At 43.4% G+C, this 72,089-nt stretch overlaps 1 protein-coding gene and 1 long non-coding RNA gene across 2 annotated transcripts; both read right to left on the bottom strand.

Annotated features, from left to right (window-relative positions):
- Positions 1-1,134: 1,134 nt before the first annotated feature.
- Positions 1,135-21,898, bottom strand: LOC110505698 (protein LBH). The gene is made up of 3 exons (XM_021585090.3): positions 21,454-21,898; positions 13,894-13,996; positions 1,135-3,079 (listed from the first exon to the last, which is right to left on the bottom strand). Exons 1-3 carry the CDS (start codon positions 21,480-21,482, stop codon positions 2,876-2,878), a joined length of 336 nt encoding a protein of 111 aa, XP_021440765.1. The 5' UTR covers positions 21,483-21,898; the 3' UTR covers positions 1,135-2,875.
- Positions 21,899-48,828: 26,930 nt separating this feature from the next.
- On the bottom strand, positions 48,829-56,884 carry LOC149972114 (uncharacterized). Its single transcript, XR_016491537.1, has 2 exons — positions 56,284-56,884; positions 48,829-49,167 (listed from the first exon to the last, which is right to left on the bottom strand). It is a non-coding gene; the product is annotated as an uncharacterized LOC149972114 (long non-coding RNA).
- Positions 56,885-72,089: the final 15,205 nt, after the last annotated feature.

The raw sequence follows: 72,089 nt of genomic DNA on the forward strand, positions 1-72,089 counted from the left end.
TGTTAGAGCAGATTACCGATCACTGTACCTGTACACAGCCCATCTGTAAATAGCACACCGGACTACCTCATATTTTTTCCCCCCTTTTGCAACCCAGCACATCATCATCTGCACATATGTCACTCCAGTGTTAATGCTAAATTGTAATCATTTTGGCCTGATGGCCTATTTATTGCCTTACCTCCCTAATCTTACATTTGCACACACTGTTTATAGATTTTTCTATTATGTTATTGACGGAAAGTTTGAGTATCCCATGTGTAACTCTGTTGTGTCGCACTGCTTTGCTTCATCTTGGCCAGGTCGCAGTTGTAAGTGAGATCTTGTTCTCAACTGGCCTACCTTGTTAAATAAAGGTGAAATAAAATAAAAACTTCTCCCTGCGGTCCCACGGCCTCATCATTATCAGCCTCTGTGTATCAATAACTATTTATGCACAGCTTTTGTTCCAGCAAGGGGAGAATGTCAGCTCATTGTTCTGTTTCCAGGAAGTGTCCCAAAGACCTTGGGAGTGCCCCCTGGACAATCTGGGAGGCCCTTGCCCCCCTCAGTCCCACCCCCTTCACTTTGAGGGACAGCTCCAGGTACAAGTCAATCAAACTTGACCAGACCATGTTACAAGCACAAAGCAGTGAATCACCTGTAAAGTGTGTTTTCATAGAGACTTTTAATTTGTTCCTGTGAAGTATAAGCATGTGTGTTTTCAGCATTGTACCATGTCACTGTTGCTAGCAACTCATAGCAATCTACGAATATCTTAACCGACTTCAGAATTAGCAATATGCTTCAGTAGGATGTAGAGATTAAATCATTTTAGTGCCTGAGAAGAGGGGGGAGGTTAGAAAACAGGAAGACGTGTGGTCTGTGCTGCTATATATATATATTACGTATACATGCATCAAGAACAAGGCAAGATAAAGACGCAATGATGTGCAGGAAGTAAAACCAAAGGCACTAGATCCTGTAACCATGGCACGTAAGGGGGATAAAATGTTGTTTTACAAAAGAAGTTTGCTTTCAAGAAACACACAATATGATGCACTATAGGGTTACCCCAGAAAAAGTGGATTTTACCCCATAGCAGTGGATCTGCTTTTGCAACCTCTGACATAGCACAAGGAATCAGTCAGACAGTTGAAAGCAAATTCAAATGTTTATTTACAACCTCTGTTCAGAGTAAAGTGGTCTAAATACAAAAAATTACAGCAAAATGGCAGCTAATCTCCCTGAGCTTTACAAAACCTCACAGGACTTGTGGGTGACAGCAGAGAGAGACAAATAGATATTCTGTACAGAGTTCTAATGCCATGTACAGGGAAATTAAATGTGCGAGAGAGAGAGAGACATACACAACGCTTCATATACAGTATCATAAATGAAATACATAAGTATTTTTTTCTCCAGAAAACAACATGCTTTTAACAATATACATCCTTCCAAGAAGACTGGACATGGAGCTGGTGATGTAGAATATAAATAGAGAGCAAAACACCGTTGGTCTTTCAAATGGCATACAAACCAAGTGGCAATTTATGAGACAGAATCAATGAGTTAACCAACTAACTAACTTTGACAAACTGACAGACACCGGTAACTGTTTTCAAGATCAGAAAATTAAGCTACTTTTGAGGACTGGTTAGTAACAGTGCAGAGTCCATGAACCAATGCCCAATTTTATGAACTGGAAAATTGGAGTTTCAGAAATGTACACAAGTTATCTGGCAAAGTTACTGACCACGCATCAACCTTACTGGTTGAACATTGAGGCTGACATACCCATCATGGATTTCAAGAGAACAGGAAGACTAGATTAGGGAACTCTGAGCTCAGGTGAGAATAACCTAGAACTCATTTTAGTCTCATGAATGTTTTGCGACAATAATAAAATAAACCAAATCAACAGTAACCTCAGGTATTGGTTCTGAGGGCAAACATATATTTACATGTCCTTCAGTGAGTCTTTGTCCATTATAGTGACACTGTTGGTTTTAAATCACTACATAATCTCAAAAATATATTGACTCTTACTGTCCCCCACTTCCAATACCTATCCAATGACATCAAGGGTACACAACAAGAACAAAATAAAAGCACATGAGTGCTTCAGGGCACAACCAGCCTTCATAACATACTGTACATATTATTCATTGTTACAGAATTAGGGAAGCGTTTCCTCTCTTTCCATCTCAGTGTAAAAAACTAGTACTTCACCCAACGGAGACCAAAGGTCTCCTTGTGTTTAGACAGTAACCCCTACTTCCTGTCAACCACCAGAATCCACCGAAACTAACAAAACAAACCCCACCAACCTATGCACAAGCACTGACTTTTAAAGACTGGCTATGAGATCCATAGACTGCAATGGCAATCATCGTCATGTATATTTCAATCCATATACGGAAGGAAAGTATGAAAAACAGAAGTCTGCTTGGGTACCACAGCAGTAGTCTATATGGGTATGAGGAGTCTCTGGAGTCATGTGGCCAGCAGATTTGACCGAATGGTGTGGGAACTGTATTATCCTGCAGTACTAGATTTGTCCATAAAGCCCAGAGCTGCTACCATTTAACTGGGCCTCTATTTTGGGGTTGGTTTAAACTGTGTGTGTGTGTGTGTGTGTGTGTGTGTGTGTGTGTGTGTGTGTGTACTTTCATGCATATGGAGTGTGAGTGTAAGGTAAAGCAACAGAGGTTAAATCTGGAGAGTAGATAAGGTACTGCATATTGCTTCTCTTGAGAGTGATGCTTTGGTGTCAAGGGAAGGAAAGTGAGCATCACTGACATGTGTGCCCCTGTTCAGTCTGTTTGAGTGGTTTAGGTGCAAGTGGGATCTCCTGCTGGTGTGTGTAGGAGGGTGGGTGGTGTCTGTTTGGCTTCTAGTGCTCGTTGTTCTGCGTCGGCTGTCCAGTTTGGCTTTTGCCATGGTTCTCCTCCTCCTCCTCCTCACAGACAATGAACTCCTCCGGTGGCCAACGCAGCTCACCGCTCTCCACTTCCCCCTCCGTGGGCTCCACTACGATGGACGGCAGGCGATCTTTCAGCTTACAGCAGCGCTCGAAGTCCGAGGGGTCCGGGAAGATCTGAGGAAAGGACAAAAACACAGTTAAAGTCCTGGGTGCCCGATCAGTCTTTCATGCGCCTAAATTTAATAGCTTCGGAAGGCATAGTGCCAAAGCTGCTTTTAAGTGCTTACAAATGGGGAGATTATACGAGAGCTAATCATAGTATAGCAAGTCTACAGTAAGTTTGTTACAGTCAAGACACAGAGCACATTTTAAGGCAGTAGAGCTTTCTCTTAGCTTAACCAAAAGAACACTAGGTGGTAGATATTGACAAGTAAAGTTTATTTGTCATATGCACAGGCTACATGTGGTACACAGTCAATGAAATGCTTACTTGCAGGTTCACTCTCATCAGGTTCACTCTGATAGGATGACTAAATAACCAATAATCCCATGATACTGAAAGCTAAGCAATGGGTATTATATCTCTGTGGAGTCTGCTCTTTAATGATTTTGTCTGCAATAAAAGCTAGACCTCAATGGGTTGTGGGTGTGCAATGCCAGACTTGCTGAAGAAGAACCCAGGAAGATGTGCAGACTTTTTTGGATCTAAAATGAAGAGCATGAGAGAGAGATACTCTGACAAGGGATTACAGCCATTCCTAGTCAAAGAACAGCATTTTTTTTGCTGTTTGGATGAAGTGGAAGAATATTTTTAGAGCTGCATATTTCAGTGGGAGACATTGGAAGGGGAAAGCGATGTTGCTGTCTGGGCAAAAAGCCCAGTGCAAATAAAGCATTAGATGAGGCTGAGAGGGAGACACAGTGAGAGAGAGGCAGGAGAGAGAAAGAGGGTCCAAGTCTCCCTGAATACCATGAGAGGGGGATGAGGAGGAAAAGGACTAAATGTCCTGAAAACTGCCATGTTTCAGTATGTTTGGCTGCGAGTGCCTGGTTAGTTGGACAGATTTAGCATTTGCATCTCCAGACATCAGCTTGAGTGTGTGCATATGTGGGAGTGAGTATGAATGTTAGTCAGTGCCTGTGTGTGTGAGTATGTGTGTTAGTGCATGTGTGCGCAGGGAGGTTTAGTATCTGCATATCCTTGCCTGTGTTGTGAATGTCTGTGCTGTGAAGGTCTGTGCGTCAGCACCGAGGGGGATGGCAGAGAGTGACCTTGCTATAAGACCCCCAGCAACATCATCACAGCTCAGTTCACTTCCAGCTGCAGGAAATGGCAACACATCGCTAGCGAGGCACAATGACAGCTATTTTGGGTTGTGGTAGGGTGGGGGTAGGGGGGGTGAAAGGAGCTTTGGGTGATCAGGAATCACTCAAGTGCAGACTCCAAATGAAGCTGCTGCAGAGAAGCCCTCACCTCCGTAACCAACATCCAGTTACTTTGCTCTATAAATGCCTCCATGCATCATTGTTTTGCTGATTTGTTTCTACAGCAACCCTCAAACATGGGGGTTATTCCAAAATGTAAGGCTGTGTTGCCTAACAGTCAGAGACGCAGTTGGCATTCAGGTGATGGACTCACAAATTGTATCAAAGTCAACATGTAATCCAAGATGGCGTAGCAGTCAGAAGTCTTTGCCCTGTCGTGTCCCTTGTATATATCGTTTTACATATTTTTCTTCGCATATCTTTTAAAACTATTTTGCTAAACCTCAACTTCTAAATACTCTCCTGCAACCCGCCTCACCCAATGTGGCATGGATCCGTTTTTTTTTCTTCTCCCCAAAAGTATTTATATTTACTTCGGATCTGGAATCCCTCAACTGAAGCTAGCCAGCTAACTACCAGCTATCAGTCAGCAAACCATTGCTAGCGGTCATCAGCTAACCTTTAGCTCGGAAAGCTCTCGCCAGTTCGAACAACGTGATTCTAACCAGAGCATAACGGACCAATTATTTATTTACACCCCCCCCACCCCATATCCCCGGATTCCTACCGCAAACTGAACATTTTCATCTGGATCTTCGCAACTAGCTCACCGCAATCCTGGGTGACTACTCCTGGCTAGCGTTTACATCCCTGAGCAAGCACCAATTAGCCTGAAGCTATCCCGGCCAGGGTTCCTGTACTACCACTGAAGCCTACTCCTGGGGTACAATTATCCGGACCCCTTCTACTGCCGGTACGGGGCACGGAACCCCGCCGATCCTCTACGACTGGAATAACGACAATCTGCCCGAGGACTCCAACAGGCCCATCAGGCGCGACGCCAGCTGAAGGCCTATTCTGTTAACCAGCTAGGCCTGCTAGCTACCTAGAGTTACTTGGATCCCTACTAATTACACGACTGGTCTATCGACGTCACCGCACGAAGAGGCAAAAACAGACTTACCCCATCGCGACGTCTCCCAAAAGCTAACTTGCCTGCCCCGGTCTGCTAACTGCTAGCTTGCCTGCCCCGGTCTGCTAACTGTTAGCTTGCCTGCCCCGGTCTGCTAACTGGGGTCTACAGTCAATCACGGATTACAAAAAGAAAACCAGCCCCGTCACGGACCAGGATGTCTTTCTCCCAGGAAGACTAAATAACTTTTTTGCCCGCTTTGAGGACAATACAGTGCCACTGACACGGCCCGCAACTAAAACATGCGGACTCTCCTTCACTGCAGCCGACGTGAGGAAAACATTTAAACGTGTCAACCCTCGCAAGGCTGCAGGCCCAGACGGCAACCCCAGCCGCGCCCTCAGAGCATGCGCAGACCAGCTGGCTGGTGTGTTTACGGACATATTCAATCAATCCCTATCCCAGTCTGTTGTTCCCACATGCTTCAAGAGGGCCACCATTGTTCCTGTTCCCAAGAAAGCTAAGGTAACTGAGCTAAACGACTACCGCCCTGTAGCACTCACTTCCGTCATCATGAAGTGCTTTGAGAGACTTGTCAAGGACCATATCACCTCCACCCTACCTGACACCCTAGACCCACTCCAATTTGCTTACCGCCCAAATAGGTCCACAGACGATGCAATCTCAACCACACTGCACACTGCCCTAACCCATCTGGACAAGAGGAATACCTATGTGAGAATGCTGTTCATTGACTACAGCTCAGCATTCAACACCATAGTTCCCTCTAAGCTCGTCATCAAGCTCGAGACCCTGGGTCTCGACCCCGCCCTGTGCAACTGGGTACTGGACTTCCTGACAGGCCGCCCCCAGGTGGTGAGGGTAGGCAACAACATCTCCACCCCGCCGATCGTCAACACGTGCGTTCTGAGCCCTCTCCTGTACTCCCTGTTCACCCACGACTGCGTGGCCACGCACGCCTACAACTCAATCATCACGTTTGCGGACGACACAACAGTGGTAGGCTTGATTACCAACAACGACGAGACAGCCTACAGGGAGGAGGTGAGGGTCCTCGGAGTGTGGTATCAGGAAAATAACCTCACACTCAACATCAACAAAACTAAGGAGATGATTGTGGACTTCAGGAAACAGCAGAGGGAACACCCCCCTATCCACATCGATGGAACAGTAGTGGAGAGGGTAGTAAGTTTTAAGTTCCTCGGCGTACACATCACAGACAAACTGAATTGGTCCACCCAAACAGACAGCATCGTGAAGAAGGCGCAGCAGCGCGAGAGCATCCTGTCGGTCTGTATCACCGCCTGGTACGGCAACTGCTCCGCCCACAACCGTAAGGCTCTCCAGAGGGTAGTGAGGTCTGCACAACGCATCACCGGGGGCAAACTACCTGCCCTCCAGGACACCTACACCACCCGATGTCACAGGAAGGCCATAAAGATCATCAAGGACAACAACCACCCGAGCCACTGCCTGTTCACCCCGCTATCATCCAGAAGGTGAGGTCAGTACAGGTGCATCAATGCTGGGACCGAGAGATTGAAAAACAGCTTCTATCTCAAGGCCATCAGACTGTTAAACAGCCACCACTAACATTGAGTGGCTGCTACCAACACACTGACTCAACTCCAGCCACTTTAATAATGGGAATTGATGGGAAATGTAAAATATATCACTAGCCACTTTAAACAATGCTACCTAATATAATGTTTACATACCCTACATTATTAATCTCATATGTATACGTATATACTGTACTCTATATCATCTACTGCATCTTTATGTAATACATGTATCACTAGCCACTTTAACTATGCCACTTTGTTTACATACTCATCTCATATGTATATACTGCACTCAATACCATCTACTGTATCTTGCCTATGCCGCTCTGTACCATCACTCATTCATATATCTTTATGTACATATTCTTTATCCCCTTACACTTGTGTCTATAAGGTAGTAGTTTTGGAATTGTTAGCTAGATTACTTGTTGGTTATTACTGCATTGTCGGAACTAGAAGCACAAGCATTTCGCTACACTCGCATTAACATCTGCTAACCATGTGTATGTGACAAATAAAATTTGATTTGATTTGCTAGCTTGCCTACCCCGGTCTGCTAACTGCTAGCTTGCCTGCCCCGGTCTGCTAACTGCTAGCTTGCCTGCCCCGGTCTGCTAACTGTTAGCTTGCCTGCCCCGGTCTGCTAACTGCTAGCTTGCCTGCCCCGGTCTGCTAACTGCTAGCTTGCCTGCCCCGGTCTGCTAACTGCTAGCTTGCCTGCCCCGGTCTGCTAACTGCTAGCTTGCCTGCCCCGGTCTGCTAACTTGTCTGCCCCGGTCTGCTAACTTGTCTGCCCCGGTCTGCTAACTTGTCTGCCCGGTCTGCTAACTGCTAGCCCCTGCTAACTGCTTGCTTGCTAACCCGGTCTACAAACTGCTAGATTGCTTAGCCCCAGCCTACTAACTGTTAGCATCGGCCTGCTAACTGTTTGAATCACCGTGTCTCCAGTCAGCTCAACCACTCACTGGACCCATATGTTCCCTTGGCTACGCATGCCTCCCTCTAATATCAATATGCTTCGTCCATTACTGTCCTGGTTAGTGATTACTGTCTTATTTCACTGTAGAGCCTCTAGCCCTGCTCAATATGCCTTAACAAACCATGTTGTTCCACCTCCTACGTATGCGACGACATCACCTGGTTTAAACATCTCTAGAGACTCTCTCTCATCATTACTCAATGCCTAGGTTTACCTCCAATGTACTCACATCCTACCGTACCTTTGTCTGTACACTATGCCTTGAATCTATGCTATCATGTCCAGAAACCTGCTCCTTTTACTCTCTGTTCAGAATGTGCTACATGGCCAGTTCGTATAGCCTTTAGCCGTACCCTTATCCTACTTCTCCTCTGTTCATCTGGTGAAGTGGAGGTTAATGCAGGTCCTGCAGTGCCTAGCTCCACTCCCAAACCCCCAGGTGCTCTCATTTGTTGACTTCTGTAACCGTAAAAGCCTTGGTTTCATGCATATTAACATTAGAAGCCTACTCCCTAAGTATGTTTTACTCACTGCTTTAGCACACTCTGCCAACCCAGATGTCTTAGCCATGTCTGAATCCTGGCTTTAGGAAAACCACCAAAAACCCTGAAATCTCCATCGCTAACTATAACATTTTCCGCCAATATAGAACTACTAAAGGGGACGGTGTTGCAATCTACTGCAAAGATAGCCTGCAGAGTTCTGTATTACTATCCAAGTCTGTACCCAAACAATTCAAGCTTCTACTTCTAAAAATTCACCTTTCCAGAAACAAGTCTCTCACTGTTGCCACTTGCTATAGACCTCCCTCTGCCCCCAGCTGTGCCCTCGATACCATATGTGAATTGATTGCCCACCCCATCTATCTTCTGAGCTTGTGCTACTAGGTGACCTAAACTGGGACATGCTTAACACCTCGGCCATCCTACAATCTAAGATTGACACCCTCAATCTCACACAAATGATCAATGAACCTACCAGCTACAACCCCAAATCAGTAAACGCGGGCACCGTCATAGATGTCATCCTAACTCGCCCTCCAAATACACCTCTGCTGTTTTCAATCAAGATCTCAGCGATCACTGCCTCATTGCCTGCATCCGTAACAAGTCTGCGACCAAACAACCACCCCCTCATCACTGTCAAACACTCCCTTAAACACTTCTTTAAGCAGGTCTTTCTAAATCGACCTGGCCGGGGTATCCTGGAATGACATTGACCTCATCCCGTCAGTAGATGATGCCTGGCTATTCTTTAAAAGTACCTTCCTCACCATCTTAAATAAGCATGCCCTACTCAAATTTTGAACTAGGAATATAGTCCTTGGTTCACTCCAGACCTGTCTGCCCTTGACTAGCACAAAAACATCCTGCGGCGTTCTGCATTAGCATCGAATAGCCCCGTGATATGCAACTTTTCAGGGAAGTTAGGAACAAATATACACAGGCAGTTAGGAAAGCTAAGGCTAGCTTTTTCAAACAGAAATTTGCATCCTGTAGTACTAACTCAAAAAAATTATGGGACACTAAAGTCCTTGGAGAATAAGAGCACCTCCTCCGAGCTGCCCACTGCTCTGAGGCTAGGAAACACCGTTACCACCGATAAATCCACTATAATTGAGAATGTCAATAAGCATTTCTCTACGGCTGGCCATGCTTTCCACCTGGCTATCCCTACCCCGATCAACTGCCGGCACCCTCCACAGCAACCCGCCAAAGCCCCCACCATTTCTCCTTCACCCAAATCCAGATAGCTGATGTTCTGAAAGAGCTGAATAATCTGGACCCATACAAATCAGCTGAGCTAGACAATCTGGACCCTCTCTTTCTAAAATTATCTGCCGAAATTGTTGCAACCCCTATTACGAGCCTGTTCAACCTCTCTTTCGTACCGTCTGAGATTCCCAAAGTTTGGAAAGTTGCCACGGTCATCCCCCTCTTCAAAGGGGGAGACACTCTAGACCCAAACTGCTACAGACCTATATCTAACCTACCCTGTCTTTCTAAGGTCTTCGAAAGCCAAGTTAACAAACAGATTACAGACCATTTCGAATCCCACCGTACCTTCTCCGCTATGCAATCTGGTTTCAGAGCTGGTCATGGATGCACCTCAGCCACGCTCAAGGTCCTAAATGACATCATAACCACCATCGATAAGAGACATTACTGTGCAGCCGTGTTCATCGACCTAGCCAAGGCTTTCGACTGTCAATCGCAACATTCTCATTGGCAGACTCGACAGCCTTGGTTTCTCAAATGATTGCCTCGCCTCGTTTACAAACTACTTCTCTGATAGAGTTCAGTGTGTCAAATCGGAGGGCCTGTTGTCCGGACCTCTGACAGTCTCTATGGGTGTGCCACAGGGTTCAATTCTCAGGCCGACTCTCTTTTCTGTATACATCAATGACGTTGCTCTTGCTGCTGGTGATTCTCTGATCCACCACTACGCAGACGACACCATTCTGTATACTTCTGGCCACTCTTTGGAAACTGTGTTAACTAACCTCCAGACAAGTTTCAATGCCATACAACTCTCCTTCCGTGGCCTCCAACTGCAAGTAAAACTAAATGCATGCTATTCAATCGATCACGGCCCGCACCTGCTCGCCCGTCCAGCATCACTACTCTGGCCGGCTCTGACTTAGAATACGTGGACTGGGTGTCTGGTTAGACTGTAAACTCTCCTTCCAGACTCACATTAAGCATCTCCAATCCAAAATTAAATCTAGAATCGGCTTCCTATATCGCAACAAAGCATCCTTCACTCATGCTGCCAAACATACCCTCGTAAAACTGACCATCCTACCGATCCTCGACGTCGGTGATGTCATCTATAAAATAGCCTCCAACACTCTACTCAACAAACTGGATGCAGTCTCACAGTGCCAACCGTTTTGTCACCAAAGCCCCATACACTACCCACCATTGCGACCTGTACGCTCTCGTTGGTTGGCCCTCGCTTCATACTCGTCGCCAAACCCACTGGCTACAGGTTATCTACAAGTCTCTGCTAGGTAAAGCCCCACCTCATCTCAGCTCATTGGTCACCATAGCAGCACCAACTTGTAGCACATGCTCCAGCAGGTATATCTCACTGGTCACCCCCAAAGCCAATTCCTCCTTTGGTCATCTTTCCTTCCAGTTCTCTGCTGCCCATGACTGGAACGAACTGCAAAAATCTCTGAAGCTGGAGACTCACATCTCCCTCACTAGCTTTAAGCACCAGCTGTCAGAGCAGCTCACAGATCACTGCACCTGTACATAGCCCATCTGTAAACAGCCCATCTACCTACCTACCTCATCCCCATACTGTATTTATTTATCGTGCTCCTTTGCACCCCAGTATCTCTACTTGCACATTAACCTTCTGCCGATCTACCATTCGTGTTTAGTTACTATATTGTAATTACTTCGCCACCATGGCCTATTTATTTCCTTAACTTACCTCATTTGCACTCACTGTATATAGACTTTTTGTTTTATTTTGTTCTACTGTATTATTGACTGTATGTTTTGTTTATTCCATGTGTAACTCTGTTGTTGTGTGTCGAATTGATGTGCTTTATCTTGGCCAGGTCGCAGTTGCAAATGAGAACGTGTTCTCAACTAGCCTACCTGGTTAAATAAAGGTGAAATATATATTTTTTTAAAAACAGTACATTTTGAGAAGGAGCCCCCTGAGGGGGAAGAAGCATTATCGTGCCCTCTTCAAGACTGTGGACCATGATAGATCCTTAGTGATGTGGATTGAGGAATTTTAAGCTCTCGACCCACACCACTACAGCCCTGTCGATGTGAAAGGGGGCGTGTCGGCCCTGTATTCCACGAGCAGCTCCTTTGTCTTTGTGACGTTGAGGGAGAGGTTGTTGTCCTGGCACCACACGGCCAGTTCTCTGACCACCTCCCTATAGTCTCATTGGCATCGTTGATCAGGCCTTACACCGGTGGTGTCTGCAAACTTAATGGTGTTGGAAGTCGTGCGCGGCCATGCAGTCATGGGTGAAGAGGGACTACAGCAGGGGACTAAGCACACTCCCATGAGAGGCCCGCGTGTTACGGGTCAGCGTGGCAGATGTGTTGTTTCCTACCCTTACCACCCAGGGGCGTCCCGTTAAGAAGTCCAGGATCCAGTTGCAGAGGGAGGTGTTCAGATCCAGGGTCCATAGCTTAGTGTTGACCTTGGAGGTCACTATGTTTTTGAATGCAGAGATGTAGTCAATGAACAGCATTTTCACATAGGTGTTCCTTTTGTCCAAGTGGGAAAGGGCAGTGTGGAGTGCAATAGAGATTGCGTCATCTGTGGATCTAAGCAATGACCAGTCTTTCAAAGAATTTCATGGCTACAGATGCGAGTGCAATGGGGCGATAGCCATTTAGACATTACCTTGGCGTTCTTGGGCGCAGGGACTATATCGATCTGCTTGAAATACGTAGGCTTTACAGACTGGGTCAGGGAGAGGTTGAAAATGTTAGTAAAGACACTTGTCAACTGGTCAGCGCATGCTCCGAGTACAAGTCCTGGTAATCCGTCTAGCCCTTGGCTACAGAGAGCATGATCACAGTCATCCGTAACAGCTGGTGCTCTCACGCATGGTTGAGTGTTGCTTGCCTCAAAGCGAGTATAGATGGCATTTAGCTCGTCTGGTGCCCCGCTCCTTGAAAGCGGTAGGTCGTCTTTAGCTCAGTGTGGCTGTTGCCTTTAACCCATGGCTTCTGTTTGGGATATGTACGTACGGTCGGTCATGTAGGAGATGACAATGTTAATGCACTTATTATTGAAGCTGGTGACTGATGTGGTAAACTCCTCAATGACATTGGATGAGTCTTGCAACATATTCCAGTCTGTGCTAGCGAAACAGTCCTGTAGCTTAACATCCGCTTCATTGGATCACATCACTGGTACTTCCCATTTGAGTTTTTTTCTTGTAAGCAGGAATCAGTAGGATATGGTCAGATTTGTCAAATACAGGGCGAGGCAGAGCTTTGGATGCGTCTCTGTTTGTGGAGTACATGTGATCTGTTTTTTTTTCGCCTCAAGTTGCACAGGTGACATGCTGGTAGAAATGAGGTTTCCTGCATTAAAAACACCAGCCACTAGGAGTGCTGCCTCCTAGTGGCCTCACAGGACAGACATAGCTTGGGTGTAAATTGACCCTTCCTAAAGGGTCAGTCTGCATCATCTGGGACTCTGACACGTACAGTCACAGACACTCATAAAGGAGTGGTTTTGCCTTAAAATGGCTCAGATTCTTTCCAAACAATAAAACTGGTCAAGACCACCTGATGGCCTGCTAACTCCTATTCATGTCCTTTGCATGTTTTTAAAAGTCTGTGCAATCATCTCGAACTCCCTGCAAAGCTGCACTCCATCTCAAGGCAAATACAATTTTTTTCTTAAATATCCCCCCTTGAAATCCCAATCAAAAGGTTGTTTGCATAACTTGTTATAACAATAATAATGCTAATGATTAGACCTCCTGGTTAGAAAACAAACCTCTCCTTACCCATGTTCCCACTGGGTGAGCTGCTTACATTAAGAACCATGATGGAACATGCAGCCCTGTCCTTAATCCAACCTCAATCTTTTGTTAAAAATCCAAGACCATTTTTGGGTTACTAATGGTGGCGAGGACTTTGAACAGGGACGTGTACCATAAACCAATTAAAACTAGTTCACCCTCTGCCTCCTAGTTTGGCTTCCCCCTTATAAAAGGGATCTACAGTGTGACCATTTTACTCGCATATGCGCCTAAATATTTTCCTGTGCGACCTGGAATTTGTATTAAGCAGTACCAGAGTGCCTAAAAAAAATAAAAAGTAGGATTCTAGCTTTATTACATTAAATATTTTTAAGTGTACTCCTATATTTCTCTGTGTGTGCTTAGATTTTCCAATTTAAGCATACAAGTACTTCTTGTAAAAACGGTCAGAGTAGAGCCCTGCCCTTATGGGTTATATACCATGATTTTGCTGCAAACCAAGTTCCCTTTAGGACAAAAACTGGTGTTAGTATGCGTGTTAGTTACCTGGAAAGAGAGCCGGTCCTTACTGGGGCTGAGCCTTATGTCCTCCATGGGGGTGCTACTGATCATCACCTCAGTCATGTCTCCGCTAGGCACAAACACTGGGCTGGACAGAGACATAAGGGAAAGGACTGGGTTATTCCACCATTCAGGATCCAATATCAGTGTCAAACTTTCACACTGAGGAGCAGAATACAATCATTTCAAATTCCTTATATTGAGCAAACCAGGAAGCACCATTTTCATGTTTTTAATTTACTGATAGCCAGGGCACAATCCAACACTTAAACATAATTTACAAACAAAGCATGTGTATTTAGTGAGTCCGCCAGATCAGAGACAGTAGGGATGACCAGGGATGGTCTATTGATAAATGGGTGAACTGAACCATTTTCCTGGCCTGCTAACCATTCAAAATGTAACAAGTACTTTTGGGTGTCAGGGAAATCGTAAAAATTACATTATTTTCTTTAGGAATGTAGTGAAGTAAAAGTTGTCAAAAATATAAATATTAAAAAAATTAAAACGACTTAAATATTTTTACTTGAGTACTTTACATCAATGCAGAGTTGGTACATGTGTCCCAATCATAGTGCTGTACAAGAGGCCGCATAATGGAGAACGGATAGGTTGGTGCAATATCATTTACATGTAGCTATTACTTTGGCAAGCGTTATGCAAATTAATCCTATCAGCGAGAATGACAGAGTACGACTTTCAGTCATGTAGTTGCATGAGATTTGGCCCTTTGGTATTATTTTTGCAATGAAAAAGCTACACATAAGCCTTGTTCAGTATTTTGTTTAGTCTCTATGCATGCATTTGCTTTCATTTTGTCTGACCACTGACAGGCTCTGCAGCATACATTTGGTGCACTGCAAAGCTACACCACCACTGATATGTGGTTTGCATTGGGTAGCCATATCTAAATACAGGACGAGGTATGCTTCAACTAGGAGAGAGGGGACACAGTCATAGCGAGAATGCATTGTGGGCGTGCAGTGCAATTTGACTGGGACTGAAAACATTCCATTTTAGTTGAAGTAAGGCGCACTGTATATGCACTGTAAGAAATAACTGAACAGGAGGATTGAACTGAGGTACTATGTGGGAGGAAATATATTCTTGGGATGTTTGACAACCAAGACGGCAGCCGAGCAGAGCGAGAATCTCAAGCTTTCTATTTCAAGTCTGGTGGCACAGCGGCCAGTGTCCACAGGACTGCGGTCAGGGTGGCCAACCCACCATAGGGGACAGGAAACAGAACATAGATCACAACCTGCCTCAGATGAGCAGAACAAGAACATACTTGTTCCAAATACAACAAGTCAGTTTGTTTCTGCAAAAAAATGAATATTGGGTGCCATTAACCTCCTTTTACAGTAGAAACAATTGAAGGTTTAGTGGTTGGTCATGTCAACATACCGCAGCCATGACCAACGAAACATTTTAGGTTAAACCAATGAAGTGCACTTCAAAAAAGGAGCCTACATTATATTCATATATATGTTGCTCCGGATGGATTCTTCATCTCAACTTCATCTTAAAAGCTCTCTTTTCCAAATATTTGTCAAGTTGCCTCTGAGGTATTTTGACAGTACTGCTATGTACAATGTCAGACAAGACCCTGAACTGGACTTCAAGACTCTTTATGGAGAAATCAACAGTGGAACCTCAGTGACACTTTCAGTTTGTAAACGTTCTGTGATCGGAAAATTAAAATGTTTTCACCATAAGAGATTGTGGGCAAAAATAGAGATGTGTCGTATGACTCATACTTTGCTACTCACTCATGTTCCTTCACTGCTTTGTTGAATTCTTTCTAAGACATCCATGTTTATTATTCAAGAACCTATTAATTCCCACACAGTAAAGATAAGACAGTCTGCAGTGGGAATCAAGACCTTTCATCAAAAGTGTTCCCTCATACTCTGATTGGAGAAAAACAAATGGGAGATCAACAACCATTCTTTCATTCTATGGGGATTAAGTTAAAGATTAACTCTTTAAATTTATGTCAATCCAAAAATAGCAAATAAAGCCCTTAGGCCATCCACATTTTCCAAAACGTCACTTTCATGTAAAAAGGCTTGGCCTTATGGTACCACAATAAAAAAGTACAGAGGTGGATGTATTCATTCCTTAGAATAAGGGACAAAGCTCCTATACATTATATAGTTCATCTATCCTGAATCTGTCAGAAAGAAAAAGTCAATTGCTTCAAACTGAAAAGGAGAGATGCTGTGTAAATAGATTTTTTTTCACACAACACATTGCCACACCCTGAAGCAATGGCTACTGCTGTTTAACCATCAATATTTCCATTTCCAAATGTACATACCATGTGTCACATTCAAATTGGGAGAAGGAAAACTATTTTTGTGCAGGTGGGGGCCACAGGGTGAAAGCACAAGCCAAGACCCAATGGCAGAATAGGTTTCTGGAATCTTCTCATACGTTTATAAACTAGTCGACCTGGTTCAACAACAACAATAGCAGGAAATCTAAAAATAAAAACTAGTCCAAAGGATATGCAAGGTTGTGTGTGGAAAATATGTCAAAAGACCCATTTCATTCTTGAGACAGGAGAGAGGGTAAGCCAGAGACACATGGAGAGGGATGGACATCGAGTGGTGACAGCACAGACCTGTGCAGAAGTGCGGGGAGGAAGATAACTCTGCCTTTGCCAGTCATATTTCTGCTCGGGGATCGTATAAACATCCTGCTCAGCTAAGAATAACAGAACATCGTCCTAATAGAACAAAGGGGCACAATGAGAAGTGGAGGAACACATGTACTGTAATAATTCAACCAGTGAGAGAACATACCATTCAAATCCATTACTGCTAAAAGTTTCTGCCCGATGTTACAAAACGTGTCCTTTTTTTCAAAAAAAGAATGTGAAAATGTCTCCCTCAAGGAGCCATGTTAAGTGTTCTGTATAATTAAACAACTCCAATTGTATAAGGATAATGATTAACATGGGCTATGCAGTTAAGAAACACTTCACAAGTTCATTGTGCATTAGTTGGCCTTTGTGCAAACTAATGTTGAGGCCAAGAGGTGAAATATTGTGCATTCCTACTTCTACCCTGGCAGCACCCATCAAAGTACAAATTAATTCTAAAAGGGCACCACAAATTCTATAATGACCACTGCCAAAGATCAGTTAAGGCACTCCACTTGTCAAGGACACATTTACTCAAAACCACTTTAAAATTATCTTAATCTTAGACCAGGATTGGGCTGAGATGACTCCTTTGACTATTGCCAATTAGAACTTCTGTCTGGACTTGCTGTCCCATCTTCCATGGGCATGCAACATGACCAGGTACTGGCCAGCTTGGCACTTCAGTGACTATCTTTAGCACGGTCAACAGAAACAACTAGGCCTACATACTGTACACAGTCACATGTTCATATGGACTAATGCCATTCCTATGTGGGCTAATGCCAGTCCTAGACACATTCCAGTCACGGGTCTGGCATGGGCATGAGACGGGGCATCTCAGACTGACACGTGTCCTGGCTAAATAAATAAAACTAAGGATCACAGAGATTGCCTGCTGCTTTGGCTGATCATTAGAGCACGTGTGAAGGTCTGTCTGTCCAACATTACATTTACAGTGTCAAAGATATTTTTAGAAGAATCTGTGGTGAGGACAGTGTGACGACTCCAATTCCTGGATCGATGCCAGTCAGGATTTGTTCTTTAGGGTAGGTATCTCTACAAAGCTGCACAATCCCATCAACTCTAAATGGTAGATGACTCAGTAACTAAAAATAATATTACCCTACCCTCTATGCTGTATCATCCTCCAAGTGTGTATGGTATGGAAACTAATTGAGGACACATTGTTCTACAGTCTTGCCAAGTCATCTGCCAGTCTGTGCTGACAGAGACAAAACGTATATCCCCATAGCAACGCGAGTGCACACGATAGGATATTACGTCTTGCATAATTAACACTGTTTCCCCTCTACTCCTCCCGAGTCTCGCTATGTGCATTATACATCTGAGGAGGCTTGGCGAAAAGGCGAAGCTGCTGCTGAGATTCCATACCAACACTGGGCGGTAACACTATTTGTATAGTCCATCTGTAGATGTTCTACAGACTACCTGTTCTACAGACTACCTTTTCTAGCACAAGAGCTACTTTAAAAAAATTAAAAACATGTCACAAGACATCTTTCATATAGGCAAATTCTTATCCTCTCCACTCCCCTGCAACTCTTCACTGGGTCATTATTGTACAAGAGAAAGTAGTGCACTGTTTTCTGTCAATATACAGTACCTGGTCAAATAATTGTTAATAAAAAAAACTATGGGGGGGCCCACATAAAATCTGTGATTTGTTTTCCAAATGATGTTCCCAGTAAAAATTGCTGGATTAATTTTTTTTTCTTCACTCAAATGAACAATTGTTCATAGAAAAACAACAAAATTGGATGTTGAGTGTCAATGATTAAATCATATGAGAATACAATTTCTTTTTTTGGTCTGGAAGAAAATGAACGCATTTAGATTAGAGTGCAATTCCCCTTTAATCTGTCCCTTTAATTGCACATCTAGGGAGTGAGGAATATGCAGTCTAGCGAAGGTTCTGTACCGCTGCTGCTCATTTAATGGCAAAGTTTGCAAATAACAAATAATACTACTTCGCAGTTAACATTTAATTGAGAAGGTTTTGGGTAAGGTATCTCTGTCAACCCACCAGACGGTTATCACATCAACTGGCTCCACTTGGAGTCATAGACAAATGTGCGCACCACACAGGCAGACAGGCAATACTGCTGTAAATTAATTGCCAGATAAGATTTTTAAGCCAATAGTGGCTAACCAGGGCTGGGATCATGTCAACGTTCCATTGATTAGATATTAGTTGGGAGCTTGCAGTGTCTGATACTTGTGAGATTGGTTTATGACAGTTGGCAGTGGAACACGTGAAAATTGTATTTACTTTCAGAATTGTTTGGCGAACTATTCATAGGTGAGCTGCAAGCTACTGGTAGCAAGCGATCGACCTGTTGGAGACCCGTGATCTACAGTAACATTTCAATGAACTATCCTCACCTTGCCCCTAACCCTTATTCTAAACCTAACCGCAGGGTCGGCTCTAGCTTTTTTGGGGCCCTAAGCGAGATTTGGTTGGGGGCCCCTCCCCACCTCACAGGTTCAACATTTTAGTGCCCCCCCCCCCCCTCGACAGCGGAGAGAAATATTTACATTTTAAAACCTTGTTCCAAATATCTCTAACGGTCACCCCAAGTTTTATGCACGCGATGTCAGCATGCACTCACTGTTCCAAAAAGTGATTGTTACGCAACAGGACAGTTAACACGTGCTGCCTATTTCTAACAAGTTGTATTTTATAACACTAGTTTGAATTGAGTTATGTTCTGTATGTAATTTACATGGAATTAGCCCATTTCAGTGTTGCCGACAATTTATGTTTGAGGGTTTATTGAACCGGACAAACTTCCCTCTTCGAGGAGATCTGTTCCCCATTTTTTCCTTCTGCGCATCAAGTATGTAGACATTTGCGTAATCTTGCATGATCTGACACATTTTCTGGATGGCACTCACATTGCCCCCATTGTTGTTACATATGAGGAGAAACTGCTGATGCACAACCAAATTTCCAACTTGCACTTTGTGTATTCTACTATTCTAAGAAGACCGCTTATGCCTGGAGCTGGATGGCCCTGCCTAACAGTAACCTTAGCAAGCAGTTGCTTATCAATATAGCTTGTTGATAGCATGACCAGCTGTAGAGCATCTACAGATGGAAAATCTGGACTATCCAAATAAAAGTGTGACCGCTGGGCTGCCTGGCGACCGGTCAAATCACACAACCTGGAGGCGTGTGTGTGTGTGTGTGGAATTAATGGGCCATATCTAGATTTCTGCTCCAGCCCATAGGCTTCCTTGCTGAGCTCAGCCTTCTCAGAATATAGGAAACACTGTTACTGTGTTACTGACTGGACAGAACATGCTAATGTTTAGGTCCAGCTCCAGCACAACTTGAGTCCATAATTCCAAGGTGCCAAAGCAGAGGCATTTGATCCACAATGACCTGATCACTTTATAGGAGAATTACGTGTTCTTGTTTCAAGAGTTCAAACGTGTAAAAAGAGCAGGTCTTCCTGTTTACCAGGGGTGAGATAGTGTGAGTCGTCACTCACCTACAAGTGTAATACCCATAAATGCAACAACTGCCCCTGGCAAAACATTGAAAGCTATCAAATGGCTCCCATGGGACTGCACTTATGAATTATAACATGATAAACCTGAAACAACTTTTTTTTTTTCCTGCAGTGAGCTTTGAAAAATAAACTGCAAAGTGCTATATTAGGCAGCAATGCATGGGGAAACAAAAGGGTCCCCCATGTAGCAGTGGTATCTGAAGAACAGCGAAGCACACAAAGCGGAGATGAGAAGCTTTGTGGTTACTGTAAGTCACAGGGTCGGGTCTTCACTTCCTGGTGCACGCAAACAGACTTGCAGAGTAAAAAAAAAATGAATAAAAAAATAAGCAAAAAACTGCATTGCATGAAGTCTTGGACGAAGTCTTCTAATCCTTAATGCAATGTTACAAGCCTATATGGAGGTCGGAGTACCCAGAGTAAAATGGAGAGATTGAGTCACAGGCCTCCTCTGGGTGATGGATGGACTGTCAATGGGTTAAGAGCCTCATTCCACCTCCCTCTATTGCACCCCACCACAATAGCTCACCAATAAAAGGTCAATTGTCTAACCACTAAAGGTCAAACAATGTGAAACAGTAGTGTGGTTGAACAGTTCCATATCATTGCTTGACGAGAAACCAAGGTAGGCTCATGTTATTACTTCTGCAATTATCAGTAGTTTGACTAAAAGGCATTGCATCGCGAAAACATTAGGTTGCCAATCTAGGATGTGCATGTTGACCTTTATTTTCATGAATCTTGCCCTGGAGGCAGAACTGAGTGATCTCGGCTAGATGTCAAAATGTATTATATTGTAAAAATGATTGAAAACAAAAAATGTGCATTTGGTTTAAAGTTAGGTTTCAAATCCAGTTATGACTTGGTGACTGTGCCAACTAGTGAACACTCTGCAAAAAACGTTAACCTGCCTATGATGTCCCCTTATGAAAGGAAAAGGGTCAACCTCAGACATGGCACCTGGATAAGGAGTCTTGGAGGACAGCTTGACACCTGTCACCATTTGAAAAACAGACCTCCAAAAATGTGGAGTGCTTTGTTTGTTATCTGACCTTTCTTTCAGGTGGCTTTATAAAGGTTCTAAAACAAAAACAACGCCACTGACTGCACCCTGACACATTCAAGCGCGCAGTTGTAATGGTTTGAAGCAGTAAATACTTTCTTCTGATTTACATACATTCTTCCAAGCATCTTAGTTTTCTATTGATTATACCTGTTATGGCCATTAGCAAATATAAAGGCAATGCTAAAAATCACAGGCTACATGCAATAATGAAACTTGATTCCAAAATGTTTCATCAACATCGAACTGAAGTCTCGGGTGTAAAAAAAATACATGCCAAAAATCATACTTACCAGTATATTTGGTCAGAATATACAGACATGAATTCACACGTGCAGTTGATTATGATTATTAAGGAATTACTTCGATATTGACGCCTTCTTTAAAAAAAAATAACGTTCCGCCTGTCACACGTAAATTAAAAGCGAGCGTTTGTACAGAAAAGCAGTACTCGAAGCTGAGTCGTGACCTTGGTTAAGCAAACAGCTCTCGTGTATTTTGCCTTTTTTATATCTCGACTAGGAGAAAATACATTTTATATAAGAGGCGTGTACTGTCACTGCAGACACACCCCCTTCACACGGGCTCCAAATTCTTCAATGGCAGCAGGATCACTACGGACCAATCAAAGGACAGGTGCCACGTACCAGCGGTGACGATAGCAAGGGATAAACAATTTCGTTAAAAAAAGAAACCATAAATGATACTGCGTCATGCTCTTCATCAGAGAGGATGAGTGAAAGCAAGAGGTTTAACTCTCGCCAAAATACGTTAAAAAAAAAGAACCACAATGCATTTCTATGGGTTTATTTTGGACCTGAACTAGTCGCCTTTGGGACAACTATTACCATTGTTAGGGTGAGCATCTCGTCATTATAGAAAAATATGTATCTTCATTGATAAATCACTAAGGCAATATGAAATTAACCCGGATGAACAAAAAATAGTCACAACATTGTCTACTTATTTCTCATTTTCATCACGATTTATATATGTAACACAGGTCAGAATATCCAAGTGTTTATGTCCAAATAAATATACATTTGTTTTTCAATTATTGTAAGTATATTTGCCAAACTGGAGGGGTTGATGATACGGCACCAGAGCAGGAAATTAAGCTATTTTTCTGAATACATTGACATACAAATGTCACCGGTTAAGACCAAGAAACCCGGAATGCAGATTTTAGGCTAAACAATACTGAAAATGTTAAGATCACAAGTCATCAGAGGTAACCTATATACAATATTTACAAGACCATGTAAAGGTTCAAGCTGGGGCATGTGAAATTACAGTCCTCTCTAGCCCTGTTCTGTTCTGTTCTGTTCTGTGTGTATGTATTCTATCACCACCTTGTGGCCGTAGTTATTTTAACTGACCCATAATTATTCTAGCTGACTGTTCCCCATAACTTCAAAAGAAGATCATTGAAAGTGTGCAAAGCCTTCATGGAATCGAAAAGTAGGACAGCATATGTATTGACAGGGTGACATTTTTATTGCAACACGTTTTAGAGGGGCATCTTTTCTGAAATTCAACATCAAGAAAGAGAGGAACATTTGTGTGCTTGCCAGGAAAGACCTTTACAGTTATCAACAAGGCACGTTAACCTGTAGTCATTCAATTTAATTTAAGTCAGAAATGTAAATTTAGGATTTTCCACCATTTAGTGGACATTAGGGACAAAGTCAGTCAGACACAATAATGAATAGTACACACATCTTTGTGGTTTGACTTTGAATTCCAAAAATCCTTAAAGGTGCAATATACAGAAATCACTCTGCCATTTCCTGATTGCAAAAATTCTAGTAGTTTGCCTAATTTCAGTTTATGTGACAAAACAAGCAATTTTGTAGAATGTCATTGTACCATATAAACCACTGTGAAATATATTTTTTATAACCAAAAATATTGTATTTTCAGCTGTTTGAAACGGCTGTATCAAACCGAAAGTAAAAGATGCAAAAACGAAACTTAAATAGCGCACATAGAACAGATCTACAGCTTCTTAGACTTGCTTTTAATGAGAATGACAGGTCTATAACTCACATGTCTATGTACATTTGGTCGGGTTACCCTAGAAGTTATATATTGCAGCTTTAAGGATATTTTACAGTGACTGGTGTATTTTTCAGTAACATCTGGATGGGCATTAAGAGAATCATACGAAAGGACATAAGATGGTTGGCAGACAATTTAAATATGTATTCTTATGCAAATTAGACAGATATAAAAACAAACCACATTTCACCACATAGGTCTGTAAAAATGGAGTCTAAACATCTAAAACGGTCCATGAGCAGGGCCGCTGTTAAGGGCGGGCATTAGGCGGTTTAGCCAGCCCTACCGTACCTCCTTGCTCGTCCAAATAAAATATTTAAATATTGATCATTTATTTGACCGAGACGCATGCTGACAGAAATACTCATCAAGAGCATTAAGAGAATCATATGAAAGGACATAAGATGGTATATCTGTTGTATAGTAAGACAAGGGGGTGCTGTTTCACTTGCTCTGATTTTTTTATCTGGTGAGATAGTTTCAGCCAAACGAGATTCCATAAAAACACGACACTTCGATACAGCTATGACCGGAAGTGACTTTTTAGAAGCAGATTAGTGGAATTTATGCAGCAGGATAGGAAAATTAGGTTAAGGTTGGGAAAAGAGTTAGATAAAATGCTCTCCTAATCTGTATCGAAGTGGTGTGTTTTTACGTAGTCACTGGGCCAAACCAATGTTTTCGTTCAAACTCTATTTTTTCTCTCTCACAACACAAGCAGTAGGCGGCTTCTGTTGTGAAAAGCAACTGCGGATACGGGCTTAAGCATATTTTACACTGACTGGTGTATTACTCAGCAACCTCTGTACGGGCATTAAGAGAATCATTTGAAAGGACACAAAATGGTTGCCAGTTTAATTAAATATGTAGTCTTATGCAAATTTCAAAAATATAAACATATATTTCACCACATAGGTCTGTATTAGTGGTGTCTAAATGTCTAAAACTATGTCTTTGAGATATACACTTGTAATGCAGTAAGACCACAAATATGATTGTTTTTGCTATCTTTTCCTTTACTCTTTCCAGCGTCAAAGAATGCCATCTAAATTACTATATTATTTCCTGATAGGTTGGTTGGTGTTACTGTCATATACGATTGTAGTACAGATTAGTTTCCAGTTTCTTGGAATCTGCAGACTTGCGAACTGATGTGTTTTTAGGGAGTCACTGGGCCAAACATCCATGTTTTCGTTCAACTCCACTTTTTCTCTCTCACAACACAAGCAGTGGGCGGCTTCTGTTGTGAAAAGCAACTGCGGATGCGGGCTTAAGCATATTTTACACTGACTGGTGTATTACTCAGCAACCTCTGTACGGGCATTAAGAGAATCATATGAAAGGACACAAGATGGTTGCCAGTTTATTTAAATATGTATTCTTGTGCAAATTTCTAAACAAAAAATCAAATCATATATTTCACCACATACTATAGGTCTGTATTAGTGGTGTCTAAATGTCTAAAACTATGTCTATGAGATATACACTTGTAATGCAGTAAGACCACAAATATGTTTGTTTTCATCATCTGTTCCTTTACTCTTCCAGCCTCAAAGAATGCCATGTAAATTACAAAAACATTTCCTGAAGGGTTGGTGGTACTATGATACATGCTTGTAGTATAGCTTGGTTTCCAGTTCCTTAGAATCTGCAAACTTGCAAATGGCCTTTTATTTGACCTATATTTAACTAAGAACAAATTCTTATTTACAATGACCACCTAGGATCAGTGGGTTAACTGCCTTGTTCAGGGGCAGAATGACAGATTTTTTACCTTGTGAGCTTGGGGATTTGAGCCGCCAACCTTTCGGTTACTGGAGCAACACTCTAACCACTAGGTTACCTTCCGCCTTCATGAAATCTTCCTGGGTCACATACTCATGGTCAGCACGGATCGCAAATATACCTGGGAAACACGCATAGGAACAGACAGTGAGTGAATGGCTTGTTTTTACGATGTCAAATTACAGTTCTACAGTGTATTGGATAGGTTCCTAACCTGCTTCAGTGCACACATTCCTTAAATCAGCTCCATTAAATCCATCAGACTGCTTCACAATAGCCTCGTAATCTGCAAAGAAATTCAAGTTAAAGCCCGTCATGAAGTGAACAACATGCAATTCAATTTCATCATTCAATTCAGTCACATCCACAGCACAGCATGGGCAGCTCAATGAACAGGCTTGGATGGACATTCTGAAGATCCACTTTGGACCAATCACAGAACAGCCGGAATCTTAATTTCTGGGTTTGTATCTACAGACGATGAGCTGCCCATGCTGTGCTGTGGATGTGACTGAATTGATTGATGAAATTCAGTCGCATGTTCAGACACCCCATCCAACCTGACAGAGCTTGAGAGAGAAACTACCCAAATACAGTTGGGCCAAGCCCGTAGCGTCATACCCAAGAAGACTTGAGGCTGTAATCGCTGCCGAAGGTGCTTCAACAAAGTACTGAGTAAAGGGTCTGAATACTTATGTAAATGTGATATTTCAGTTTTTATGATTACATGGAACTCTATTCCATCAAGTAACTCATGCAAGCAGTAAAATTAGATTTAAACAGATAAAAAATATACCTTATGGAACAGCGGGGACTATGAAGCAACACAAACATAAGCACAGACACATGCATACACACACACAATAACATCCGCACTATACACACACGTACACATGGATTTTGTGTTGTAGATATGTGCTAGTAGAGTAGCTGCCTGAGGGCACAAACTTAATGTGTTGTGAAATCTGTTGTGAATGGATTGTAATGTTTTTAAAATTGCATTACTGCCTTAATTTTGCTGGACCCCAGGAGGAGTAGCTGCTGTGGTGCTGTGGGGATCCATAATAAATACAAACAGAGGAAGTGTGTTGGGAATTAGGCGAATTGATGACCATACTGTATTGTGGTTTAAGCTCAGGAAAGGACAAACCTGTCGAAGGAGTAATTGCTGGAGCCTCGGAGGAAGTGGTCATCGAGGAGCTGAAAGGTATTTCTGGAGTGGTTGATGCACGGGGGATGAATCATTGGGTCAATGGCAAGAAAGAAAATAGCTTGTCTATTCTGTGTTTTTTTTTATGTGGAGTCCCTCCCGATCCAAGTGAAGCTGGGGTATGTAAGAGCTTTTATTTCCAGGCCGTAGCAGTGTAAATGGTGTACAATGTTTGGATATGTAGAGAAAATCTGCAGGCGGAGGAATCCAAGATGTGGAAGATGTTGAAAAGATGGTCATGATGAATATTATGAAGAAGCTATGAAGTGTTGCAACTGTGGTGGAAAGCATGTAGCTACATCTTCGGAGGGCCTGACGAGGGTGAAGGAGAATGAGTGTGCCAAAGTCAGGGCGGTCATATGCAGAGGCTGTCAAAAGGGTGGAGGGAACAAAAGGTACTCCTGAGGACTCCATAGTGTTGAGTAGGCCTTCAATGCAGGCTGCAGAGTTGGTTTCCCACCAGCAGGATCCAGGGATGTTAAATATAAAGAAGGTAGCTTTGTGGACAGGAAGATGTACATTATTGTGGATGCGGCAGAGCGGTTCCTGGGACCAAAATATTTCTCAGGGAAGGAGTTACATGAGGCGCTGTCACGAGCAGTGATACCACAGACAAAAAGTTGTAACCAAGACACATCAAAGGGGCTATAAAGCTGAAGCATCCGTTTAAAAAGTTCTCACCACCAAATGTGGTAGTGAGAGGAAGTCCAGTCGCGGGTAATGGCAGAAGATGGAACTAGCTGAAACTGGGCCGACATTCTGCAAATGTTCTCATCGATGAAACATCTGATCTCAATTAATGTTTCTTTTAACCAAGCCTAAAATCTATTACGAACACAGTGCACTAAGTTTAATAGACTTGACGCTTTGCCAAAGTTTCAACAGAGGTGCACTCCTAACGGAAATACGCAAATAGGATTTCACTAGCTTGTGCTTGGCTTTGCCAACCTCCTTGCTTGTTCTGCCCACTAAGCTTCATTTGCTCCCATTGCAAATTACACAGATGAACTATTTGGGTTAGTTATAAATATCTTTGGTGAGCTAAGGGAGAGGGTTATTGAAGAAATTAGGGAGTGGGAAGAGTGTTGCATGATGGCAAAACGACATGGACAGTTGTTTTGATTGAGTCAAATAGTGTCTGTAAAGCCTGGCTATTGATGGAAACGATGTGTCATGCAAGAGAAACTGATGTTAATTTTTAATGAGTACATACTGTACATTTCTTCTGTAATCTTGAAATCTCTTGTCTCTGGGATCTGCCATGATGCCTTGAACAAACAGTTCTGCTCAATTGTGGGTTTGAAAGTTGTGACATCAGAGAAAGTGTTTTGCTGGTTTTATGATAGAGGAGAGTGGGGTATGTCGAGCAATTTTTTTGCATTCAGCATCACTCAGTCAAGGGAAATAAATAAATAAATAAATATTTATTTATTTCAGAATGTTGTGTATCCCAGGAAATAATCTGAATTAATGTAAACATTACAGTTTTGAAAACATAGCTTGTCCAAAAAAAGTGGTCTCTTGGCACGGGTATGGGGTATGTTGAGTTGCGGGACAGGGTAATTTAATCCGCCTACACATTTTTGTACTGAATGAAATACTACCACAACCTTTTTAAAAACATGTATATCTTTATTTCCCCAAAACAATTCATCACAATCACTTTTTGCGCTTTAATAATTTTAATCATCTTTTAACACAGGCTTAACACCTAACAAACACTTTTTAAAACAGTTTTAACATAGGATAGGCCCTGTTCTTACCTCATATCCCAGCGATAATGCCTTGCATTACACCTGGGAAGAAAACACTTGCCATTGGCTCAAACATTTGCTCAACTTACCACAAGGCAAACATTTGGACTACATTAACCCACATAGCTACAAGGATGCACTGTCATGCTAGGTTTAAGACCTCATATTGAAGCTTATAGAGACTCAAACTGATGTATAGAACAATTTTAAAACTATATCCTTTGTTTTTTACACAAGCACCATGAAACCTCTATCACAATACATTTATTTGAAGAGGTGAAAAACAATCTGCTTACCACTTTTTCCATGTGTTTTTTTCCCCCCATGAAATAATGACCTTTAATAAATATTTAGTCAAATTATTAATTTTGTGTATGGTTTCCTAGAAACAAGGGTGGCTCAACTTACCCCACTCTCTCTTATGTATTCCCAGGCACATAATCATTTATTTAAAGTGGATTGAATTGTGCTTTGATTTAACTTTGCCTTGAGAACACGTAAAATTGTTGTGAAGACATTAATTCAAAACAACATATTTTGTGTAGGTGCTTTTACATACACTAGTGTTTCTTTCAATTGTATCTGGTTGCACAAAAGTAGTCCATTGGATGCCAGAAGTGAAATACAATTCCATTTCAACTTACTGTGCCAATGGGCAGGAAGGTTGGTCATTATGATGGGGCAATTTGAGATAAAAAATATCTAAAGGATTGTATTATTAAACAGACTTTCCAAACTTGGATCTATTTTAGACCCACTTCCTCTCTGCTTTCCTCATGTCTAAATAGTTCCCCACGTTATTCATTTTTTTTGTCCACATATGGCGCACATGCAGGACTTTTCATTTGACATGAGGTAACCAGAGAGTAAGTGAGTCTACAGCAGATCGACATTTGGAATGTCTGTTTAATAGTACAATCCTTTAGATGTTTTGGCTCAAATTGCCCCATCATAATTACCTACCGTCCTGCCTACCGGCACAGTTAGTTGACATGTGTAGATGTAGGTGTATTTAACTTCTGGCTCCCCACAGACTGTTTTTGTGCAACCCAATAAAAAAAAAAATGAAAGCATTTGCTAGTGTATGTGAATACACCGCGTTGCTAAAAGCATCTATATTTTGTGGTGCTTTTGAAAATTCATTCAGTTTACTACTTACCTGCACTTGAACATGAAAAAAACATCAACAAAATGTCCACAAGGTGTCACTATTGTCTTAGAAATATTTTCAGTTCTCTGACAGACTTAAGGCTGAAAGCACGAGGACGGGAGGAAGTAAGTATTTGAAGTTACAACAACAATGTGCCATGGCATGGATGATTCATTTAAGCTCTCAGTTGTCAGAGGCTCAGTGGGTCTGCATCACTCTGGCTTGAGTCACAGGGCAGAGGGCAAGGATGGTCAGTCAGTGGGGTGATGGAGTTGAACAGAGGTTATTTGATGCATGGGGTTACTTAAGGATTGTGGCAGTCAGGGTTTAAATAGCTTGGAGAACTTGGTAAGAACTTGGTAAAACTAACCTTGGTTTGGGAGTGAACTAAAGATTGGAAAGCTGCAGCGGTCATCCCCCTCTTCAAAGGGCGAGACACTCTAGACCAAAACTGCTACAGACCTATATCTATCCTACCCTGCCTTTCTAAGGTCTTCGAAAGCCAAGTTAACAAACAGATTACTGACCATTTCGAATCCCACCATACCTTCTCCGCTATGCAATCTGGTTTCAGAGCTGGTCATGGGTGCACCTCAGCCACGCTCAAGGTTCTAAACGGCATCATAACCGGCATCGATAAGAGACATTACTGTGCAGCCCAAGGCTTTCGACTCTGTCAATCACAACATTCTTATTGGCAGACTCGACAGCCTTGGTTTCTCAAATGATTGCCTCGCCTGGTTTACCAATTACTTCTCTGATAGAGTTCAGTGTGTCAAATCGGAGGGCCTGTTGTCCGGACCTCTGACAGTCTCTATGGGTGTGCCACAGGGTTCAATTCTCAGGCCGACTCTCTTTTCTGTATACATCAATAACGTTGCTCTTGCTGCTGGTGATTCTCTGATCCACCTCTACGCAGACGACACCATTCTGTATACTTCTTTGGACACTGTGTTGACTAACCCCCAGACAAGCGCCAATGCCATACAACTCTCCTTCCGTGGCCTCCAACTGCTCTTAAACGCAAGCAAAACTAAATGCATGCTATTCAATCGATCACTGCCCGCACCTGCTCGCCCGTCCAGCATCACTACTCTGGACGGCTCTGACTTAGAATACGTGGACAACAACAAATACCTGGGTGTCTGGTTAGACTGTAAACTCTCCTTCCAGACTCACATTAAGCATCTCCAATCCAAAATTAAATCTAGGATCGGCTTCCTATATCGCAACAAAGCATCCTTCAATCATGCTGCCAAACATACCCTCATAAAACTGACCATCCTACCGATCCTCGACTTCGGTGATGTCATCTATAAAATAGCCTCCAACACTCTACTCAACAAACTGGATGCAGTCTATCACAGTGCCATCCGTTTTGTCACCAAAGCCCCATACACTACCCACCATTGCGACCTGTATGCTCTCATTGGTTGGCCCTCGCTTCATACTCGTCGCCAAACCCACTGGCTACAGGTTATCTACAAGTCTCTGCTAGGTAAAGCCCCGCCTTATCTCAGCTCACTGGTTACCATAACAGCAGCCACTCGTAGCACGTGCTCCAGCAGGTATATCTCACTGGTCACCCCCAAAGCCAATTCCTCCTTTGGTCGTCTTTCCTTCCAGTTCTCTGCTGCCCATGACTGGAACGAATTGCAAAAATCTCTGAAGCTGGAGACTCACATCTCCCTCATTAGCTTTAAGCACCAGCTATCAGAGCAGCTCACAGATCACTGCACCTGTACATAGCCCATCTGCAAACAGCCCATCTATCTACCTACCTCATCCCTATACTGGTATTTATTTATTTATTTTGCTCCTTTGCACCCCAGTATCTCTACTTGCACATTCATCTTCTGCCGATCTACCATTCCAGTGTTTAATTGCTATATTGTAATTACTTCGCCACCATGGCCTATTTACAGTGCCTTGCGAAAGTATTCGGCCCCCTTGAACTTTACGACCTTTTGCCACATTTCAGGCTTCAAACATAAAGATATAAAACTGTATTTTTTTGTGAAGAATCAACAACAAGTGGGACACAATCATGAAGTGGAACGACATTTATTGGATATTTCAAACTTTAACATATCAAACACTGAAAAATTGGGCGCGCAAAATTATTCAGCCCCTTTACTTTCAGTGCAGCAAACTCTCTCCAGAAGTTCAGTGAGGATCTCTGAATGATCCAATGTTGACCTAAATGACTAATGATGATAAATACAATCCACCTGTGTGTAATCAAGTCTCCGTATAAATGCACCTGCACTGTGATAGTCTCAGAGGTCCGTTAAAAGCGCAGAGAGCATCATGAAGAACAAGGAACACACCAGGCAGGTCCGAGATACTGTTGTGAAGAAGTTTAAAGCCGGATTTGGATACAAAAAGATTTCCCAAGCTTTAAACATCCCAAGGAGCACTGTGCAAGTGATAATATTGAAATGGAAGGAGTATCAGACCACTGCAAATCTACCAAGACCTGGCCGTCCCTCTAAACTTTCAGCTCATTCAAGGAGAAGACTGATCAGAGATGCAGCCAAGAGGCCCATGATCACTCTGGATGAACTGCAGAGATCTACAGCTGAGGTGGGAGACTCTGTCCATAGGACAACAATCAGTCGTATATTGCACAAATCTGGCCTTTATGGAAGAGTGGCAAGAAGAAAGCCATTTCTTAAAGATATCCATAAAAAGTGTTGTTTAAAGTTTGCCACAAGCCACCTGGGAGACACACCAAACATGTGGAAGAAGGTGCTCTGGTCAGATGAAACCAAAATTGAACTTTTTGGCAACAATGCAAAATGTTAAGTTTGGCGTAAAAGCAACACAGCTGAACACACCATCCCCACTGTCAAACATGGTGGTGGCAGCATCATGGTTTGGGCCTGCTTTTCTTCAGCAGGAACAGGGAAGATGGTTAAAATTGTTGGGAAGATGAATGTAGCCAAATACAGGACCATTCTGGAATAAAACCTGATGGAGTCTGCAAAAGACCTGAGACTGGGACGGAGATTTGTCTTCCAACAAGACAATGATCCAAAACATAGAGCAAAATCTACAATGGAATGGTTCAAAAATAAACATATCCAGGTGTTAGAAAGGCCAAGTCAAAGTCCAGACCTGAATCCAATCGAGAATCTGTGGAAAGAACTGAAAACTGCTGTTCACAAATGCTCTCCATCCAACCTCACTGAGCTCGAACTGTTTTGCAAGGAGGAATGGGAAAAAATGTCAGTCTCTCGATGTGCAAAACTGATAGAGACATACCCCAAGCGACTTACAGTTGTAATCGCAGCAAAAGGTGGCGCTACAAAGTATTAACTTAAGGGGGCTGAATAATTTTGCACCACCAAATTTTTCAGTTTTTGATTTGTTAAAAAAGTTTGAAATATCCAATAAATGTCGTTACACTTCATGATTGTGTCCCACTTGTTGTTGATTCTTCACAAAAAAATACAGTTTTATATCTTTATGTTTGAAGCCTGAAATGTGGCAAAAGGTCGCAAAGTTCAAGGGGGCCGAATACTTTCGCAAGGCACTGTATTTCCTTAACTTACCTCATTTGCACTCACTGTATATAGACTTTTTGTTTTCTTTTGTTCTACTGTATTATTGACTGTATGTTTTGTTTATTCCATGTGTAACTCTGTGTTGTTGTATGTGTCGAATTTCTACGCTTTATCTTGGCCTGGTCGCAGTTGCAAATGAGAACTTGTTCTCAACTAGCCTACCTGGTTAAATAAAGGTGAAAAAAACTAGGCCTATAAACTGTCCATAACAATTGTCACAAGGCTGATTGGTTGTTTTGTTCTATTTATAATGGTTCAAGGCAAAATGAATGTGTCACAGAACCCATCCTGAACCTGTAGTGAACTGCAAACGATAGGCTAAAGCCAGAGTGGTTAGTTTTTCCTAGCGGTGGTCACGGCAGCACCCTCTATCGTTTGCTGGGAGCATTCTCAGGCCGGCTCTCAGGACCGCTGCTCCACATAAACAAAGGCACATCTGGACAGGTGGGTGGGGCGGGAGGCCACCCGCGCAATGTGTAAATGGACGAGGCCCCTGAGGGGACGGCTGTCATCAAGCACCCGTCGTCCTCTTGGCCGCGTTTCCAAGGAGGCTAAGTTCCTTCTACGGGGCTCTGAACATTCTGTGTTCCTTTATTTTTCTTCTTCTCTTCATCATTGTTTTCAGCTGCTGGTCGTTTCGTGTACACACCCTTGAGTTTGTGAGAAGGGTCCTTGCACATTGCGTGCTGCAGAGTAAACGGATGTACTGTATAGTGTATACTTGTGCTTCTAAAGCCAGAGTGGTCAGAGATCCTGTAGAGGGCGTGAAGGGTCAGCTCAGCGCATCCCGTGTGCCTGTCCTGTCATCTCTGGGACATATATGTGACACAGCTGTCTATTACTGAGATTGGTCACACTATCAGCAGTTAGAGAGGGGTAATACAAGGTCATGCAGTCAGTAATGGAGGCACCTTTGTGACTTCATGTTGGTATTTTTAGAATGAAAGCAGTGGCAGTGAGTATGTGCATAACTGGTCAGCCCTACAAGCTTTTCAAGTTTAGTGTGTCTATGTAAATGCGTGTGTGCTTGCTTGGGACATTTTTAGACAATGTCCGTGAATGTGTAACTGTGTTTGTGTAACTGTGTATGCGTGTGCTGTGGGACATCCTATCCTCTCGCTTGCCGCACTCCACGCTTGCTTGCAGGTGGTCTGTCATGCTCGGGGGCCGGCAGCAGATTTAATATTTCATAGGAGCACAGCATGCCCCTGGACGCCATCATTGAGTCCACATGGCAGGCCGGAAAGGCGCACTGTGAGCACTTGGCTGAAATATGTGGCTTGCCAGACCCCCTTTCCAACATGCCGCCCGCTCGCTTGCTGGGCCTCACAATTACAAGCCAGCCACAGCTACAGATATTGGCAGCTGTCTTTAACCCCTTGGATGCATTACTGAAGCCCTCTGTTTTAATGACCTCTGTGGCTTCTTTAATCAGTGAATAATTGAAAATGCTATGGGGATGTGAATGAAGGAGTCACACAGAAGGAGAAATCTATCTTCTGATAAGCTTTGCGATAGAGAAACTTTGCACAGTTTCATTACTAACTATTGCTCTTTTTATCTGTGTATGCCTATAAGAGAGTGAGAGCGAGAGATGCCATTGCCCACAGCATTTGAGACTGAGGAGCCCCAGTGGGCGGAGATACAGTAGTTCAGCTCCAGACGTCCTGTTTTAATGTCCTCTCCACTTCCACAGACCATATAAACAGGAAGCATAAACCAAACATGTTTATGACACAATTGCAAAATCTGTTGTACAGAGCTGAAGTTTAGCTCAGTATTCCATTCAACAAGTCCAAGGGGCTCAGTAAACATCTACATTTTAAAACGATATGAGCTCTTCTTTTCAGTTTGTTGTAACTGAGAAACTTGCACATTGTGTAAAGTTCAGGTTGGCTCGCAACCAAAGAGAGCAGAAGGAACTTAACTAGCATCATTATTCAACAAGGTCAAACCCAATTTAAATTTGGAACCTAAGCCAGAGCAGGGCTTCTTGAAACTGTTTGGAAACTATTCCTGATCTTAAACAGACCAGGGGGACTATGTACATCTCCCTAAAATGCCAATTTACTGTATGTACAAACGCTTGGTTTAGTCAAGCTCCTTTACAAAACTACCACACACACACACGCATATATATACACAATCTATGCACCCCTGCCATTCCTGCATATGAGAATTCACAGAGCCCCTCGCTGTGTGCAGTCTCAAGCCCCTGTCACACACACACACACACACACACACACACACACACACACACACACACACACACACACACACACCCCCACACACACCGCCCCCCCGACCAAACCGGACCAGAGGAGCAAACAACAAGTCTCAGACACTAACCATGTCAGCCTATGGATTCATCTTGTGTGTTGTAGAAGCTTTATGTTATCAGTTCAGTCATGGGAATATACTGTAAATGTGGAACTAGTATTTAATGTACTTCTCTAGATGATCGAGCAAAACGTTTCACAAGTATGTTCTTAACTCTCATAATTCTTAGCACAAAACTCCAAACTGCTAATACTTGCGATGCTTCCTGTCTTATGTTCATTGTGCAAGAGAATAACAGGTGAAAGGTTCTGCATGGTTCTCGACCAAACCCTGACCTTATTGTCCTGTGGTCTACCCATTTCGTTGACCATAACCCAACAAGGTCAGAGTTCTGCTACTGTCTCTAGGTCTGAGGCGTGAAGCAGAATACTGCATGTATGACACAACCATTCCCTATTCACAGTAGAGTGGCCAAAGTAAACACATACCTTGTTACTAGGGAGCTGTGTGGCTATTCCCCATGTCTCTTACACTCTTACATCATGTAACGGAGGAGACAACTGACAGGGTTAACAAGTGTTAACTTTCACTGCTATGCAGATGACACACAGCTGTACATTTCAATGAAACATGGTGAAGCCCCACAATTGTCCTCGCTGGAAGCCTGTGTTTCAGACATGAGGAAGTGGATGGCTGCAAATGTTCTACTTTTAAACTCGGACAAAACAGAGATGCTTGTTCTAGGTCCCAAGAAACAAAGAGATCTTCTGTTGAATCTGACAATTCATCTTGATGGTTGTACAGTCGTCTCAAATAAAACTGTGAAGGACCTCGGCGTTACTCTGGACCCCAATCTCTCTTTTGACGAACATATCAAGACTGTTTCAAGGACAGCTTTTTTCCATCTACATAACATTGCAAAAATCAGAAACTTTCTGTCCAAAAATGAGGCAGAAAAATGTATCCATTATTTTGTCACTTCTAGGTTAGACTACTGCAATGCTCTACTTTCCGGCTACCTGGATAAAGCACTAAATAAACTTCAGTTAGTGCTAAACACGGCTGCTAGAATCTTGACTAGAACCAAAACATTTGATCATATTACACCAGTGCTAGCCTCTCTACACTGGCTTCCTGTTAAGGCTTGCTCCAATCTATCTTTCTGATTTGGTCCTGCCGTACATACCTACACGTACGCTACGGTCACTAGACGCAGGCCTCCTAACTGTCCCTAGAATTTCGAAGCAAACAGCTGGAGGCAGGGCTTTCTCCTATAGAGCTCAATTTTCATGGAATGGTCTGCCTACCCATGTGAGAGACGCAGACTCGGTCTCAACTTTTAAGTCTTTATTGAAGACTCATCTCTTCAGTAGGTCCTATGATTGAGTGTAGTCTGGCCCAGGAGTGTGAAGGTGAACGGAAAGGCTCTGGAGCAACGAACCGCCCTTGCTGTCTCTGCCTGGCCGGTTCCCCTCTCTCCACTGGGATTCTCTGCCTCTTACCCTATTACAGGGGCTGAGTCACTGGCTTACTGGTGCTCTTCCATGAGGCCCTAGGAGGGGTGCGTCACTTGAGTGGGTTGAGTCACTGACGTGATCTTCCTGTCTGGGTTGGCGCCCCCCCTTGGGTTGTGCCGTGGCGGAGACCTTTGTGGGCCATACTCGGCCTTGTCTCAGGATGGTAAGTTGGTGATTGAAGATATCCCTCTAGTGGTGTGGGGGCTGTGCTTTGGCAAAGTGGGTGGGGTTATATCCTGCCTGTTTGGCCCTGTCCGGGGGTATCGTCGGACGGGGCCACAGTGTCTTCTGACCGCTCCTGTCTCAGCCTCCAGTATTTATGATGCAGTAGTTTATGTGTCGGGGGGCTAGGGTCAGTCTGTTATATCTGGAGTATTTCTCCTGTCTTATCCGGTGTCCTGTGTGAATTTAAGTATACTCTCTCTAATTCTTTCCTTCTTTCTTTCTCTCTCTCGGAGGACCTGAGCCCTAGGACCATGCCTCAAGACTACCATGCATGATGACTCCTTGTTGTCCCCAGTCCACCTGGCCGTGCTGCTGCTCCAGTTTCAACTGTTCTGCCTGCGGCTATGGAACCCTGACTTGTTCACCGGACGTGCTACCTGTCCCAGACCTGCTGTTTTCAACTCTCTAGAGACAGCAGGAGTGGTAGACATACTCTTAATGATCGGCTATGAAAAGCCAACTGACATTTACTCCTGAGGTGCTGACCTGTTGCACCCTCGAGAACCACTGTGATTATTATTATTATTTGACCCTGCTGGTCATCTATGAACATTTGAACATCTTGGCCATGTTCTGTTATAATCTCCACCCGGCACAGCCAGAAGAGGACTGGCCACCCCTCATAGCCTGGTTCCTCTCTAGGTTTCTTCCTAGGTTCTGGACTTTCTAGGGAGTTTTTCCTAGCCACTGTGCTTCTACACCTGCATTGCTTGCTGTTTGGGGTTTTAGGCTGTTTCTGTACAGCACTTTGAGATATCAGCTGATGTAAGAGGGCTTTATAAATACATTTTATTTGTATTTTTATTTGAAGTACACACACACACACACACACACACACACACAGACCCATGTACACTCGCATTTACGCACACACAGACACACGCACGCATGCACTCACACACACCTCCTAGCCCATTCTTCTACCCCCACTGCCTGTCTCAGGAACATTCTTTTAAGTAAATTCACAGCTAAAGCAGAACTAGGCAGCAACGTTCTGGGAGCGTTTTATCATTAACAGGGGGCCTGCCTGGTCCCCGGGCTGCATGCTGTGATGTTGTGTAAGTCCTTCGCTCTGCTTACACACTCCAACAGAGGAGCATAAGGGCCAAAACAAGCAGGTGTTTGCTGATCCTGTGGCCCTCTGGTCCCCCACCAGGGATCCCTGGCCATTTTAGATGTGCTTTATTAGTTAGGGAGTGTGTGTGTGTGGGAGTGATCCCAGCTCTGGCAACACGCGCCTCTGCAGTACAGGGCTGGCCTGATGGGGCTTGCAGCTGTGTTTTTAATAGCTCTGTATTGCTGTTGTTCTCTCTATCTCTCTCTACAGCGACAGGAGAAAAGAAAAGACAAACCCTGACCCAGGCAAGCACCTGTGACGTGGAGTACTGCTACACCTGGCTATCAGCAGAGCCTTGTCTGGCAGAGAAACAGTTCATTCAGCCTCATTTACTGCCTTTTTAGAAAACATAGCTGATATGGCTGACTTGCTTAAACAAATGTGGTTTCTACTGACAATTGAGATGTACAAACTATGGCATAAGCTAACGATGAGCGGATAAGAGACGAATGTAGTCAATATAACTATTTGTTCAGCACTTTTGAAATAAATAGCGACATAAATCAGAACATGGACCGTTCTTACAGCATATTACATCATGTATTCAGCAGTATACAAGACATTTTTGGACTCACCTTGTTGTGCTGTGCTCACTTGAACAGGAAGGTGGTGCGGCGGTCCTTCATGGGCAAATTTTGTCATCAAACTTTGTCATCAAAGTCTGGCATTTTCTGGATTTATGGTGCTTTCGAAACAACTGGGAACTCTGAATCATGATGTCGGTGATATTCAGGTCAGAGCTCTAGAAAGAGGCCAGAGTTCTCGATTTGGAATTCCGAGTTGGATGACCGTTCAAAATGTATTTTCACAGTTTCTGAGTTCCCAGTTGTCTTGAACGTGGCAGAAGTCATGCTGGATTGACAGCATGGCCAATATATTTAACCTTTTCTGGCCCATGGTGTTGCATGTGAATGTTTATATTTTTGTGCAAAGTGGTCATAGAAGTTAAGGGTGGCTACCTTGAAGAATTTCAAATCTAAAATATATTTGATTAACACTTTTTTGATTACTACATGATTCCATATGTGTTATTTTATTGTTTTGATGTCTTCACTATTATTCTACAATTTAGAAAATAGTCAAAATAAAGAAAAACCCTTGAATGAGTAGGTGTCTCCAAACCTTCGCCACTGCAGCTCCTATTCTCTGGGAAGTATATCAGTCTGCTTCTCAGTCTGCAGTCTTCTTCTTCCCTCTTATTCACTCCCATCTCCATTAAGATAGTACAGGTGAAAGCAACCTGGTGGAGGCCTTGGTGTCTGGGGATTGATTTAAACTGTCCAGGGGTGAATTACCCAAAAACACAAACATTATCTTTAGCACTAAGATCATCTTAGTGGTAGGCAATGGATGAATAATGACCTTCATGCTAAAGATGATCTTTATGTTTTTGGTGGGCAAGTTCCTTTAGTCCAGTTCCTTTAGCCCAGTTCCTTTAGCCCAGTTCCTTTAGCCCAGTTCCTTTAGTCCAGTTCCTTTAGCCTAGTTCCTTTAGTCCAGTTCCTTTAGCCCAGTTCCTTTAGCCCAGTTCCTTTAGCCCAGTTCCTTTAGCCCAGTTCCTTTAGTCCAGTTCCTTTAGCCCAGTTCCTTTAGTCCAGTTCCTTTAGTCCAGTTCCTTTAGTCCAGTTCCTTTAGCCCAGTTCCTTTAGCCCAGTTCCTTTAGTCCAGTTCCTTTAGTACAATTCCTTTAGTCCAGTTCCTTTAGCCCAGTTCCTTTAGTCCAGTTCTGGAGGAAAGAAAGGAATGGGGACAATGATGGGGTTGGCAGGTAGCCTAGTGGTTAGAGCGTTGGGCCGGTAACCGAAAGGTTGCTAGATTGAATCCCTGACCTGACAAGGTGAAAATCTGTCATTCTGCCCCTGAACAAGGCACTGTTCCTAGGCCATCATTTAGAATTTGTTCTTAACTGACTTGCCTACTTAAACAAAAAAAATGGACTATTGATATGCTTCCAGTCCCAGGGTGTTTGTGGCTTGATCTGTGCACCACTAGAGGGCAGTGTCTTCAAGTGAGATGAGGTGTGTCCTGACTACCCCAAAGCACCAGCCACCTCTTTCCTGAATGGATGCAGCCTTAGAATGTGTAAAACAACAAGAGGAAATGAACAGAGTTGTTGTTGATCTCAGTAACACAGAGAGGTGGCAGTGTTGTATTATGGGAGCGCCTCATAAAGAAACGTAGTCCCACCATTCTACAGTTCCACAGAGGAACATGTTTGCTCATGCCGCAGGGCGCAATGTTTTCAGAGGAACAGCAGGAGCGATGAGAGGTAGAGATGAGGGAGGCTGAGGGAGTCTGGTGGCCACATGTCCCTTCTATTGCTCAGTGCCCGGTTATTGCAGGGTAGGGTTACAGGCTAAAGATTCACGTAGAGGCTGAGAATACAACTCTCCAAACACAGGGGCTTGGTGGTGGTGTGGTGAGGACAGACCATAGCCTCCACATCCCTCAGCTTTAGCTCAGTTAGACCGCCCTTTAGCAGGGTTCCCCAACTGGTGGCCCTAGTGCCGAATTTGGTCCTTGCGTGATTTTATTTTGTTTAATTGCTGGACATTAAACACTGTAAAAACACCAGCAAAACATCTCCAAGGGATTTTATTGTAGAAATTTGTTTGAAAGTATTCCAATGCATAATAGAGAGTTATATGTCATCGTATGCAAACGTAAGCAAGGTTTGAAATTATTAAGTTTTAGCCAAATATTACATATATTTGGGCTTCTTGCGGTCAATTTGCAGTTTACTAATTATTTGTAATTGTGTTCCGGACCCCTGACCATCCACTCAAGAAAATAATTGGCCCAAGGCTGAATCTAGTTGAGGGTCCCTGGCCTATAGTATACTCTTCTGAACACCCTCATCCCCACCGCATATAACCCCTGACACATGCACACACAGTTATACACACAAACACACAAAGTAGCATATATTTCAAATGTTATGTCAAAACATATGAATACAAAGTTTCATGTGAATAAGGAGAAAAAAGTAGAAAAACAACAGTAAAAGCCTAGCGATCTTCAACCAAAGAGATGCACAGATATCTGCCAGACAGTGTCAAAGTAACGCTGCAGGGTTGCAGTCAATTCCATTTCAATTACAGTCAATGTAGGAACTGCACTAAAATTCCAATTAACTTCAATTATTTTCAATTAGAAAAATGTGGAATTTGAATTTGGTTTGCTTTCTGAATTGATTGGAATTGACCCCAACCCTAGAAACCTGTGCAACATTAGCAGCCTGTAAAAAATGGAAAGAAGACTTTAATTGCCATTTGCCATCCTTTGAAATGTTTCCACTCCTCTATAGAACACGTTCCACTGCCAAAAGAGAAGTTAAAGTTAGAGCGGAGTGGGGGAACCACATCAAACAGACTTTGTGTATGAATCTGTCAGCATTGAAGGGCTATTACTATAGTAGCAGTACTGTGCCTTAGGGAGGATTCTGTCAATTTCCTCATTAAAGGGTCTTCACCTTCACTGAGAGGTTTTAGATGGTTCACTCAAGGCACTGCAACTGTATCTGTTCTGAAGGCTTTTACAGAACCTCAGAGCACTGTGCTTCAAGCAGGATAATGTGTAAGAGAGAGGGTAGGTGTGTGTGTGTGTGTGTGTGTGTGTGTGTGTGTGTGTGCGTGTGCGTGCGTGCGTGCAGACCTATGTCCATGAGTGTGTATTGGACTTTGTGTGTGTGCACATGCATGCGTGCGTGCGTGCGTGCATGTGTGTGTGTGAACGAGTGTCAGAGGGCCACTTAGGAGCATCTGTGAAATCAGCCCTCAAATACTAGCATATCAGACCCCTTGACAAGCCAACTCCTGAGAACAGTTATTAGAAAAGCATCCTCAACAGAACACTGACACAGACACTGACAAACGCTTACACGACTTATCAACCTTTTCCCATCCAAGAAGCACACACAGCAGGGATACCGCCAAGTCACACTAACATGGAATGGAGCTCCAACTGGTATCATGAACCTGTCTGTCTCCTGTCACATTAGTCTGATGTTACCCACACATCCAACCCCATCCATACCCCCCCACTGCACTGCCTGCACTGAACATACATGTGATTGCTGACAGGCATTTCAGGAGCCAAGTAGAGACTCTTAAAATGTTCATCCACTAATGAGTAAAAAGCTTTTCTTTCTTTGTTTCTCCATGGGACTGGTAGGGAGAGGAGGAAATGTGCTCACTAGGTGGTGGTTGGGAGTGGGGGGTGAGTTGGCGGGTGGGGGTATGGCAGGGGAGCAGTGGGGTACCAGCACCACCAGTGCATTGTGTGAAGGGATAGGTGGGTGGGTGGGAGGGGGGGCAGGAGTGAGGGGGAAGCGAGAGGTGAGCTCTCAGGTGAGAGGGGGTGTGTAACGTTCGTCGTCTTCCTCTGATGAGGAGTAAGAGAGGTCGGACCAATTTGCAGCGTGTTTAGTGTCCATTTTAATAAGACAAACTGAACACTACAAAAATACAAAATAACAAAGTGAAAGACAGAAACGAAAACTGAAACAGTTCCGTGTGGAACACACAGACACAGAAAACAATCACCCACCAAACACTGGTGGGAAAAGGCTTCCTAAGTATGATTCTCAATCAGAGACAACTAACGACACCTGCTTCTGATTGAGAACCATACCAGGCCAATTGCAAAATACAACATAGAAAAAACAAACATAGACTAGCCACCCCAACTCACGCCCTGACCATACTAAAACAAAGACAAAATAAAGGAACTAAGGTCAGAACTTGACAGTACCCCCCCCCCCAAAGGTGCGGACTCCGGCCTCAAAACCTGAACTTATAGGGGAGGGTCTGGGTGGGCGTCTGTCCGCGGTGGCGGCTCTGGCGCGGGACGTGGACCCCACTTCACCATAGTTTTTCTCTTTATCCATCTCCTTGGCCTCTTAAACACGGCGACCTTCTATGGGCCCTAGCCCCGGGTCCTGAATGGACAGGAGATTACGGCAGCACTGGACGGACGGGAGACTCCGGCAGCTCCGGAGTGAAGGGCGATTCTGGCAGCGCCGGCGTGACGGACGGCTCTGGCAGCTCCTGGTTGACTGACGGCTCTGGCAGCTCCTGGCTGACTGGTGGCTCTGGCAGTTCCTGGCTGACTGGCGGCTCTGGCAGCTCAGGACAGACTGGCGGCTCTGGCAGCTCAGGACAGACGGGAGACTCTGGCAGCTCAGGACAGATGGGAGACTCTGGCAGCTCAGGAAAGATGGGAGACTCTGGCAGCTCAGGACAGACAGGAGACTCTGGCAGCGCTGGGCAGGAGGAAGACTCTGGCAGCACTGGACAGGCGGGAGCACCTGTAGGAAGGAGACGGAGAGACTGCCTTGTGTGGGGGGGCTGCCACCGGAGGGCTGGTGCGTGGAGGTGGCACCGGACAGACCGGACCGTGAAGGCGCACTGGAGGTCTCGTGCACCGAGTCTGCCCAACCCTACCTGGCTGAATGCTCCCTGTAGCCAGGCCAGTGCTGCGAGGTGGAATAGCCCGCACTGGGCTGTGCTGGCGAACCGGGGACACCATGTGTAGGGCTGGTGCCATGTACCCCGGCCAGAGGAGACGCACTGGAGACCAGATGCACTGAGCCGGCTTCATGGCACCTGGCTCGATGCCCACTCTAGCCTGGCCAATAGGAGGCGCTGCAATATACCGCACCGGGCTATGCACGCGCACCGGGACACCGTGCGCCTCACGGCATAACACGATGCCTGCCCGGTCCCTCTCTCCACGGTAAGCAAGGGGAGTTGGCGCAGGTCTCCTACTTGACTTCGCCACAGTCCCCGTGTGCCTCCCCCAATACATTTTTGGGGCTGCCTCTCGGGCTTCCAGCTGCGTTGCCGTGCTGCCTCCTCATAATAATGCATACAAGGCCCTCCCATGCCCTCCTTTCGGCAAATCTGATCACGGATACATTTTGCTCCTCCCGTCCTATAGGCAGATACTCAAACAGGATGTACCTGTGACAAGAACTATTCAATGCTGGTCTGACCAATCGTAATCCATGCTTCAAGGTTGTTTTGATCAAGAGGACTGGTACATGTTCTGGGTAGCCTCAGATAATAATATCGATTTATTCGCTGATTCGGTGAGTGAGTTTATAAGGAAGTGCATTGGAGATGTTGTACCCACCGTGACCATTAAAACCTACCCTAACCAGAAACTGTGGATAGATGGCGGCATTCGCGCAGAACTGAAAGCGCAAACCATCACATTTAACCATGGAAAGATTACTGGTAATATGGCCAAATACAAACAGTGTAGTTATTCCCTCCTCAAGGCAGTTAAACAAGTGAAATGTCGGTATAGCGACAAAGTGAAGTCGCAATTCAACGGCTCAGACATGAGACATGTTTTTATTTATTACCTTTTTGATTTAACCTTAATTTAACTAGGCAAGTCAGTTAAGAACAAATTCTTATTTACAATGACGGCCTACCCCTGACAATGCTGGGCCAAATTGTGCGCCACCCTATGGAACTCCCAATCACGGCCAGTTGCGATACAGTCTGGAATCAAACCAGGTTCTGTAGTGACGCCTCTAGAACTGAGATGCAGTGCCTTAGACTACTGCGCCATTCAGGAACCCATGTGGCAGGGTCTACAGGCAATTACGGATTACAAAAAGAAAACCAGCCACGTCACAGACACCAACGTCTTGCTTCCAGACAAACTAAACACCTTCTTTGCCCACTTTGAGGATAATACAGTGCCACCAACGCGGCCAGCTACCAAGGACTGCGGGCTCTCTCTCTACTTCTCCGTGGCCGACGTGAGTAAGACATTTAAACGTGTTAAGCCTAGCTTGGCTGCCGGCCCATGCGGCATCCCTAGCTGCATCCTCAGAGCATGCGCAGACCAGCTGGCTGGTGTGTTTACGTACATTCAATCTCTCCCTATTCCAGTCTGCTGTCCCGACATGCTTCAAGATGGCCACCATTGTTCCTGTACCAAAGAAGGCAAAGGTAACTGAACTAAATGACCAACACCCCGTAGCACTCCCTGCTGTCATCATGAAGTACCTTGAGAGACTAGTCAAGGATCATATTACCTCCACCTTACCTGCCACCCTAGACCCATTTCAATTTGCATACCACCCCAACAGGTCTACAGATGATGCAATCGTCATCACACTGCACACTATACCATCTTGACAAAAGGAATACCTATGTAAGAATGCTGCATATTGACTTCAGCTCAGCATTCAACACCATAGTACCATCCAAGCTCATCATTAAGCTTTAGGTCTCAACCCCGCCCTGTGCAATTGGGTACTGGACTTCCTGGCGGGCCACCCCCAGGTGGTGAAGGTAGGAAGCAACATCTCCACTTCGCTGATCCTCAACACTGGGGCCCCACAGAGGTGCGTGCTCAGCCCCCTCCTGTACTCCCTGTTCATCCATGACTGCGTGGCCATGCACGCCTCCTACTCAATCATCAAGTATGCAGACGACACAACAGTAGTAGGCTTGATCACCAACAACGACGAGACAGCCTATAGGGAGGAGGTGAGGGAAATCAGAGTGTGGTGTCAGGAAAACAACCTCTCACTCAACGTCAACAAACAAAGGAGATGATTATGGACTTCAGGAAAAAGCAGAGGGAGCACTCCCCTATCCACTTAGACGGGACAGCAGTGGAGAAGGTAGTAAGTTTTAAGTTCCTCGGCCCATACATCACGGACAAACTGAAATAGTCCACCCACACAGACAGTGTGGTAAAGATGGCGCAACAGCTGAAGAAATGTGGATGTCACCTAAAACCCTCACAAACTGTATATCTTGCATTGCTCATCCCAAATGTATATACTGTATTTTTCTACCATCTATTGCATCTTGCCTATGCTGCTCGGTCATCGCTCATTCATAAATGTATATGTACACTACCGTTCAAAAGTGTGGGGTCACTTAGAAATGTCTTAGTTTTTGAAAGATAAGCAAAAAAAAATGTCCATTAAAATAACATCAAATTTATCAGAAATATAGTGTAGACATTGTTAATGTTGTAAATGACTATTGTAGCTGGAAACTCTAGATTGTTTATGGAATATCTACATAAGCGTACAGAGGCCCATCAGCAACCATCACTCCTGTGTTCCAATGGCACGTTGTAACGTCTGCTTCCATCTCACACTCTCAAACACGTAGATCCCCTGAACGCAGCTCACTTTCCAGCCCACTTTCCAGCTCACACTCTCAAACACATAGATCCCCTGAACGCAGCTCACTCTCCAGATCCCAATTACCTGAATTCTGATCACCTGTTCACACACCCGTATATCATTATCACACACTATTTAGTTAAGTTCTTTGCACCCCATCATTGTGAGGTATTGTTTGTTTTGTGACACACTTCTAGTCGGAGCTCTGTTTTTCCTGTAATCTAATCCTCCCGTGTATGATAGTTTTGGCCTGCCTCACTAAAGACGCCTTTTGCCTATTCCCTGCCTGTACTTTAGCCTATCGGATTTCCTGTTATCAACCTATCGCCTGATCTCCCGGATGACGTTACTAGCCTTTTCCCTGCCTGTACTGTTGCCTTTTTGGACCCCCTGTGTATGACCTTCTGCCTCCCGCTGGACCCAGCTACCTGCCTCCTCCTGTGGTCCTTTACCAATAAACACCTGCTGCGCCCTGTTCTTGAAAACAGCTCTCTGTCTCCAATCATGTTCATTACACACGTTGTGTTAGTTAATCCAAGTTTATCATTTTAAAAGGCAAATTGATCATTAGAAAATCCTTTTGCCATTATGTTAGTACAGCGGAATATTGTTGGGCTGATTAAAAGAAGCAATAAAACTGGCCTTCTTTAGACTAGTCGAGTATCTGGATAATCAGCGTTTGTGCATTCAATTACAGGCTCAAAATGGCCAGAAACAAAGACTTTCTTATGAAACTCATCAGTCTATTCTTGTTCTGAGAAATGAAGGCTATTCCATGTGAGAAAATGCCAAGAAACTGAAGATCTCGTACAACGCTGTGTACTACTTCCTTCACAGAACAGCGCAAACTGGCTCTAACCAGAATAGAAAGAGGAGTGGGAGGCCCCGGTGCACACCTGAGCAAGTACATTAGAGTGTCTAGTTTGAGAAACAGACGCCTCACAAGTCCTCAACTGGCAGCTTCATTAAATAGTACTCGCAAGACACCAGTCTCAATGCCAACAGTGAAGAGGCGACTCCGGGATGCTAGCCTTCTAGGCAGAGTTGCAAAGAAAAAGCCATATCTTAGACTGACCAATAAAAATAAAAGATTAAGATGGACAAAAGAACACAGACACTGGACAGAGGAAAATTGGAAAAAGTGTTATGGACAGACAAATCTAAGTTTGAGGTGTTCGGATCACAAAGAAGAACATTTGTGAGTCGCAGAAAAAATGAAAAGATGCTGGAGGAGTGCTTGACCCATCTGTCAAGCATGGTGAAGGCAATGCGATGGTCTGGGGGTGCTTTGGTGGTGTTAAAGTGGGAGATTTGTGCAAGGTAAAAGTTATCTTGAAAAAGGAAGGCTATCACTCCATTTTGCAAAGCCATGCCATACCCTGTGGACAGCGCTTAATTGAAACCAATTTCCTCCTACAACACAACAGGACAATGACCCAAAGCACAGCTCCAAACTATGCAAGAACTATTTAGAGAAGAAGCAGTCAGCTGGTATTCTGTCTATAATGGAGTGACCAGCACAGTCTCAAACCTACTGAGCTGTTGTGGGAGCAGCTTGGCCGTATGGTACGTAAAAGTGCCCATCAAGCCAATCCAACTTGTGGGAGGTGCTTCAGGAAGCATAGGGTGAAATCTCTTCCGATTACCTCAACAAATTGACAACTAGAATACCAAAGGTCTGCAAGGCTGTGATTGCTGCAAATGGAGGATTCTTGGACGAAAGCAAAGTTTGAAGGACACAATTATTATTTCCATTAAAAATCATTATTTATAATATTGACTATATTTCCTATTCATGTATGTTTTCATGGAATACAAGGACATTTCTAAGTGACCCCAAACTTTTGAGTGGTAGTGTATATATTCTTATTCCATCCCTTTACTTAGATTTGTGTGTGTTAGGTATTTGTTGTGGAATTGTTAGATTCCTTATTAGATATTACTGCACTGTCGGAACCAGAAGCACGAGCATTTCGCTACACTCGCATTAACATCTGCTAACCATGTGTATGTGACCAATACAATCTAATTTGATTTAAATCGTTTGCTTCTCTCTCGTGTGTGTGTGTCCTCATGTCATCACACTGTTGCTTTCCTGTGCCTGACCCCGTTCAGGTGTTGTAAGAGGCTACATTCTTTCTTCCCTTCTTCCCTCCTCTTTTATTTCCTACCTCCTTTAAGTGAAGGACACATATGACCCACTCACTGATGAAATTGGCTTAGTCATAGTTTCCACCATATCCCATAAAAAATGTCTAGTCACAGAGAGCTCAATCAATAATCACATTGAGGAAGTTATGACATAGGAAGGATGCATTCCTGTGAAATTAAATTGAATGCACTGCCCCAAAGCTTGAATTTTTGATTTCACACTTAAGTCCCATTCTGTTAGCAGTCATTAGTCAATCCCACCTCATAACATTATCTCCTGTGTTCCTGTCTCTATCTATCTCTTTCCCACTTTGTCATATTGGCATGGCTGGTCTGAGAGAGAGATAGAGAGAGAGAGAGAGAGAGAGAGAGAGAGATACTTAACATTTAGTGCCTCTATGTTGAGGAGCGCTATGGTCCAATTGGCTGTCCTCGGTGATCAGGGTGTGAGTGTGTACGTGCGTTTGAAATGCTTCTTATGCTTCCTACGGTGCACTCCAAGAAACTTTTGTCAGTATATTGGGTGAGTTCCTCCAGATGTTGTCATAATTCTAGTGGACTGTGAGTTTGTGTGTATGCGTACGTACGTGCTTGCATGTGTGTGTGTGGTGGGTGGGTGTGTGGATGGGCATGTTCCAACTAGCAATGGGTAAACTGTTGATGTAAAAAAAAACTAAAGATAACATTTAGAGACCACGTTTTCATGATATTTCCCATCGCTCAGTTCTACTCAGGCCTACATAGCAGAATTAGATGGATTCCTTATCCAAGAGGCTGGCTGGCTGTCCAATCAAATTGCCTATTATTTAGAGGCATCATTCATCTTGTGTAGAGTGTGTCCATTTTGGCTCCTGAGTGTGGGATTTGCATCATCCACCTAGTGTAGAGAGTGTCCATTTTGCCTCCTGACTCTGGGGTTGGCTTCTGGGACATCCATCCCCTTCGGCAGGTATGACATGCCTTCTGTCTGGGTGCTGCCTCTGTTTTCTGGTCCGGCTCCAACATTCACATCACCAGCTCTGGTCTTTAAAGGGTAGGAAGCATGATTTTTTTTACTCACCAATGTAAAAACACAGTGTGGTCAAAGATTTAGCAACTTATAGGTAACCAGATCGTGACTACAGTATAGTAAAAACATAGTAAATATGTAATAACCCATGGGTCAAGTCCAGGTGATCACATGCAGTAATTTGTAACAGCACCACCCTCATGCACAGGGAAGTACATGTACATACATGACATATCCATTTCTTTAGATGTTTTGCTGTTTTCTCTCAACATTTTACATCGCAAACATTTTTACCTCAACATAACAGACATCACAATTGTCATCACATTGTTGTTGTCTTTTCCAATGTACTGTTTGATTTATATAAGGTTGTAACGCTCGTCGATGGAAGAATCGGACCAAGGTGCAGTGTGGTAAGCGTACATTTTAATTTATTATATGAACACCGAAAAAACGACAAATACAAAACGAAACGTAACGTCTAGTAGGGCTAAACAGCACAGTACCAAAAACAAGATCCCACAAACTACAGGTGGAAAAAGGCTGCCTAAGTATGATCCCCAATCAGAGACAATGATAGACAGCTGCCTCTGATTGGGAACCATACCCGGCCAACAAAGAAATAGAAAACCTAGATTGCCCACCCTAGTCACACCCTGACCTAACGAAATAGAGAATTAAAGGGATCGCCAAGGTCAAGGCGTGACAACAGTCTGTTTTTTTAAGTCTCTGATTAATATCAGTCTTTCAATACTGGTAGCGTTTTGGCAATCTGAAAGGTCTTCCATAACGAGGTGATTTCACTGGTGTTTCAGTGGTTATTTTGTTGCTTTCCACTGTTTGTTTTGGTGTTGGAGCTGGAGCTGGAGAACACACAGGTGAGTAGTTTTCTTCCAGGGTGACACTTGTTTCAGGTTCTCTTTCCACAGGATAATGTAAGTCCATTATGGTTTCTGAGTGTGTCATTTCATGTGTTTTTAACAGGTGTCTTTGCTTCCTTCTGTAGATTCTCTCTTGTTTGGTGTTTGTACTATGTATGACCTTAGCTGGTCATGTTATCCAAGTACAATTGCTGGTTGCCATTTGTTGTCTTGTCGTTCTCCTTCCTTCATGACCAAAAGTTTACGTGTGCCTTGGTCGAGGTAACGTTTTTGTCTCTGTTGTCTGCTAAAGAGTCTCTTTGATGTCAGAATCTTTGTCTTCAGCATCCTTCCCATTAGTCAAATCAAATCAAATCCAATTTTATTGGTCATGTACACATAATTAGCAGATGTTATAGCGGGTATAGTGAAATGCTTGTGCTTCTAGCCCTGACATAGTAGTTGTGCAGGTGAGAGACCTACTCCTTCCAGGGGTGTGTTTTTGTACTCAAGGAGAGCTATGTCATACTTTTTTCAACAGGTTCTTCACAGTCTGAACTGCTCTCTCAGCTTGGCCATTTGACTGTGGAAATCATAGGCTCGACATGACATGATGGTAGCAAACATTTCTTGACTCACCAGTTGTCTTCCACTGTCAGAGCACTAAACGCCGAGCCCCCCATACCTTGCGAAGATTGATTTTAGTGCTGCAATGATGTGTTTGCTTGTTTTCCCGTTGAGCTTTGAGATTTCTGGGTATTTTGAGCAGTAATTCACAAATAGTAGATATTTTGTGTCATTGTAATGGAAGAGGTCCACTCCAACTTTGGCCCAAGCTCTCTCTTTGATTGGATGAGACATAAGGGGCTCTCTTTGGTTGTTGTGTTTCTGTGTGTTGCAGACTGCACATTTTGTTACAACATCTTCGATATGTTTAGCCATGCCTGGCGAGAACAGAACATCCCTCGGATTTTGCCAAGATGCTACTAGCGATAATATTAAGTTTGAATTTCTGGATCCACTCCTTCCTGTATTTGGCTAGATTGCCCTCTAGGCTCAAAGTAGTTGGCGGTCTCATTTGTTCCATAGTGTCAACCTTTGCTTTTTATTACTTTTTAACTTCTGACACCATGCAATATACAGCACACTGAGGCCGGGATGCGGGTAGAATAACAATATTTCTATGATGTCATGTAGTAATTAGCGACAGCACCACCATCGGGCACTCCAGGTAACTACAGTGCCTTGCGAAAGTATTCGGCCCCCTTGAACTTTGCGACCTTTTGACACATTTCATATAAAGATATAAAACTGTATTTTTTTGTGAATAATCAACAACAAGTGGGACACAATCATGAAGTGGAACGACATTTATTGGATATTTCAAACCTTTTTAACAAATCAAAAACTGAAAAATTGGGCGTGCAAAATTATTCAGCCCCCTTAAGTTAATACTTTGTAGCGCCACCTTTTGCTGCGATTACAGCTGTAAGTCGCTTGGGGTATGTCTCTATCAGTTTTGCACATCGAGAGACTGAATTTTTTTCCCATTCCTCCTTGCAAAACAGCTCGAGCTCAGTGAGGTTGGATGGAGAGCATTTGTGAACAGCAGTTTTCAGTTCTTTCCACAGATTCTCGATTGGATTCAGGTCTGGACTTTGACTTGGCCATTCTAACACCTGGATATGTTTATTTTTGAACCATTCCATTGTAGATGTTGCTTTATGTTTTGGATCATTGTCTTGTTGGAAGACAAATCTCCGTCCCAGTCTCAGGTCTTTTGCAGACTCCATCAGGTTTTCTTCCAGAATGGTCCTGTATTTGGCTCTATCCATCTTCCCATCAATTTTAACCATCTTCCCTGTCCCTGCTGAAGAAAAGCAGGCCCAAACCATGATGCTGCCACCACCATGTTTGACAGTGGGGATGGTGTGTTCATGGTGATGAGCTGTGTTGCTTTTACGCCAAACATAACGTTTTGCATTGTTGCCAAAAAGTTCAATTTTGGTTTCATCTGACCAGAGCACCTTCTTCCACATGTTTGGTGTGTCTCCCAGGTGGCTTGTGGCAAACTTTAAACTACACTTTTTATGGATATCTTTAAGAAATGGCTTTCTTCTTGCCACTCTTCCATAAAGGCCAGATTTGTGCAATATACGACTGATTGTTGTCCTATGGACAGAGTCTCCCACCTCAGCTGTAGATCTCTGCAGTTCATCCAGAGTGATCATGGGCCTCTTGGCTGCATCTCTGATCAGTCTTCTCCTTGTATGAGCTGAAAGTTTAGAGGGACGGCCAGGTCTTGGTAGATTTGCAGTGGTCTGATACTCCTTCCATTTCAATATTATCGCTTGCACAGTGCTCCTTGGGATGTTTAAAGCTTGGGAAATCTTTTTGTATCCAAATCCGGCTTTAAACTTCTTCACAACAGTATCTCGGACCTGCCTGGTGTGTTCCTTGTTCTTCATGATGCTCTCTGCCCTTTTAACGGACCTCTGAGACTATCACAGTGCAGGTGCATTTATATGGAGACTTGATTACACACAGGTGGATTGTATTTATCATCATTAGTCATTTAGGTCAACATTGGATCATTCAGAGATCCTCACTGAACTTCTGGAGAGAGTTTGCTGCACTGAAAGTAAAGGGGCTGAATAATTTTGCACGCCCAATTTTTCAGTTTTTGAATTGTTAAAAAAGTTTGAAATATCCAATAAATGTCGTTCCACTTCATGATTGTGTCCCACTTGTTGTTGATTCTTCACAAAAAAATACAGTTTTATATCTTTATGTTTGAAGCCTGAAATGTGGCAAAAGGTCGCAAAGTTCAAGGGGGCCGAATACTTTCTTAAGGCACTGTACATGTGCCAGTTACAATCCACCAATCACGAGGAAGTGTGATGTAAACAAGGAGCAGATGGGGCACATGCGGTCATGCAGCATGCTCTTCACTGATTTTGTGGCTGTGTTATCTTGTCGTGGGCTCAAAAGGAAAAGGAAAATCATACCTGCTTGCTCTAATTTTGCAGTACCTCATCTGTTCTCCTTTTAATTTTGTCAACATTTTGGCATGTTCTCTGTGAAGTTAGCTACTGGAGTTTTGTAACTTGTTCCACCTGAGTACTAGCGTGCTACCTGACGGACATCTGGAATTTATTTTGGATTTCCCTGACTCTCCCTTGGCCTGCTTCCGCCTTGCTTTGGTAACTAACTCAGACTAAACTCTTTTAAAAGTTTTACTTATGGATGGGCCCCAGCCATCAATTTGTAAATATGCTCTCTATTTTGGTTGTGTTGTGTTAGTTGTGTTCTTGCTGGTCTCCAGTAGTTGGGCTCTAGCTTGCCGACCACAACCTTTGTGGATGTCTAGGCTGGCTAGGCTAATAGCTAGTTGGCGAAATAGCTAATGTTAGCAGGCTAGATGACTAGGAACCTTGCAAGTTGATTTGTAACTAAAAATAAATAAAGAATTTGCTTGTTGGCTTAAAATGTCATTGAAACCAGTAGTCATCAGTGCAAACGATTTGGTTTCATTTCAAGTTACAAATGTGAAGTTATTTCTGTTGGAGTTTACATTATAGGGAATAGGCTGGCTTGCCGGTCCTCCATATTACATCACACCCTGGAAAAAGCGTTTTCCGACATGACTTCGGCATTCTTTGTAATGTCTGTATGTTCTGATTTGTAGAAAAATAGAAAAGTGAGGTGTAACTTTGCATTGGGACTTTTTATGCATTAACTAATGAAAATCCATATGTTACATGTGGTTACATTTATTCTACCTACCCTTTAATAGGCCCAGCTTGCTCAATACCGCTCATTCATCCAGCTACCTGCTAATTGGTTACGGAAGTGCATAAAATTACAAAAAACAGAAGTATTTCTCTCCTCAGCCTTCCATACTGCACCTGACCCATTAATGTACATGTCCTCACAAAGAGGCCACATGGCCTTGCCTTCAAGCCAAGAGCCGGAGGAAAAACTGGAGATTTTACCCAGAAAAATGACCAAATCCCTACTTTAACAAACCCGGTGGGATCTGACAATATTTGTTTTTTTTATGTATTTACAGCTTCCTGAGAAATAGAACAGTAAATTAGTTGTGAATGTAAATTCCTGTGGATATTGGGTAAAAAACATCAAGGAGATTTGTGTAAGGCTGTAGACTCAATGGTGTAGAGAGACACAATGAACAAGTCAAAAGCACAGGAAATGTCAGGATGATAATACCTGCATATCACCCTAACAAAGACAGAGGAGAATGGGACTGTGGTTGTACTGTATGTGTGTGTGTGTGTGTGTGTGTGTGTGTGGGCCTGAGGAGAGCGGGCTGCATCAGATGTTCATGGCATTCTTCATCGGGCTTCTTATCTTCATGTAATTGTCTGACATGTTCTCTAATAACCACTTCTCATCTGGGCTATAGTTTAGCCAGAGGCCTTGATGCTACAAGCGTGGAGCAGAGTGCATCCTAAATCCCCAACTATCCAACTGACAATGTGATCAAAGACAATACAAATATTTTAAATTTAATTTACATTTTTCTCCTGTTTTCTTCCTCTTTGTTTCATTCTTTCTCATATGTTCCCCCTTTTTAAATGTTCCGCTCTTCCTTCAAATGAAATTGTATTTGTCATATGCTTCATAAACAACAGGTGTAAACTGGGGCTCTGGAGTGACGCAGCGGTCTAAGGCACTGTATTTCAGTGTTAGAGGCATCACTACAGACCATGGTTCAATTCCGGGCTGTGTCACAACCGGCTGTGATTGGGAGTCCCATAGGGCGGCACACATTGGGCGGCACACATTGGTCCAGCGCGTTTGGGTTAGGGTTTAGGCAATTTGTGCTTAACTGACTTGCCTAGTTAAATATATACATATATTATTTACCTTTACTTAACTAGGCAAGTCAGTTAAGAACAAATTCTTATTTTCAAAGATGGCCTGGGAACAGTGGGTTAACTGCCTTGTTCAGGGGCAGAACGACAGATTTTTACCTTGTCAGGGATTTGATCTTGCAACCTTTCAGTTGCTAGTCCAACCCTCTAACCACCTGCCAAATGTTAAATAAAAAATAAATAAATAAAATAAACCAACAGTAAAATGCTTACTTATGGGGCCTTTCTAGGTAGGGGTAAAGTGGCTAGGCAATAGGATATATAAAACAGCAGCACCAGTGTAAGTGATGAGTCAAAAGAGTTAGTGCAAAGAGGGTCAATGCAGATAATTAACCAAATCACTATCCAACTATTTAAATAACTATTTAGCAGTCTTATGGCTTGGGGGTAGAAGCTGTTCAGGGTCCTAGTGGTTCCAGACTTTGTGCATTGGTACCGCTTGCCATGCGGCAGCAGATTTGGGTAGGTGGAGTCTTTGACCATTTTTATAGCCTTCCTCTGACACTGCCTGGTATAGTGTCTTGTGTGTTTACGTGGTATATTTAGCTTTGTCAGTCTGTCTATCTGTATCTTTTTATCTCTCTCACCCCCACCCTTTCTCTTCTATTAAGACAGATGGGATCCCTCAAACCAAAAATATTATTTTCTGTTCTCTTCATTTCTGTTTTTTGCTGGTGGGCCAAAAGTAGAGGGCTGAACGGCAGATCTAAAGCTAAAAGTATTTATTATCGTGTGCACACTGATCAAAAGGATACACCTTGCAAGATGAATCATCCATGTTCTGGAGCTAGGTGCATTTTCTTCTGAACCATAAAGCGCTGTGTGTTTGGCCTCAGGTGACTGATGCCAATGTTGAATTTTGGATAATAGTCATGACCCCTTAAAGGTAACTCAAGAATGTGTGTGTTAAGTCGCATGATGACTGTGATCTTTTTTCAGCAGCCTTCCTACACTGACAGGCTAAGTGTTTGTGTATCCATGTCTCTCCTCTGGCGTGTGTGTGTGTTTCCCATGTCTTCTCCCAGCACTCCTAGGAATTCTAATCCCCCTCTCCCTCTGAAGAGCCACACTTGAGCTGTGACCTCATTTGCGAGGCCAGCACCTGTAGAGTGCAAACAGTTGCCCCATTAGCGGCAAGAGTACAGCCCCTCCTTATCTACCTATACCCCCCCACCCCTAACCCCCCTTCACCCAACAGGCTTTAGTTTCTCGCAGGTCCCACATCTAAGACTGGGGACTATTTAGGAGGTGTGGTAGCACTCTAAAGGGGAGAGGGGGAGGCAGAGAGATCAACGGTGTGACAGAGCTGGTTGAAAAGCTCAGGCAAAAAATGGCCCTTTGCTCTCAGACAGGCGGGTGCAGCCCATACACACCTGGGCAGAGTAGAGGGGAATCACAGGGAGGGAGGGGACCGCGCTTTAAAACCACACTGCCACCTGGGAGAGGGGGGGAGAGATGGATGACACACACACATTCAAACGTGCACACACACAAATCAAATCAAATCAAATGTTATTTGTCACATGCTTTCACTGTTGTTACATGTAGACTAACAGTGAAATGCTTACTTAGGGGCCCTTCCACAACAATGCAGAGAAAAGTTATAACACAAGGAATAAATCCACAATTAGTAACGATAACTTGGCTACATACACGGTGTACCAGTTCTGAGTCGATGTGCAAGGTTACGAGGTATTTGAGGTTTATACACTACCTATCAAAAGTTTGGGGTCACTTAGAAATGTCCTTGCTTTTGAAAGAAAAGCTGATTTTTTTTGTACATTAAAATAACACAAGTCCTCAACTGGCAGCTTCATTACGTTGAGATACCATTCTCAACGTCAACAGTGAAGACTTCGGGATGCTGGCCCTCTAGGCAGAGTTGCAAAGAAAAAGCCATATATCAGACTGGCCAATAAAAAGAAAAATAGACACTATTTCTCTGTCCACAGACACTGGACAGAGAAACTCTGCCAAGAAGGCCAGCATCCCAGAGTCTCCTCTTCACTGTTAACATTGAGACTGGTGTTTTGCGGGTACTATTTAGTGAAGCTGCCAGTTGAGGACTTGTGAGGCGTCTGTTTCTCAGACTAGACACCCTAATCTACTTGTCCTCTTGCTCAGTTGTGCAACGGGGCCTCCCACTCCTCTTTCTATTCTGGTTAAAGACTGTTCGCACTGTTTCTTGAAGGTAGTAGTACACAGCGTTGTATTAGATTTTCAGTTTCTTGGAAATTTCTCACATGGAATAGCCTTCTTTTCTCAGAACAAGTATAGACTGACGAGTTTCAGAAGAAAGTGCTTTGTTTCTGGCCATTTTGAGCCTGTAATCGAGCCCACAAATGTTGATGCTCCAAATACTCAACTAGTCTAAAGAAGGCCAGTTTTATTGCATCTTTAATCTTAGGGATAGGGGGCAGTATTCGGAAGTTTGGATGACTGAGGTTCCCAAAGTAAACTGCCTGTTACTCAGGCCCAGAAGCTAGGATATGCATATAATTGGAAGTAATTGGAAGTATTGGAAACACTCTAAAGTTTCAAAAACTGTTAAAATAATATCTGTGAGTATAACAGAACTGATACGGCAGGAGAAAACCCAAGGAGAATCCATCCAAAATAATGTTTTTTGAGCTCACCACTCATTGTAATGGCTGTCTGTGGGAAAATCAATGGAATACCTCCCAGATTGCAGTTCCTAGGGCTTCCAGTAGATGTCAACAGTCTTTAGAAAGAGTTTCAGGCTTCTTTTTTGAAAAAGGAGCTAGAATTTGTAGTGTCTCTCATTTTGGCTGTAGTATTGTGGAGTGCGTGGATGAGGGCGCGCACTTCGTTATTTATCTACAGTAATGAACATACTATTCGCCGTCTTAAATTTGATCGTTTGTTTACATATTAGGGTACCTGAGGATTGATTATAAACGTTGTTTGACTTGTTTGGACGAAGTGTATTTTGAATGAGGGAAACCGGTGGATAACTGAATCAACCGCGCCAACTAAACTGACATTTTTGGGATATAAAGAAGGACAAAACAACCGTTTTTATGTAGCTGGGACCATTGGAATTGCAAACGGAGGTAGATCTTCAAAGGTAAGTGATTTATTTTATAGCTATGTCTGACTTTGGTGACGCCTCTGCTTGTTTGGAAAATGTTTGTAATTCTTTTGTATGCGGGGCGCTGTCCTCAGATAATCGCATGGTATGCTTTTGCTGTAAAGCCTTTTTGAAATCTGACAAAGCGGCTGGATTAACAAGAAGTTAAGCTTTTAAACGATGTAAGACACTTGTATATTCATGAATGTTTAATATTGCAAATTTTGTATTTTGAATTTTGCGCTTTGCAATTTCACCAGATGTTGTCGAGGTTGGGAGCTAGCGGCACGCCTAGCCCAAAGAGGTATTAATCAGGACAACATTTTTCAGCTGTGCTAACATAATTGCAAAAGGGTTTTCTAATGATCAATTAGCCTTTTCAAATGATAAACTTGGAATAGCTAACACAACGTGCCATTGGAACACAGGAGTGATGTTTGCTGATAATCGGCCTTGGTAAGCCTATGTAGATACAGTGCCTTGCGAAAGTATTCGGCCCCCTTGAACTTTGCGACCTTTTGCCACATTTTAGGCTTCAAACATAAAGATATAAAACTGTTTTTTTTTGTGAAGAATCAACAACAAGTGGGACACAATCATGAAGTGGAACAACATTTATTGGATATTTCAAACTTTTTTAACAAATCAAAAACTGAAAAATTGGGTGTGCAAAATTATTCAGCCCCTTTACTTTCAGTGCAGCAAACTCTCTCCAGAAGTTCAGTGAGGATCTCTGAATGATCCAATGTTGACCTAAATGACTAATGATGATAAGTACAATCCACCTGTGTGTAATCAAGTCTCCGTATAAATGCACCTGCACTGTGATAGTCTCCGAGGTCCGCAGAGAGCATCATGAAGAACAAGGAACACACCAGGCAGGTCCGAGATACTGTTGTGAAGAAGTTTAAAGCCGGATTTGGATACAAAAAGATTTCCCAAGCTTTAAACATCCCAAGGAGCACTGTGCAAGCGATAATATTGAAATGGAAGGAGTATCAGACCACTGCAAATCTACCAAGACCTGGCCGTCCCTCTAAACTTTCAGCTCATACAAGGAGAAGACTGATCAGAGATGCAGCCAAGAGGCCCATGATCACTCTGGATGAACTGCAGAGATCTACAGCTGAGGTGGGAGACTCTGTCCATAGGACAACAATCAGTCGTATATTGCACAAATCTGGCCTTTATGGAAGAGTGGCAAGAAGAAAGCCATTTCTTAAAGATATCCATAAAAAGTGTCGTTTAAAGTTTGCCACAAGCCACCTGGGAGACACACCAAACATGTGGAAGAAGGTGATCTGGTCAGATGAAACCAAAATTGAACTTTTTGGCAACAATGCAAAACGTTATGTTTGGCGTAAAAGCAACACAGCTGAACACACCATCCCCACTGTCAAACATGGTGGTGGCAGCATCATGGTTTGGGCCTGCTTTTCTTCAGCAGGGACAGGGAAGATGGTTAAAATTGATGGGAAGATGGATGGAGCCAAATACAGGACCATTCTGGAAGAAAACCTGATGGAGTCTGCAAAAGACCTGAGACTGGGACAGAGATTTGTCTTCCAACAAGACAATGATCCAAAACATAAAGCAAAATCTACAATGGAATGGTTCAAAAATAAACATATCCAGGTGTTAGAATGGCCAAGTCAAAGTCCAGACCTGAATCCAATCGAGAATCTGTGGAAAGAACTGAAAACTGCTGTTCACAAATGCTCTCCATCCAACCTCACTGAGCTCGAGCAGTTTTGCAAGGAGGAATGGGAAAAAATGTCAGTCTCTCGATGTGCAAAACTGATAGAGACATACCCCAAGCGACTTACAGCTGTAATCGCAGCAAAAGGTGGCGCTACAAAGTATTAACTTAAGGGGGCTGGATAATTTTGCACGCCCAATTTTTCAGTTTTTGATTTGTTAAAAAGGTTTGAAATATCCAATAAATGTCGTTCCACTTCATGATTGTGTCCCACTTGTTGTTGATTCTTCACAAAAAAATACAGTTTTATATCTTTATGTTTGAAGCCTGAAATGTGTCAAAAGGTCGCAAAGTTCAAGGGGGCCGAATACTTTCGCAAGGCACTGTAGTTACCTGGAGTGCCCGATGGTGGTGCTGTCGCTAATTACTACATGACATCATAGAAATATTGTTATTCTACCCGCATCCCGGCCTCAGTGTGCTGTATATTGCATGGTGTCAGAAGTTAAAAAGTAATAAAAAGCAAAGGTTGACACTATGGAACAAATGAGACCGCCAACTGCTTTGAGCCTAGAGGGCAATCTAGCCAAATACAGGAAGGAGTGGATCCAGAAATTCAAACTTAATATTATCGCTAGTAGCATCTTGGCAAAATCCGAGGGATGTTCTGTTCTCGCCAGGCATGGCTAAACATATCGAAGATGTTGTAACAAAATGTGCAGTCTGCAACACACAGAAACATCTCTCGATGTGCAAAACTGATAGAGACACACCCCAAGCGACTTACAGCTGTAATCGCAGCAAAAGGTGGCGCTACAAAGTATTAACTTAAGGGGGCTGAATAATTTTGCACGCCCAATTTTTCAGTTTTTGATTTGTTAAAAAAGTTTGAAATATCCAATAATTGTCGTTCCACTTCATGATTGTGTCCCACTCGCAAGGCACTGTATTCCATAAAAAACATCTGCCGTTTCCAGCTACAATAGTAATTTACAACATTAACAATGTCTGCACTGTATTTCGGATCAATTTGATGTTATTTTAATGGACAAAAAAATTGATTTTCTTTCAAAAACAAGGACATTTCTAAGTGACCCTAAACTTTTGAACGGTAGTGTATGTATAGTGTTAATTGAAAAGCATTCCAGGTGAAGCTCGTTGAGAGAATTGTACGAGTGTGCAAAGCTTTCATCAGGGCAAAGGGTGGCAAATTTGAAGAATATTACATTTGTTTAACACTTTTTTTGGTTACACCATGATTCCATATGTGTTATTTCATAGTTTTGATGTCTTCACTATTATTTTATAATGTAGAAAATAGTACAAATTAAGAAAAACCCTTGAATGAGTAGGTGTGTCCAAACTTTGGACTGTTACTGTATGTTATGTCTGAAAAAGTCAGTTATAAATTATTCTGTCCTAATTAAAAACAAGTTATCATCCAATAGGCTTTGACTAAATTTCCAATATCCTCTCCCACTTGGAAATTCTGTAAGAGTAATGTACAGTTGAAGTCATACGTTTACATACTGTACGTACACTTAGGTTGGAGTCATTAAAACTCATTTGTCAACCACTCCACAAACTATAGTTTTAGCACATCTACGTTGTGCATGACACAAGTCATTTTTCCAACAATTGTTTACAGACAGATTATTTCACTTATAATTCACTGTATCTGTCACGCCCTGGCCTTAGTATTCTGTGTTTTCTTTATTATGTTGGTTAGGCCAGGGTGTGACATGGGTGATTTATGTGTCTTGTTTTGTCTAGGGGTTTTGTAGTCTATGGGGTTGTGGTCAGTTGAGTGTTCTAGGTAAGTCTATGGTTGCCTGGAGTGGTTCTCAATCAGAGGCAGGTGTTTATCGTTGTCTCTGATTGGGAACCATATTTAGGCAGCCATATTCTTTAGGCATCTTGTGGGTGATTGTTCCTGTCTCTGTGTTTTGCACCAGTTGTTTCGGTTTTTCCACATTTTCTTATTTTGTATAGTGTTCACATTTTCATCTTTCATTAAAGATGTTTATAAATAACCACGCTGCATTTTGGTCCTCCTCTCCTTCCCAGGAAGAAAACCGTTACAGTATCACAATTCCAGTGGGTTAGAAGTTTACATACACTAAGTTGACTATGCCTTTAAACAGCTTAATTCCAGAAAATTATGTCATGGCTTTAGAAGCTTCTGATAGGCTAATTGACATAATTTGAGTCAATTGGAGGTGTACCCATGGATGTATATCAAGGCCTACCTTCAAACTCAGTGCCTCTTTGCTTGACATCATGGGAAAATCAAAAGACATCAGCCAAGACCCCAGAAAAAAAATTGTAGACCTCCACAAGTCTGGTTCATCCTTGGGAGCAATAATCTGTTAATCAGTTAATCTGTACAAACAATAGTACGCAAGTATAAACACCATGGGACTATGCAGCAGTCATACAGTGCCTTGCGAAAGTATTCGGCCCCCTTGAACTTTGCGACCTTTTGCCACATTTCAGGCTTCAAACATAAAGATATAAAACTGTATTTTTTTGTGAAGAATCAACAACAAGTGGGACACAATCATGAAGTGGAACGACAATTATTGGATATTTCAAACTTTTTTAACAAATCAAAAACTGAAAAATTGGGCGTGCATAATTATTCAGCCCCCTTAAGTTAATACTTTGTAGCACCACCTTTTGCTGCGATTACAGCTGTAAGTCGCTTGGGGTGTGTCTATCAGTTTTGCACATCGAGAGACTGAAATTTTTTCCCATTCCTCCTTGCAAAACAGCTAGAGCTCAGTGAGGTTGGATGGAGAGCATTTGTGAACAGCAGTATTCAGTTCTTTCCACAGATTCTCGATTGGAATCAGGTCTGGACTTTGACTTGGCCATTCTAACACCTGGATATGTTTATTTTTGAACCATTCCATTGTAGATTTTGCTTTATGTTTTGGATCATTGTCTTGTTGGAAGACAAATGTCCGTCCCAGTCTCAGGTCTTTTGCAGACTCCATCAGGTTTTCTTCCAGAATGGTCCTGTATTTGGCTCCATCCATCTTCCCATCAATTTTAACCATCTTCCCTGTCCCTGCTGAAGAAAAGCAGGCTCAAACCATGATGCTGCCACCACCATGTTTGACAGTGGGGATGGTGTGTTCAGCTGTGTTGCTTTTACGCCAAACATAACGTTTTGCATTGTTGCCAAAAAGTTCAATTTTGGTTTCATCTGACCAGATCACCTTCTTCCACATGTTTGGTGTGTCTCCCAGGTGGCTTGTGGCAAACTTTAAACGACACTTTTTATGGACATCTTTAAGAAATGGCTTTCTTCTTGCCACTCTTCCATAAAGGCCAGATTTGTGCAATATACGACTGATTGTTGTCCTATGGACAGAGTCTCCCACCTCAGCTGTAGATCTCTGCAGTTCATCCAGAGTGATCATGGGCCTCTTGGCTGCATCTCTGATCAGTCTTCTCCTTGTATGAGCTGAAAGTTTAGAGGGACGGCCAGGTCTTGGTAGATTTGCAGTGGTCTGATACTCCTTCCATTTCAATATTATCGCTTGCACAGTGTTTGAAGCCTAAAATGTGGCAAAAGGTTGCAAAGTTCAAGGGGGCCGAATACTTTCGCAAGGCACTGTACCTCTCAGAATGGAGACGCGTTCTGTCTCCTAGAGATTTACGTACTTTGGTGCAAAAAGTGCAAATCAATCCCAGAACAACAGCAAAGGACCTTGTGAAGATGATACAAAAGTATCTATATCCACAGTAAAATGAGTCCTATATTACATAACCTGAAAGGCCGATCAGCAAGGAAGAAGCCACTGCTCCAAAACCGCCATAAAAGGCAAGACTACGGTTTGCAACTGCACATGAGGACAAAGATTGTACTTTTTGGAGAAATTTCCTCTGGTCTGATGAAAAACAAAAATATAACTGTTTAGCCCTAATGACCATCGTTATGTTTGGAGGAAAAAGGGGGAGGTTTGCAAGCCGAAGAACACCATCCCATCCATGAAGCACGGGGGTGGCAGCATCATGTTGTGGGGGTGCTTTGCTGCTGGAGGGACTGTTGGACTTCACAAAATAGATAGTTTTCCCTTCCTCATGAAACCATGTGGATATATTGAAGCAACATATCAAGACATCAGTTAGGAAGTTAAACCTTGGTCGCAAATGGGTCTTCGAAATGGACTATGACACCATGCATACTTCCAAAGTTGTGGCGAAATGTCTTAAGGACAACAAAGTCAAGGTATTGGAGTGGCCATCTCAAAGCCCTGATCTCAATCCTATAGAAAATTTGTAGGCCGATCTGAAAAAGCGTGTGCGAGCAAGGAGGCCTACAAACCTGACTCAGTTACACCAGCTCTTCCAAGCTTGTGGAAAGCTACCCGAAACGTTTGACCCAAGCTAAACAATTAAAAGGCAATGCTACCAAATCATAATCTAGTGTATGTAAACTTCTGACCCACTGGAAATTAAAACTGAATTAAATCATTCTCCCTACTATTATTCTGAGATTTCACATTCTTAAAATAAAGTGGTGATCCTAAGTGACTTAAGACAGGGAATTTTTACTAGGATTAAATGTTATTAATTGTGAAACTGATTATTTGATGGTTAGACATCATTCTGTCCCCTATCCATTTTTAAAACTTTTGCTGCCAGCGATAATTAAATAAGAACGTAGTAAAGACAACTAGATTGATTGAGCCTCTGCAATGTGTATCTCAGTAGGTCAGGATATTTGACTCTCCGTATATCTACTAGTTCCAATGCGTGACTGACCGGCTCGATTCGGTCTTGTGTAGCAAAATTTGAAGTGATGTGTTTTTACATTGGATAAAAGCAGACTCAGAGTTAGAAAATTGTATATTATACACTGCAGTTGAGGAACAATTGAAAAGTAATTCTGCTTTGAAAGGTGAAAAACGTGTAACCTCCAATTTGAGAAAATGTCCCTTGATTGTTTAGGTACCTATTGGAAATATCTTCTTTGTCTACACCCATTCAGCATATTCACACCCTATGGATTTAACAACCAAAGATTACAAGACTAAAGGCTGGTTTATACTATGGGTGTGTTCGTAAATGTAATCTGGAGTGCCAGATCCGTTCACCTACTCTGCGTCTCGCAAAGACACGGCAGTTGGAACCAATAATCTCACATTTGGATTCATCAGACCAAGGACAGATTTCCACTGGAAAAATGTCCATTGCTCGTGTTTCTTGGCACGAGCAAGCCTCTTCTTATTGGTGTCATTTAGTAGTGGTTTCTTTGCAGCAATTCGACCATGAAGGCCTGATTCACAGTCTCCTCTGAACAGTTGACGTTGATGTGTCTGTTACTTGAACTCCATAAAGCATTTATTTGGGCTGCAACTACACTTCAATTAACTCTAATGAAACTATCCTCTGCAGCTGAGGTAACTCTGGCTCTTCCTTTCCTGTGGCGGTCCTCATGAGAGACAGTTTCATTATAGTACTTGATGTATTTTGCGACTACACTTCAGAAACTTTCAAAGTTCATGATGTTTTCCAGATTGACTGACCTTCATGTCTTAAAGTAATGATGGACTGTTGTTTCTATTTGCTTATTTGATATGTTCTTGCCTTAATATGGACTTGGTCTTTTACCAAATAGGGCTATCTTCTGTATACCACCCCTACCTTGTCACAACACAACTGATTGACTCAAACGCATTAAGGAAAGAAATTCCACAAATGTACTTTTAACAAGGCACACCTGTTAATTTAAATGCATTCCAGGTGACTACCTCATGATGCTGGTTGATAGAATGCCTAGAGTGTGCAAAGATGTCATCAAGGGTGGCTACTCTGAAGAATCTAAAATATATTTTGATTTGTTTAACACTTTTTTGATTACTACATGATTCCATGTGTTATTTCATAGTTTTGATGTCTTCACTATTATTCTACAATGTAGACAATAGTAAAAATACAGAAAAACCCTGGAATGAGAAGGTGTCCAAAGTTTTGACTGGTACTTATATATATTACACACACACACACTAAACACAAATAGAACAAAAACACAACAATTTCAATGATTTTACCAAGTTAAAGTTGGGCAGGGAGCCAAGCCCAGCCAATCAGAATGAGTTTTCCCATCCAAAAGGGCGTTATTACAAACAGAGATACTCATCAGTTTCTTCAACTGTCCGGGTGGCTGGTCTCAGAAGATCCCGCAGGTGAAGAAACCAGATGTGGAGGTCCTGGGCTGGTGTGGTCACACTTGGTCTGTGGATGTGAGGCGGGTTGGACGTATTGCCAAATTCTCTGAAATGATATGGGAGGTGGCTTATGGTAGAGAAATTACATTCTCTGGCAACAGCTCTGGTGGGCATTCCTGAAGTCAGCATGTCAATTCCAAACTCCCTAAAATGTATTACAAATAAAAAAACAGAAATTCCTTATTTACATAATGCTGTGAGGCTCAAAATTAAGCCCGGGTGCATGCTGTTTCAATTGATCATCCTTGAGATGTTTCTACAACTTGGAGTCCACCTGTAGTAAAAGTTATTGATTGGACAATGATTTGGAAAGGAACACGCCTGTCTGTATAAGGTCCCACAGTTGATCGTGCATGTCAGAGCAAAAACCAAGCCATGAGGTCGAAGAAATTGTCCGTAGAGCTCAGAGATACGATTGTGTCGAGGCACAGATATTGGTAAGGGTACTAAAACATGTCTAAAACAGCATTGAAGGTCCCCAAGAAGACAGTGGCCTCCATAATTCTTAACTGGGAGAAATTTGGAAGAACCAAGACTCTCCCTAGAGCTGGCCACCCAGACAAACTGAGCAGTCGGGGGAGAACGGACTTCCTTGGTCAGAGATGTGAGCAAGAACCTGATTGTTACTCTGACAGAGCTCCAGAATTCCTCTGTGGAGATGGGAGAATCTTCCAGAAGGACAACCATCTCTGCAGCACTCCACCAATCAGGTCTTTATTGTAGAGTGGCCAGACGGAAGCCACTCCTCAGTGAAAGGCACATGACAGCCTTCTTGGAGTTTGCTAAATCAGACCATGAGAAACAAGATTCTCTGATGAAACCAAGATTGAATTCTTTGGCCTGAATGCCAAGTGTCACGTCTGGAGGAACTCGGGCACCATCCCTACCGTGAAGCATGGGGGTGGCAGCATCATGCTGTGGAGATGTTTTTCAGTAGCAGGGAATGTGATATTAGTCAGGATCAAGGTAAACCTGAACAGAGCAAACTAGAGAGAGAGAGATCCTTGATGAAAACCTGTTCCATAGCACTCAGGACCTCAGACTGTGGCAAAGGATCAACTTCCAACAGGACAACTTCCCTAAGCACACAGCCAATACAGCACAGAAGTCTCTGAATGTCCTTGAGTGGCCCAGCCAGAGCCCGGACTTCAACCCGATTGATCTCTGGAGAGACCTGAAAATAACTGTGCTGTGATGTCCCCATCCAACCAGACAGAGCTTGAGAGAATCTGCAGAGAATGATGGGAGAAACTCCCCAAATACAGGTGTGGCAAGCTTCTAGAGGCATACCCAAGAAGACTTGAGGCTGTAATCGCTGCAAAAAGGTGCTTCAACAAGGTACTGAGTAAAGGGTTTGAATACTTATGTAATTGTAATTTGCGTTTTTTATTTTCAATAAATTAGCAAAAAAAAATTTCTAAAGAACTGTTTTGGTTTGTCAATATGGGATACGGTGCATATATTGATGAGGAAAAAAACGATTTAATCCATTTTAGCATAAGGCTGTAACGTAACAAAATGTGGAAAAAGGGGTCTGAGTACTTTACGAATGCACTGTATGTCTGTAAATTAGATAATTCCAGTGCAATCCCTAAATGCTATTTGTTCAGTATAAAAACACAATTTCTACCATACCAACCTTACATTAACATTGTGGTGGTGTAATGGGGTATCCAGGATACATTCAAGTGCCCTTTCAACCTCTCCAAAGTGTTTGAATGTAGTAATGGGGTAATTGCACTTTTTCAGCACACTGGATGTGCCTAAAAGTTAGTATTCACTATGAAATCGAAATTTCTACAACACCAACCTCTTTATATCCAAGTGTTTTTTTCAACCTCTTGTGCATGTTATGAAGCAGTCCCTCTCTGCCAGAAAACAAAAAGCGAACTTGCATTTCGGACGGAAGTTCTTGCAGTTCCTGCATTTTTGACTTGAGGTTATTGTTTGTTAGGTGTTGCAGGTAGGTTGTGACTGCCAGAGACAATACTGAGTCCTGTCCGGTCAGAGAAGTCTACACTAATACAAAAGGAGCATAAGAGTATCAGAAATCTCAATAGTCCTCAACTACAACTGAATACATAAATCAACAGTATAAATCACCCCAAAACAAATGAAATACTCTCTGTAAAAAAGTGGCGGTCTGTCAGACAATAAAATCCACCATCAGATCTCCAGCGGAGAAAGTCCAAGGTGAACAACGGAGACCAACGTAGATTGTTAGTCCAACAATAGGCATACACTACCGGTGAAAGGTTTTAGAACACCTACTCATTCAAGGGTTTTTCTTTATTTTTACTATTTTCTACATTGTAGAATAATAGTGAAGACATCAAAACTATGAAATAACACACATGGAACCATGTAGTAACGAAGAAAGTGTTAAACAGCATCAAAATACATTTTATATTTGAGATTCTTCAAATAGCCACCCTGTAACGATCTGGGTGTAGTGGGTGCGAAGTCAGGTGCAGGAAGCAGAGAGTTCAGGGTAGTGCTATTTAATGCACAAACGGCAAACATGAGCCATTCCACGAAACACCGCACACAAAACAAATGCCCCAAACACGGAGATTTAAACAGTCCAGCAAAAACCCACAAAGGGGGAAACACGTTAACCTCAAACGTGCACACTAGTCACACAAACAATCCCGCACAAAGAGCAGGCGGGCCTACTGGTGAACATAGCCCAACTAATCAGCCTAAACACAAAACAGGTGAAACCAATAATCAGAAAGGGGGAAAAGGATCAGTGGCAGCTAATAGGCCGGTGACGACGACCGCCGAGCCCCACCCGAATAGGAAGGGGAGCCACCTTCGGTAGGAGTCGTGACACACCCTTTGCCTAGATGACAGCTTTGCACACTCTTGGCATTCTCTCAACCAGCGTCACCTGGAATGCTTTTCCAACAGTCTTGAAGGAGTTCCCACATATGCTGAGCACTTGTTGGCTGTTTTTCCTTCACTCTGTGGTCCGACTCATCACAAACCATCTCAATTGGGTTGTAGAAAATAGTAAAAATAAAGAAAAACCCTTGAATGAGTAGGTGTTCTAAAGCTTTTGACCGGTAGTGTAAGTAGATCCAATACTGGTTGATCCTGCGACACAGCTTTAGTGCACACATTTTAAATACAACAATTCAAACTGGGTGTGAACGAGCTTCCAAGCTGAGGGTTGAACACTTCCTCTCTTGCGCCACGGTCACAACCCACACAGCTGATGCTGCCTATTTAATAAGGAATTAATAGGGAAGCGTCCCATCGGCAGGAGAAGCACTGAGACGGTTCAGACAAATTCAGGGCCATCACACACCCCCGCCTGTCAAGTTCACTGTCTTCAAACTCCTTGTCATAAATGAGCCAAGGCGCAGCGTGCATGTAATTCCACATCTTTAATGAAGTGAAACCTTCACAAAAAAAACAGGTAAACAGAAACCGTACGTGACGCAACCGTGGCGCACACAAACACACACAGAAAATAAATAATTACCCACAACATTAGGTGGTTAAAAAGGCTACCTAAGTATGATTGCCAATCAGAGACTACTATAGACAGCTGCCTCTGATTGGGAACCACACTCGCCCACCCAAATCACACCCTGACCTAACCAAATAGTGAAACAAAATGGCTCTCTAAGGTCAGGGTGTGACATTCCCCCCCCCCCCCCTGCAAAAACCTGACTCTATGGGGGAGGGTCCGGGTGGGCATCTATCCTCGGTGGCGTACGTAGCCCCCGCTCCGGTACGCTGATCCCTCCGCCTCCGTGGAACCGGACCGTGGATCGTCGCCGGAGACTCCTGACCGTGGATCGTTGCCAGAGGAACCGGACCATGGAGGAACCGGACCATGGATCATCGCCGGAGGCTCTGGATTGGAAACCGCCGCCGGAGGCTCTGGATTGGAAACCGCCGCCGGAGGCTCTGGATTGGAAACCGCCGCCGGAGGCTCCGGACTGCGGACCGCCGCCGGAGGCTCCGGACTGCGGACCGCCGCCGGAGGCTCCGGACTGCGGACCGCCGCCGGAAGCTCCGGACTGGGGACCACCGTCGCCGCAGGCTCCGAACTGGGGACCGTCGCTGGAGGCTCCGGACTGGGGACCGTCGCTGGAGGCTCCGTGCCCTGGATTTTCACTGCAGGCTCCGGGCCATGGATCATCACTGGAGGCTCCGGGCCTGGATCATCACTAGAGGCTTCGTACGTGGAGCTGGAACAGGTCTCACCGGACTGAGGAGACGTACTGGAAGCCTGGTGCGTGGAGCTGCCACAGGGCTTACCAGGCTGGGGAGACATACTGGAGCCCTGGTATGTGGAACCAGAACAGGTCTCACCGGACTGAGGAGATGAACTGGAAGAGGGTGTGTGGAGCAGGCACCGGATACACTGGGCCGTGGAGGCGCACTGGAGGTCTCGAGCGTAGAGCTGGTACAACCCGTCCTGGCTGGATGCCCACTTATGCCCGGCAAATGCTGGGCGCTGGCACAGAGCGCACCGGCCTGTGAATGCTCACTGGAGACACAGTGTGCATCACCGCATAACACGGTGCCTGACTGGTCACATGCTCCCCATGGTAAGCATGGGGAGTTGGCTCAGGTCTTAACCCTGACTCTGCCAATCTCCCCGTGTGCCACCCCCCAATTTGTTTAGGAGCTGCCTCTCGGGCTTCCGTGACCGGGTCTTGTCCCCTGCCATAATCTCCTCCCCGGTCCAGCTCATCCTCCAAGTTGGAGCACGCTGCTTGGTCTTTTTGTGGTGGGTAATTCTGTCACGTTCACTGTCTTCAAACTCAATGTGCATGTACTTCCAGATGTTTTAATAAAGTGAAACTTTCACAAAAAAAACAGATAAACAGAAACCGAACGTGACGCAACCGTGGCGCACACAAACACACACAGAAAATAAATAATTACCCACAACATTAGGTGGGAAAAGGCTGCCTATATATGAATCCCAATCAGAGACAACGATAGACAGCTACCTCTGATTGGGAACCACACTCAGCCAAAAGCAAAGAAATAGAAAACATAGAATGCCCACCCAAATCACACCCTGACCTAACCAAATAGAGAAATAAAGGTCAAGGCGTGACACCGCCCCTGGAAAAAGACGACCATTGTTCTGGAAGGCACATCTTGGTCTGGGAAACCAAGAAAAGTCTCATCACTTTCCTCTACAAAAATATTAATTACTTTGAGACACTCATGCTCCTCAGGCCTTAAGGCGTGAGACATGGACAAAGCGCATATCTTCACCTGTGTCCTCTTTCACAGCTCGGTAGTTCAGAGGGAGCATCTGCTCCACAATCCTATATGGACGTGAGCATAGCATAGAACATTTCTTCAGCTTTTGAGTATGGATGAGAGCGTAGCCACACCCGATCACTAACCTGGAACTGCATGTCTCGCCTCTTCTTATCATAATTTTGTTTCTGCTTGAGACAGGCCTTGATCATGTTCATTGAGACAAGAGCTCTCAAGTCGTGATAATGGACTACCTGGTCATAGCATGCAGAGTCAGGAGTAACCCGCTGGGCCTGTAGCACCATATCCAAGGGTCCTTGGAGGGGACAACTCAGGTTCATCTCTGCAGGGGGGACTCTAGTGGACTCTTGCACAGCAGAATTCAGGGCAAACCAAAACTTGTGAAGGTGCTTTTCCCAGTGTTTGTGCTGGGTCCCTAAATAGGAAGCAACCATTATCTTCAAGGTTCAATTAACCCTCTCTGTGAGGTTGATCTGTGGGTAATAGGTCGTGGTCAACTTCTGTCTCAGGAACCATCTTTGGCAGGTCTCCTCAGAGATCAGAGACAAACTGGGCACCTTGGTCAGACAGAATGTGATCCGGCACTCCCCAGCGAGTCAGGATCTCTTTTATGAGGATGTTAGAGGCCGTCCTCGCTGTAGCCTGACAGATGGCAAACAGCTCCCCCCACTTGGAATAGTAATCACAAAACAAGAGTATACACATTCTAGGGGTGAAACGGTTTACAAAACTCACGGTTCAGTACTATACGGTACAGTGGTGTCACGGTTCGGTACAGTTTCATTTGTATTTCGATTTTCCATTATTATAATAGTAAACATCTGTAGGTTGAATTCCCAGGAGCATATGGAAACAAAGGGAAAAAAAACAGCAGTGCCTGCTTATAAC

This window comes from Oncorhynchus mykiss, chromosome 25 (genome assembly GCF_057628025.1).
Source record: "Oncorhynchus mykiss isolate SJ-2025 chromosome 25, ASM5762802v1, whole genome shotgun sequence".
In the NCBI taxonomy this organism is placed as follows: domain Eukaryota; kingdom Metazoa; phylum Chordata; class Actinopteri; order Salmoniformes; family Salmonidae; genus Oncorhynchus; species Oncorhynchus mykiss.

Coding starts and splice junctions, on each gene's coding strand:
- LOC110505698 (XM_021585090.3), bottom strand. CDS start 21,482: ATGTCTGTATATTCTGACCAAATATACTG. Junction 13,997..21,453: donor TATTCTGACCAAATATACTG/GTAAGTATGATT, acceptor GTCTCTGTCCAG/CCCAGTGTTTGTGCCTAGCG. Junction 3,080..13,893: donor AGGACCGGCTCTCTTTCCAG/GTAACTAACACG, acceptor TCCTTTCCTCAG/ATCTTCCCGGACCCCTCGGA.